Source organism: Ranitomeya imitator, chromosome 1 (genome assembly GCF_032444005.1).
Source record: "Ranitomeya imitator isolate aRanImi1 chromosome 1, aRanImi1.pri, whole genome shotgun sequence".
Lineage (NCBI taxonomy): Eukaryota > Metazoa > Chordata > Amphibia > Anura > Dendrobatidae > Ranitomeya > Ranitomeya imitator.
In genome coordinates, this window is record NC_091282.1 from 1,083,638,657 (window position 1) to 1,083,710,745 (window position 72,089).

Genomic DNA, 72,089 nt, shown 5'->3' on the forward strand with positions numbered 1-72,089 from the left:
GGTGGGGACAATAAGCCGAGGCTCCTCCTCCTCCTCCGCAGATGACACAACGGAGCGAGAGAGAGCGTCGGCCCGAATGTTCTTCTCCCCAGAAAGAAAATGGAGGGTGAAATGAAACCGGGAGAAGAATAAGGACCATCTGGCCTGGCGAGAATTCAACCGCTGGGCTGTCTGCAGGTACACCAAATTTTTATGGTCTGTGAAGACTTGGAAGGGAAAACGTGCTCCCTCCAAGAGATGTCTCCACTCCGAGAAAGCCAACTTCATGGCTAGCAACTCCCTGTCCCCGATGAAATAATTCCTCTCTGCTGGTGAGAAGGTCTTGGAGAAAAAGAAGCAAGGATGCTTCCGACCTTGAGCATCCTTTTGGAAGAGGACTGCTCCCGCACCAACAGAAGAGGCATCCACCTCCATGATAAATGGCTTATCAACATCGGGGCGATGTAGGATGGGAGCGCTAGCGAAGTGTGACTTTATGGAGTTAAAGGCCTTGGAGACCTCCTCAGACCACAATTTGGGATTCGCCCCCTTCTTGGTGAGGGCAACCAAGGGAGCTACCAAAGTTGAGAAGTGCGGAATGAACTGGCGATAATAATTAATGAACCCCATAAAGCGCTGCACCGCTTTAAGAGAATGGGGTTCCTGCCAGTCCATCACAGCCTGTAGTTTGGCAGGATCCATAGCCAACCCCTGGGCAGAGATGATGTAGCCCAGGAAAGGTAAGGACTCCTGCTCAAACATACACTTCTCCAACTTGGCATAGAGGGAGTTTGCCCGTAGGAGGTCGAAGACTTTGCAAACATCTCTCCGGTGGGAGTCAATATCTGGAGAGTAGATGAGAATATCATCCAGATAGACTACGACCAAGGTGGAAAGCATATCCCGGAAGATATCATTCACAAAGTCTTGGAAAACGGCTGGGGCATTACAGAGCCCGAAGGGCATCACCAGATATTCATAGTGCCCATCCCTGGTGTTAAAAGCCGTCTTCCATTCGTCCCCCTCACGGATGCGAATCAGGTTGTAAGCACCCCGCAGATCTAGTTTAGTAAATACCCTTGCTCCCCGAAGCCTATCGAAGAGCTCAGATATCAAGGGCAAAGGATACTTATTTTTAACGGTGATGGCGTTAAGACCCCTGTAGTCTATGCATGGACGTAGTTCCCCATTCTTCTTCTGCACGAAGAAGAACCCTGCCCCAGCAGGTGACACTGACTTCCTAATGAATCCTCTTGCCAGATTTTCCTGGATGTACTGTGACATGGCCTCCGTCTCCGGGAGAGATAGCGGATAGACTCGACCCCGGGGAGGCTCAGCACCAGGCAAGAGATCAATAGGACAGTCATAGGGGCGATGGGGCAGAAGGATCTCCGCCGCCTTTTTGGAGAACACGTCTGCATAAGACCAATACTGCTTGGGAAAGAGGAAAGATCTGCGGGTACCTCTGTAGTAGCAACCTGAACGCACTCCCTCTGACACCTACCCCCACAAGATTCGCCCCATCCCAGGATTCTGCCAGAGGACCACTCGATATGAGGAGAGTGGTACCGTAGCCAAGGTATTCCCAACAGGACCTCATCAATTCCCTCAGGAATGACGAGCAGAGATATAATCTCCTGATGAGATGGCGACATGGACAGAGTAAAAGGGATGGTCTGGTGTGTTATCTGTGAGGGCAGTGTCGACCCATTCACCACTCGTACCATTACTGGTTGAGCTAGCATAACCAGGGGTATTGCGTGACGTTGGGCGAAGGCAGAAGACATAAAATTGCCCTCCGCCCCAGAATCCACGCAGAGCTCTACCGAGTGGGAGAATGAGCCTATAGTAATTGTCCCCTTAAAGGACAATTTAGAGGCAAACGTCGCCGTGTCTAGTGTACCTCCACCTACTACCACTAGATGCTGACGTTTCCTCGACCGCTGAGAACATCTGGTGGATAGATGTCCTGACTGCTGGCAAACATGACAGACCTTGAGTGCACAAGCGGTCCGGGACTTAGATCCCGCTTGTGACACTTCCCTGGCCTCATGTGACTCAGGAACCAGGACCGGAGATTCCAGAGGTTTGGCGAAGGTAGGAGCCAGCCGAAACCTCTGCCTACACTGGGCTCGCTCTAACCTCCGCTCGTTAAAACGGAGGTCAATTCGAATGGAGACAGTTATTAACTCCTCCAGTGTGGCAGGAATCTCCCTAGTAGCCAGAGCGTCCTTAACGTGGTCAGCCAGGCCCCTCCAAAATATGGGGATAAGAGCTTTATCCGACCAATCCAGCTCAGAAGCTAAAGTGCGGAATTGGACGGCAAAATGACTGACCAAGGACTCACCCTGAGTTAATGCCAGCAGTTGGAGCGCAGTATCATGGGTGACTTGAGGTCCTAAAAAGACCTGTTTCAGAGTGCTCAGAAACAGCGGAGCACTCTGCACCACATGATCGCCACGCTCCCACAGCGGCGTAGCCCATTCCAACGCCCTGTCCGACAAGAGAGACACTATAAATCCCACCTTAGCCCGCTCTGTGGGAAAACGTGCAGCCAGGAGCTCGAGGTGAATAGAGCACTGACTAACAAATCCCCTACAAAATTTGCTATCACCAGAAAATTTTTCTGGCAGCCGGAGGCGAGAAAATGTCGGAGCAGGGGTGGCAATGGACAGGGTTGCTGCAGCCACGCTAGCAGCCTGTACAGCAACTGCGGTAACATCCACAGCTGAGGTTGCGCTCTCAAGAGCCGCCAACCTACCCTCCAGCTGCTGGATATACTGCAAAGATTGCTGTTTGTCCGTCATTACTAGCCAGACCCTGGCGCTAGTGTAATGTTAGGGCTAGCGGAACGCACCAAATAATAAGACAGATAGAGTATGGTGCGTTCGCAGCCCGGGGTCCACCGTGCAGAGATGGAACCTGCTGCCAAATAATGACGGACTATATGGCGGTACTCATAAGTATACACACGTGGGTTAAAATTCACTCAGCGTGAAGGAAGCGATCCTGTTGCGTCACAGGACCGCGGTACCGCACATAGAGCGCGAGCAAGTAGTCAGCGAACTCAACCCCAACTAGGATTGAAGTCCGATTAGACCCTTGCTGGCACAACACCGCAACTGGGTGTGTAAGGAAACTCAATAACAATATTAAGGCACAAGAGTGCATGCGGTGCCGCACTGACGAACGCCACTAACCACCCAGGCTTGGGTAAGGAAAGCACAGAGGAAGTGCACGGCGCCGTACTGGCAGTCACAGCAACTGGACGCTGTAATGTGTGATTCGTGCTGTAGGATAAGTCGGGCGCTAGATAGCAACCATACACCTTCCGCGAACAGACATTCAATAGGGAAGGGGTATCCAAGGACGACTTGCACTCACAGCAAACACACGTCTGCAAATGTACACTAGCGCATGGCCGTGCGGTCATGCGCAGTTTATATAGTTGCAGCACAGGAAGTGGCCACAGAAACTTTGCCCTTCCAAGACCTGCCAAGAGGACCAATGGAATGTGCTGCAGAGCCTGAGCACATGACCCTCGATCTCCAACGGGAGATCTTGCCCTGGGCATGCTCAGTGTGTGCAGACAAGGACTTAGTCCCAGAGAAGTCCGCTCGCTACTGACCAGCACTGGCTTTAATGGCAGAAGCTGAAGAAGCAGCAGTAACTCTCTGTACAGAGTGAGACTGAGCAAGATGCTGGGACCGACGTCCCTGCTGAGCAGACTCCACCGTGGCTGGATAAGAATGGGAGACCGCAGCGGAAATGGCCTGAGATTCCCCCTGTGCAGAAGCGGAAACTCGAGACCTCACAAGCTGTTTGTACAGTTGACATGTGCGTGCAATAGCGGCGGGTGAAATTGCGATTCACCCGCCACTATTAGGCTGCCGTCACACTATCAGTATTTGGTCAGTATTTTACATCAGTATTTGTAAGCCAAAACCAGAAGTGGAACAATTAGAGGAAAAGTATAATAGAAACATATGCACCACTTCTGTATTTATCACCCACTCCTGGTTTTGGCTACAAATACTGATGTAAAATACTGACCAAGTACTGCTAGTGTGACGGCAGCCTTAACCTGTTAAATGCTGCTGACAGCGGCATTTAACCGGCGCTTCCGGCCGTGCGATCTGATGATCGCTGCTATGTAGCAGAGCCGATCAGGCTATGCCAGCTTCTAGCCTCCCATGGAGGCTTTTGAAGCATGGCAAAAGTAAAAAAAAGGTTTTAAAAATATGAAAAAAATACAAAAAATACAAAAGTTTAAATCACCCTCCTTTCGCCCCATCCAAAATAAAACAATAAAAAAATTCAAACCTACTCATATTTGGTATCGCCGCATTTAGAATCACCCGATCTATCAATAAAAAAGCATTAACCTGATTGCTAAACGGCGTAGCGAGAAAAAAATTTGAAACGCCAGAATTACGTTTTTTTTGGTCGCTGCGACATTGTATTGAAATGCAATAACGGGCGATCAAAAGAACGTATCTGCATAAATGTGGTATCAATAAAAATGTCAGCTCGGCACGAAAAAAATAAACCCTCACCCAACCCCAGATCACGAAAAATGGAGACGCTACGGGTATCAGAAACTGGTGCATTTTTTTTTTTAGCAAAGATTTGAATTTTTTTTCACCAATTAGATAATAAATAACCTAGACATGTTAGGTGTCTATGAACTCATAATGACCTGGAGAATCATAATATCAGGTTACTTTTAGCATTTAGTGAAGCTAGCAAAAAAGCCAAGCAAAAAACCAGTGTGGGATTGCACTTTTTTTGCAATTTCACCGCACTTGGATTTTTTTTCCCGTTTTCTAATACAGGACACGGTAAAACCAAAGGTGCCGTTCAAAAGTACAAATAAGCCCTCACATGACCATATTTACGGAACAAAAAAAAAATTATGGCTCTGGGAAGGAGGGGAGCAAAAAACGAAAACACAAAAATGAAAAAGTGCTGCGGTGGGAAGGGTTTAATATTACCATAATTATAGTTATTATTTTAATTAATTGTATCACTTTAATATTGAGAAGAATTAAGTGCGTTGAAACCACCCTATATGAAGGGAGAGGGTCAGCGAGCTTCACTGTAGCGTTAAATGTTTTAAGCTGAGGCTGGAAACAATGAAAGCCAGGTGGGTGCTGATCCTGCTGGTGAACACAGCCGCAAACAGTGGAAGAAAAGCATCTTTCCGTCATACCGACAAGGTAAATGTAAATTTCCTTTATTTAGGCATGTTATGCCCAGTAAAACCAGGGAAGGTGGATTAAAAACACCTGACACATTTCTGGTACGACAATGCGCCCTTAGTAATAGGCTCTCAATACAATACAATACAATACAGGTAAGTATATATAAAGGATGTTATCAATTAAAAATCAATAAATGATGTAATTGTTCATGCACCATTCTGTTTGTATATCGGCAGGGTGGCCTTGAAAAGTTTCTTGACTTCGTTACATACCTGAACATTAAAAATTAAAATCTTAAATTCATAGTTAATATCCCCACATTTTAAACACCGTTATTAGATACTAGATGGTGGCCCGATTCTAACGCATCGGGTATCCTAGAATATGCATGTCCACGTAGTATATTGCACATCCCACATAGTATATTGCCCAGTCACGTAGTATATTGCACAACCACGTAGTATATTGCCTAGCCACATAGTATATTGCCCAGTCACGTAATATATTGCCCAGCTACGTAGTATATTGCACAGCGACGTAGTATACTGCACAGAGCCACGTAGTATACAGCAAAGCCACATAGTATATTGCCCAGCCACGTAGTATATTGCCCAGTGACGCAGTATATTGTCCAGTCACGTAATATATTGCCCAGCTACGTAGTATATTGCACAGCGACGTAGTATACTGCACAGAGCCACGTAGTATACAGCACAGCCACATAGTATATTGCCCAGCCACGTAGTATATTGCCCAGCCACGTAGTATATTGCCCAGTCACGTAGTATATTGCCCAGCTACGTAGTATATTGCACAGCGACGTAGTATATTGCCCAGCCACGTAGTATACAGCACAGAGCCACGTAGTATATTGCACATCCCACGTAGTATATTGCCCAGTCACGTAGTATATTGCCCAGTCATGTAGTATATTGCAGAGCGACGTAGTATACAGCACTGAGCCACGTAGTATATTGCCCAGCCACGTAGTATATTGCCCAGTCATGTAGTATATTGCAGAGCGACGTAGTATACAGCACAGAGCCACGTAGTATATTGCCCAGCCACATAGTGTATTGCCCAGTCATGTAGTATATTGCAGAGCGACGTAGTATACAGCACTGAGCCACGTAGTATATTGCCCAGCCACGTAGTATATTGCCCAGTCAAGTAGTATATAACACTGCCCACGCAGTATGTAGCACAGCCCATGGAGTATATCACACAGCCCACGGAGTATATAACACTGCCCATGTAGTATATAGCAGTGTGGGCACCATATCCCTGTTAAAAAAAAAATAATTAAAATAAAAAAAATTATATCCTCACCCCCTGGGATCCACAGAAGCCCCGGCAATATGCGCGTGGCTGCCGCCATCTTCCATTCCCAGGATGCATTGCGAAATTACCCAGATGACTTAGCGGTCTCGCGAGACCGCTAAGTCTTCTGGGTAATTTCGCAATGCATCGCTGGGAACAGAAGATGGCGGCTGGCGCGAGCGGCTCGTTGGACTACGGAGGGGGAGTATAGCAGGTTTTTTTTTTTATTATTATTTTTAACATTACATTTTTTTACTATTGATGCCGCATAGGCAGCATCAATAGTAAAAAGTTGGGGACCCACAGGGTTAATAGCAGTAGTAACAGAGTGAGTTACCCGCGGCATAAAGCGGTCCGTTACCGCCAGCATTAACCCTGTGTGAGCGGTGAGCGGAGGGGAGTATGCGGGCGCCGGGCACTGACTGTGGGGATTAAGGAGCGGCCATTTTCCTCCGGACTGTGCCTGTCGCTGATTGGTCGTGGCTGTTTTGCGTTATTATTCCGTTACTAATAAAAAATATAATAAATAAATAAATATAATAAATATTATAAAATAATATATAAATAAAATAAATAAATATAATAAATAAATATAATTCCGTTACTAATAAAGTTTGTCTATCCCTTTACAGGAAAGAGATCTCAGGTAATTCTGTTCTTCTTTCATCCTCCTCGCATCCCCATCACATGATACTGGCCATACCATATGGTGAATTTAATAAGGACAAATTAATTTGTTCCTCTAATCGCTCCTTCATTTAGGAAAGCATAAACATTATTTTTTGTTTAAGAGAAAGGGGATACAAAAAATGGGACATAAAAGGTGCTTACACCATGGTAGCAAAGAAACCCAGGACCTTCACACCAAATAAGTCCATAATCGTTTCCAAAAAAAATGATACACAAATGATGTTTTCCACCTCCTATAGTCCCCAGTTCAATTCAATCAAATCTATTATTCTTAAATATTTACCGATCATAAATCAAGATGACACTCTACGTAACATTCTAGCCAATGGAGATGGGCTCTCACCTTGGGCAACGTACTTTCTCCCAGTCTCCTGAAACCCCCTAAAAAAACAACAATTGGATATCTGTCAGAGGTTTCCACAATTGTGCCGATAGTAGATGCAACGTATATATTGTCACTATCCATTTTTGGATTTGTGGCAGATCTGGTTTCCCTCAGTTCAAAACCTTTTTCCTTTCAGGTCATCAGGGGTTAATGCAGTTTCCCCGGTGGCCTGCTGGTGTATTGCATTGCTGCTGTGTCAGCTGATGTGGGTGGTGACCACTCCCACCATCCTTTAAGAGGTCACCTGATGCATCAGCTGACTCGCGATACTAGTTCATTCTGCAGCGACCTAGCTGGGAGAAGGCGCTTTCTGCGAGCAGTGTTTCTACAGCTGAGTTCGGTTTTCCTGGTTTTCCTTTTCTTGCTGTGTGGTGCTTTGCAGCATAAAGCTAAGTGTGGTCCCTTTTGGTGCCTGTCTTTCCTTTCCTCTTGTTTGTTGTATTAGTGCAGTGGTGGGACCAGTGCTCTCTCCTGCCAGTTCCCTGCGTAGGGATAAGAGCAGGGCAAGTGAGGGACAAGGTATCCTGGTCGGCGACGGGGTGAAAGAACTCTCATAGGGACGATAGCAAGATCAGGACATATCCTTAGGTGAGTGCAGGAGTTGTCCATTCCCCCGTTCCCTAATGACAGGGCACACCATTGTTAAAGTTTTTCTGGTGTTCCCTGGTGAGTCTTTACGTTTGGTGACTGACCGATTGTTAGGTCGTGTCTCACTGCTGCTGTCACATCGTGACATATATGCACTAAACAAAACAAAATCTTTGAACATACCTCCCAACATAAACCACAATATTATATCTTTCATTAGTTGTTACACGCAATCTTTAGTGTACTGCATTAACCCCTTAGTGACAGGGCCAATTTTTAAAATTTTGACCAATGTCACTTTATGTGGTGATAACTCTGGAACGCTTCAACAAATTCCATTGATTTAGACATTGCTTTTTTTGTGGCACATTCTAATTTATGATAATGGTAAATTTAGGTTGATATATTTTGTGTTTATATTTAAAAAAAAATATCAGAAACTTGACAAAAATGTAAAAAAAATTTCAAATTTCAAATTTTGAATGACTATCCCTTTAATCCAGATAGTCATACCACACAAAAAGATTAATAAATAACATGTCCCACATGTCTGCCTTACATCAGCACCATTTTAAAAATTTATTTTGCTAACCTTTTAGGAGGTTTAAAAACGTAGCAGTAATTTTTCATTTTTTCAAGGAAATTTACAAAATTTATTTTTTTGAGGGACCTATCCATGTTTGAAGTGATTTTGGGGGTGCTATATATTGGAAAACCCCAAACGTGATACCATTTTAAAAACAGCACCCCCTGACATATTGAAAACTGCTGTCAGGTAGTTTACTTACCCTTCAGGTGATTTTCAGGAATTAATGCAAATTGGTATAGCAGGAATGAAAAAGTGTTTGTTTACCACCTAAATGTTGCTAACATCTGAACTGACCGCTATAGCCAGGAGACTCTAAAGGTACCATTACACTAAATGACTTAACAACGATCACGACCAGCGATATGACCTGGCCGTGATCGTTGGTAAGTCGTTGTGTGGTCGCTGGCCGCGCTTAGTAACCAAATATTTACCCTGGTTACCATTGTAAAAGTAAAAAAAATAAAACAGTACATACTCACATTCCGATGTCTGTCACGTCCCCCGCCGTCAGCGTCCCTGCACTGACTGTGTCAGCGCCGGCCGTAAAGCAGAGCACAGCTGTGACGTCACCTTTGTGCTCTGCTTTACGGCCGGCGGCACTGACAGTCAGTGCAGGGAAGCTGACAACGGGGGAAGTGACAGACAATGGAATGTGAGTATGTACTGTTTTTTTTTTTTTTTTAACTTTTACAATGGTAAATATTTGGTTACTAAGCGCGGCCCTGCACTTAGTAACCCGATGTTTACCCTGGTTACAAGTGAACACATTGCTGGATCGGCGTCACACACGCCGATCCAGCGATGACAGTGGGTGATCAGCGACCAAAAAAAGGTCCTGATCATTCCCCACGACCAACGATCTCCCAGCAGGGGCCTGATCGTTGGTCGCTGTCACACATAAGGAGATCGTTAGCGAGATCGTTGCTACGTCACAAAAAAGTGTGACGTTGCAACGATACCGTTAACGATATCGCTATGTGTGAAGGTATCTTTAGGCCACTATTTGTCCATGAACTGCTATGGCAAATATCAGGACCACACAATCATGAGCTCGGTGTGTCAATTAGATTAAAGTGGAAGCCCCCACAATCTATTAATCATTTATTTGATGCAGTCACTTTTGACAGCAGCAACTAAGAGGTTAATCAGATATGGACAGTGCCAACACTGATCCTGGCTAATGCAGCAAGTTGTCAGCTATAGTGGACAGCTGAGAGCTGCTGGATTGTCACCTGTATGGGATGAACTTTAGGAACAATTTATTTTATATATATTGATGTGTGTTTTTTTTCTTCGGTTGTTCTTTTGCTTTTCTTGTATAATTACATTCCTTTGTCGGCATACTGCACACATGGTGCATGGACAATCTCATCATTTATTGCTTTTGATGGGATAACGTCCATTATATCTACTTACCTGTATTGTTTTACTGACAACCTATGACTAAGGGCGCATTGTCATGCCAGAAACACGTCAGGTGTTTTTAATCCACCTTCCCTGGTTTTACATGCCACAACATGCCTAAATAAAATAAATTTTCACTTGCCTTGTCAGTGTGCCGTGACAGATCCTTTTCTTCCACCACCCTACCTATATGCTATATGAATCGACACACACATACAGTTTTGGGTCACACGCAGCTCCCCTATGTATAATGAGTCCACACACCTTCCCTATATAAAGAATGAGCTTCCACATAGCCCCCTATACAGCTCTGGCAAAAATTAAGAGACCACCACATCAAAGCCCTGTCATGGGCAGCCCATTCTCCAGAACTGAACCCTATTGAGAACCTCTGGAATGTAATCAAGAGGATGATGGATAGTCACAAGCCATCAAAGAAGAACTGCTTAAATTTTTGCGCCAGGAGCAGTGTGAAAGACTGGTGGAAAGCATGTCAAGACGCATGAAAGCTGTGATTAAAAATCATGGTTAATCCACTAAATATTGATTTCTGAACTCTTCCTGCGTTAGAACATTAGTATTGCTGTTGCTAAATGATTATGAACTTGTTTTCTTTGCATTATTTGAGGTCTGAAAGCACTAGTTATTTTTTTTATTTTGACCATTTTTCCTTTTTGGAGAATTTTGTATTTTTTATTTGAGGTTTGAAAGCACTGTTTTTATTGTTTTTTTTAATTTTGACCATTTTTCATTTTCAGGAAAAAATACAAAATGTATTGTTTGGAAATTCTGAGACATGTTGTTAGAAGTTTATAAACTAAAAGAACAATTTATTATTTACTCAAAAAATATACCTATAAAGAGAAAAATCTGACAAACTGAACATTTTTCATTGGTCTCTTAAGTTTTGCCAGAGCTGTATATAGCATGAGCCCACACACAGTGCCCTATATACAGTATGAGACCCCATCAGCCCCTTATATACAATATAAGCCCACACGACCCCATAGATACAGAATGAGCCCCACACACAGCTCACTATATACAGTATGAGCCTCCACATAGCCCCTTTATATACAGCATGACACTCCAAATAGCCTCCCTATACACTGAAAATCTCAAGAGAAATGTAAGCCAAGGCGACTACATGTAAAATTAAATTTTATTGAGAAAAATAATCACCTAAAAATTCATAAAAAGGATAACAAGGAGAAACTACCAAGTTAGCATACCATCACTGCAGGAGCTTAAAGGTTAAAGCTACACCAAATTATTATGCAGTCAGAAGATATGTGCACAGCCACACATGGACACCAGTGTATGGGTGATCAATATGATTTAATGAGATGCATTAGCACACAAGGTCCAAGGTAGAAAGGACAATATATGGACCACAGAGAGATCCTAAAATAATGACAATAAAATCATAATGGCCACCAAATGGTGTAAAAGGTATTATTTCAGATGGTCAAAAATTGTATTATAATCGTAATAATCCAAAGTGTAATAAGCAACTCACAGGCAGAATGAAGCATGTAGGAACAACCTTACATTAGTAAATGCAAAAGTGCATGCAGGTTCATCCTTACAAACTTAATGCCTGCAGGATATTAGTTCACAATATATTCATGGATGAACCAGGTGAAATAGCACCCTAATTCATGATAATTGACATGTAGGACGAATAACCTGTAAGACACATGGCACAAAGGCTGGATCCCCAAAACATAATCCCATAATGAGTATACAGAAACAATGTTCCCTTATACAACCTAATAACGATGGGAGAGATTACCCCTATGCATGTTTCACGTTAGCGTCATCGGCGGATTGTGTCATATACTCCCTATACACAGTATGAGCCCCCACTATATACAGTATGAGCCCACACACAGCCTAATACATACATTAAGAGCCCCCACACAGTCCCTCTTTACACAGTATTAGCTGACACTTAGTCTTCCTATATGCAATACGAGTCTCCACATAGCTTCCCCCATATTTATATCGGACATTTGTTAGTTGCCTCCTGGCAGCCCTTAAAATTGCTGTCATGGACAGGCTTAATGTAGGTCACTCTGTTTACCAGATCCTAGAGGTTGCCTTGGCATTAATCTTTTAACCACTGTATAGGAATCTGGACTTCCCCAAGGATGCCTGGGTTAGGGCCATGGAGTCAGCTCCTAGCTGGTGGTGCAGACTGGCTATAGTGGTTAGATAGATGAGTCAGAACCAGGAGTATGGTGAAGTACAAAAGCACAAAGCAGAAGTATCTTCTAAAAACAGGTTGAGGTCAAAATGAAGAAGGCATACAAGAAACAAAATCTGAAGGCAAAGAATAGTTGGGAAACAAGCCAAGATAAAAATGGTAATTTCACAAACTAACAGGAGCTGGACTGATAATGTGAGCCACAGTAAGTAAAATTATATCAGGCAGCTCCCAGCAGTAAGCTGGGAGCAGGGGCGCCGCTATCTTGGGGAAAGTTGAGCCCTTTGCTTCAGGCGGCAGTCGTCACTGAAAGACAGGAGGCGGCAGAGCGGCAGTCAGAACACGTGGTGCTGACTCTCCATAATCCCTGACATTTGCTGAGTGTCACTAGTGCGGTGAGCATGCACCTGCTCACAAGCCACAACCTAACCGTTAGGTTAGTCACAACCCACGGTGTGCAATATCAGCCGGTCATCCCTGCACGTGCAGAGCAGAACACCCCATATTGGCTGCTCTGTGCAAACAGGACCTGTGATGAGGTCACAGGAGGGGAGGAGTCAAGGTCACATGATCGGGACCTCCATGTATTGCAGGACTTTGCTGTGCTGGTTGCCATGGTAAGATGCCTTGTGTGTGGGGTCAGGAGGGGTTTACAGTGTGGATGTAGCAGAGATGCGTGTGTATGAGGTGTACGGAGTGGAGCTGAATGTGTACGAGGTGTACGGAGCGGAGCCGTGTGTGTATGAGTAGGGTTGAGCGAAACGGGTCGGCCATTTTCAGAAGTCGCCGACTTTTGGCAAAGTCGGGTTTCATGAAACCCGACCCGACCCCTGTGTGGGGTCGGCCATGAAGTCGGCGATCTTCTGAATCTGGAATCGGAATTCCGATACCGATTCCCGATATGTTTAAGATATCGGGAATTGGTATCGGAATTCAGATTTAAGTGTAAAATAAAGAATAAAAATAAAAAATATTGCTATACTCACCCTCGGACGCGCCCTGGTTGTAACCGGGAGCCTTCCTTCCTAAGAATCAGCGCTTGAAGGACCTTTCGATGACGTCACGGCTTCTGATTGGTCGCGTGACGCCCATGTGACCGCTCACGCGACCAATCACAAGCCGCGACGTCATCGAAAGGTTCTAAAAGCGCTGATTCTTAGGAAGGAGGGCTCCCGGTTACAACCAGGGCGCGTCCGAGGGTGAGTATAGCAATATTTTTTATTTTTATTCTTTATTTTACACATTAATATGGATCGCATGGCCTGAAGGAGAGTTTCCTCTCCTTCAGACCCTGGGAACCATTGGAAACCCAATGTACTGCATTGGGTTTCGTGTTTCGGCCGACCCCGACCCCCGACTTTTCTATAGGATCGGCCGATTTCACTCGACCCGACTTTTGAAAAAGTCTGGTTTCGTGAAATCCGACCCGATCCTATAAAAACAAAAGTCGCTCAACCCTATGTATGAGGTGTATGGAGCGGAGCGGTTTGTGTATGAGGTGTACGGAGCGGAGCTGAATGTGTACGAGGTGTACGGAGCGGAGCCGTGTGTGTATGAGGTGTATGGAGCGGAGCGGTTTGTGTATGAGGTGTATGGAGTGGCGCTGAATGTGTACGAGGCGTATGGAGCGAAGCCGTGTGTGTATGAGGTGTATGGAGCGGAGCCGTGTGTGTATGAGATGTATGGAGCGGAGCCATGAGTGTATGACATGTATGGAGCAGAGCTGAATGTGTACGAGGTGTACGGAGCGGAGCCGTGTGTGTACGAGGAGTATGGAGCGGACCGTGTGTGTATGAGGTGTACGGAGCGGAGCCGTGTGTGTGAGGTGTATGGAGCAGAGCCGTGTGTATAAGGTGTATGGAGAGGAGCCCTGTGTGTATGAGGTGTATGGAGCGGAGCTGAATGTGTACGAGGTTTACAGAGCGATCTGCGTGTGTATAAGGTGTACGGAGCGCAGCCACGTGTGTATGAGGTGTACGGAGCGGAGCCGCATGTGTATGAGGTGTGCGGAGCAGAGGCAGATGTGTATGAGGTGTACGGAGCAGAGCCGGGTGTGTATTCAGTGTACGGAGCAGAGCTGCATGTGTATGAGGTGTATGGAGCGGAGCCGGGTGTGTATGTAGTGTATGGAGCGGAGCCAGGTGTGTATGAGGTGTATGGAGAAGAGCCGGGTGTGTGCGAGGTATATGGAGTGGAGCCACGTGAGTACGGAGTGGAGCCATGTGTGCAAGGTGTACGGTAGCCGCTTGTGTAGGAGTAACTATGTATGACCATTATACAGTATGGAGCATCATGTGAGGCCATTATACAATATGGAGCATCATGTGTGACCATTATACAGTATGGAGCATTATGTATGGCCATTATACAGTATGGAGCACTGTGTGGCCATTATACAGTATGGAGCATGATGTGTGGCCATTATACAGTATGGAGCACTGTGTGGCCATTATACAGTATGGAGCATCATGTGGGACTCATTATACTGTATGGAGCAATATATGGGGCTTGTTATACTGTATGGAGCAATATATGTGGCATGTTATTCTGTATGGGGCGCTGTGCGGTGCCCACAATACTGTATGGAGCAATATATGGGGTTCATTATACTGTATTGAGCAATATATGGGGCTCATTATTCTGCATGGAGCACTGTGGTGCCCAGAATACTGTATGGAGGACTATACTGTCTGTTTTATGACCTATTGTAGAATGTACAATAATTATCACTCATGTAATTTATGTAATATAATGTATGTACATGACTGTATATGAGATGGGAGTCCTATAGGGGCTGTACTGTATGTGTTTGGAGGGTGCCATTTTGAAGTTCGCCTCAGGCAGCAGTGTGGCTAGGTTCACCCCTGGCTGGGAGTATTAATAGAGTGTGGGACTGTTCCATTGGCCAATTACTCAGCAGGATCTAGGAGCAACATGGCAGATGTGACAACCTACATGGTGAGCTGCAGCATGTGCTACATGTTCACAGATCGACCAGAAGAAGAATCCAATTTCACCAGTCAGAAGTGTAGACTAGTGGCCCTTTTAGAAGAAAAGGTGCGGGGTCTGGAAGAAAGAATAGCAACTTTGAAACTCATCAAAGAGAATGAAGACTTTCTAGACAGAACAGAAGCATCTCTACTGGTCACAGAAGGTGCAAAAAGTGTCAGAGAACCTCCAAAAGCAGATGAGTGGAAGCATGTGACCAAAAGAAGCAAGAAGACCATGGAGAAATCACCAACCACACAACTGAAGAACCGATATCAAATCTTTGTAGAGGATGAAGATGGCACACCTAAGAATGAAGCAATACCAGCAAGCAAAAAAGAAAAGGGCACACAGCAACAAGTGACAGCAAAAAGTACAGCCAAGAAGCAACGAAGAGTGGTGGTAGTGGGAGACTCACTACTGAGAGGCACAGAAGCAGCCATCTGCAGACCGGACATAACTGCAAGAGAAGTATGCTGCCTTCCAGGTGCGATGATCAAGGATGTGACCGATAGGATACCAAAGCTCTTCAGCTCCAAGGACGTCCACCCATTTCTTCTGATACATGTTGGCACCAATGACACGGCAAGGAAGGACCTACCGACAATCTGCAAGGACTTTGAAGAGTTGGGGAAGAAAGTAAAGGAACTGGATGCACAGGTAGTTTTTTCTTCTATCCTTCCAGTAGATGGGCATGGCACCAGGAGATGGAACAGGATCCTTGATGCAAACAACTGGCTAAGACGATGGTGCAGACAACAAGGATTTGGATTCCTGGACCACGGTGTGAATTACTGGTATGATGGACTCCTCGCCAGAGACGGACTACACCTCAACAAACCTGGGAAACACACATTCGCCAGAAGACTCGCTACACTCATCAGGAGGGCGTTAAACTAGAAGAAGAGGGGACGGGAAGAAAAACATTAGACTCGAACAAAGACGACCCAGGAAAACATACTCAGAAGGGAGGTAAGAACATTTCTAAAACAATCCACAGTGAGGAGATTGGAACAAAACAAAATCCTCTAAACTGCATGCTCGCAAACGCCAGAAGCCTGACAAACAAGATGGAAGAACTGGAAGCAGAAATATCTACAGGTAACTTTGACATAGTGGGAATAACCGAGACATGGTTAGATGAAAGCTATGACTGGGCAGTTAACTTACAGGGTTACAGTCTGTTTAGAAAGGATCGTAAAAATCGGAAAGGAGGAGGGGTTTGTCTCTATGTAAAGTCTTGTCTAAAGTCCACTTTAAGGGAGGATATTAGCGAAGGGAATGAGGATGTCGAGTCCATATGGGTTGAAATTCATGGAGGGAAAAATGGTAACAAAATTCTCATTGGGGTCTGTTACAAACCCCCAAATATAACAGAAAGCATGGAAAGTCTACTTCTAAAGCAGATAGATGAAGCTGCAACCCATAATGAGGTCCTGGTTATGGGGGACTTTAACTACCCGGATATTAACTGGGAAACAGAAACCTGTGAAACCCATAAAGGCAACAGGTTTCTGCTAATAACCAAGAAAAATTATCTTTCACAATTGGTGCAGAATCCAACCAGAGGAGCAGCACTTTTAGACCTAATACTATCTAATAGACCTGACAGAATAACAAATCTGCAGGTGGTTGGGCATTTAGGAAATAGCGACCACAATATTGTGCAGTTTCACCTGTCTTTCACTAGGGGGACTTGTCAGGGAGTCACAAAAACATTGAACTTTAGGAAGGCAAAGTTTGAACAGCTTAGAGATGCCCTTAATCTGGTAGACTGGGACAATATCCTCAGAAATGAGAATACAGATAATAAATGGGAAATGTTTAAGAACATCCTAAATAGGCAGTGTAAGCGGTTTATACCTTGTGGGAATAAAAGGACTAGAAATAGGAAAAACCCAATGTGGCTAAACAAAGAAGTAAGACAGGCAATTAACAGTAAAAAGAAAGCATTTGCACTACTAAAGCAGGATGGCACCATTGAAGCTCTAAAAAACTATAGGGAGAAAAATACTTTATCTAAAAAACTAATTAAAGCTGCCAAAAAGGAAACAGAGAAGCACATTGCTAAGGAGAGTAAAACTAATCCCAAACTGTTCTTCAACTATATCAATAGTAAAAGAATAAAAACTGAAAATGTAGGCCCCTTAAAAAATAGTGAGGAAAGAATGGTTGTAGATGACGAGGAAAAAGCTAACATATTAAACACCTTCTTCTCCACGGTATTCACGGTGGAAAATGAAATGCTAGGTGAAATCCCAAGAAACAATGAAAACCCTATATTAAGAGTCACCAATCTAACCCAAGAAGAGGTGCGAAACCGGCTAAATAAGATTAAAATAGATAAATCTCCGGGTCCGGATGGCATACACCCACGAGTACTAAGAGAACTAAGTAATGTAATAGATAAACCATTATTTCTTATTTTTAGTGACTCTATAGCGACAGGGTCTGTTCCGCAGGACTGGCGCATAGCAAATGTGGTGCCAATATTCAAAAAGGGCTCTAAAAGTGAACCTGGAAATTATAGGCCAGTAAGTCTAACCTCTATTGTTGGTAAAATATTTGAAGGGTTTCTGAGGGATGTTATTCTGGATTATCTCAATGAGAATAACTGTTTAACTCCATATCAGCATGGGTTTATGAGAAATCGCTCCTGTCAAACCAATCTAATCAGTTTTTATGAAGAGGTAAGCTATAGACTGGACCACGGTGAGTCATTGGACGTGGTATATCTCGATTTTTCCAAAGCGTTTGATACCGTGCCGCACAAGAGGTTGGTACACAAAATGAGAATGCTTGGTCTGGGGGAAAATGTGTGTAAATGGGTTAGTAACTGGCTTAGTAATAGAAAGCAGAGGGTGGTTATAAATGGTATAGTCTCTAACTGGGTCGCTTTGACCAGTGGGGTACCGCAGGGGTCAGTATTGGGACCTGTTCTCTTCAACATATTCATTAATGATCTGGTAGAAGGTTTACACAGTAAAATATCGATATTTGCAGATGATACAAAACTATGTAAAGCAGTTAATACAAGAGAAGATAGTATTCTGCTACAGATGGATCTGGATAAGTTGGAAACTTGGGCTGAAAGGTGGCAGATGAGGTTTAACAATGATAAATGTAAGGTTATACACATGGGAAGAGGGAATCAATATCACCATTACACACTGAACGGGAAACCACTGGGTAAATCTGACAGGGAGAAGGACTTGGGGATCCTAGTTAATGATAAACTTACCTGGAGCAGCCAGTGCCAGGCAGCAGCTGCCAAGGCAAACAGGATCATGGGGTGCATTAAAAGAGGTCTGGATACACATGATGAGAGCATTATACTGCCTCTGTACAAATCCCTAGTTAGACCGCACATGGAGTACTGTGTCCAGTTTTGGGCACCGGTGCTCAGGAAGGATATAATGGAACTAGAGAGAGTACAAAGGAGGGCAACAAAATTAATAAAGGGGATGGGAGAACTACAATACCCAGATAGATTAGCGAAATTAGGATTATTTAGTCTAGAAAAAAGACGACTGAGGGGCGATCTAATAACCATGTATAAGTATATAAGGGGACAATACAAATATCTCGCTGAGGATCTGTTTATACCAAGGAAGGTGACGGGCACAAGGGGGCATTCTTTGCGTCTGGAGGAGAGAAGGTTTTTCCACCAACATAGAAGAGGATTCTTTACTGTTAGGGCAGTGAGAATCTGGAATTGCTTGCCTGAGGAGGTGGTGATGGCGAACTCAGTCGAGGGGTTCAAGAGAGGCCTGGATGTCTTCCTGGAGCAGAACAATATTGTATCATACAATTATTAGGTTCTGTAGAAGGACGTAGATCTGGGGATTTATTATGATGGAATATAGGCTGAACTGGATGGACAAATGTCTTTTTTCGGCCTTACTAACTATGTTACTATGTTACTATGTTACTCCAGATGGACAGCACACTTGCCAGACTATACGGCGATAGAAGCTGCAGCCACCATAGTCTCAGTGTCTGTAAAGAGCTTGTGCCAACCATACTTTCTGCAACTAATGTCTCTTCCATTATTAGCATCACTGGCAAAATGAATATGCCTGGTGACAGGAGCAGACATCACAGGAGCTGGTTACAAAGGAGTAAAACAGGTGTACAAAACAGACATGTACAGTCAAATGTCTACATTTTCTTAATTTTTGTTTGCTTTTATATTTTCTTATTTCCAAACAATCTCAAAATAAGAAATGCTAGGCAGGTACACAACTGAAAAGCCAGGGACAATATCCCAAAAGGTTCCCAGGCCATTAACAACAGCTTACAGCTGTTTGTTTAGCCTTTACTATTGAGTTTACTGGGGATCTCAGAAAAAAATTATGTAGGGTCCCCCTAAAAAAAATCAAACCAGCAAAGGCTAAACAGACAGCTGTGAATTGATATAATTAGCTTGGGAAGGGGCTAGAGATTTTGCCTCACCAGGCTACCAATAACAGCCCTCAGCTGCCCCAGAAATGGCACATCCATAAGATGCGCCAAATCTGGCGCTTAGCCTTGCTCCTCTCACTTGCCCTTTGGCAGTGGCAAGTGGGAGTAATAGCGGTGGGGTGGATGTCATCTTTGTATTGGCAGCTGACATCAATCCCTAGTAATGGAGAGTTGTCGTCTAAAAGACACCCCCATTACTAACCCCATAGTTAATTTTGAAATAAACACAGCAAGAATAAAATCCGTTATTTGAAATAAAACTTTTACACATTTATTAAAAAAAGCAAAATAAAGTTATACTCATTTTTATATCTATAATCCATTGAAGACACAGACACAATTAACGGACGTGTGAAGGGGGTCTTTTAATGTGCACTCTAGGCTGCACTTTCTAGTCGAAACCTGGAGGAAATACTGTCCGTGCGTGAACATGCTCTGAGTTTCAGATTAAGGTGGCAGTAAGTAAAGGTACCTTCACACATAACGATTTCGTTAACGATATCGTTGCTTTTTGTGACGTAGCAACGATATCGTTAACAAAATCGTTATGCGTGACAGCGACCAACGATCAGGCCCCTGCTGGGAGATCGTTGGTCACTGGGAATGATCAGGTACCTTTTTTTTGATCGCTGATCACCCGCTGTCATCGCTGGATCGGCGTGTGTGACGCCGATCCAGTGATGTGTTCACTGATAACCAGGGTAAATATCAGGTTACTAAGTGCAGGGCCGCGCTTAGTAACCCGATGTTTACCCTGGTTGCCATTGTAAAAGTTAAAAAAACAAACAGTAGATACTCACATTCTGGTGTCTGTCATGTCCCCCGGCGTCAGCTTCCCGCACTGACTGTCAGCGCCGGCCGACCGTAAAGCAGAGCACAGCGGTGACGTCACCACTGTGCTCTGCTTTACGGCCGGCCGGCGCTGACACAGTGCAGGGAAGCTGACGCCGGGGGACAGACACCGGAATGTAAGTATGTACTGTTTTTTTTTTTTTTTTTACTTTTACAATGGTAACCAGGGTAAACATCGGGTTACTAAGCGCGGCCCTGCGCTTAGTAACCCGATGTTTACCCTGGTTACCCGGGGACTTTGGCATCGTTGGTCGCTGGAGAGCTGTCTGTGTGACAGCTCTCCAGTGACCACACAACAACCTAAACAGCGACGCTGCAGCGATCGGCATCGTTGTTTATATCGCTGCAGCGTCGCTAAATGTGACGGTACCTTAAAGGTGCTGATGACCATATGGGGAGAGCAAGCAACAGAGGGGGCAAAAGAGGTGTGCAATGAGGTGTTAGGTTTATTTGCTTGTTTTGAACATCTTGCCCACCCTATATAGTTCAGCAAAATTATGGTCAATTGGCTGCCATTTTGCTGCACAGTGAATTACAAAAAATCTACATACTAGAGAATACAGAATTTCATTCCTTTAAAATGAACTTACCCAACTTGTTTCTTAGGTTTTTTGTAACAGTTAACAAAATCCAAGTTGAATAAACAATATAGAAATGTAATCAATCAAATCAATATTTTGTGCAACTACTACACGTTGCCCTCAAAATAGCATAATTATTCTGTGGACGTAGGCTTGAGTGATTCTTTCTGTCATTTCATGTAATCCTAGAAAGATCTGATGATGCTGAGATCAGGCCTCTGTGGGGGGGGGGGGGTTGGGAGGTCATCATCACTGCCAGGACTCTGTTTTTCTTTTTAGACTAAGCACAGCAAAATAAACAAAAGGCAGTTACAGTGCAACATCAAGTCTCTCCCAGGCTAGCTTTCTTTAAGAAGCAAGAAATGGGCAACACTGGGGACCGTAGATGGAGTATTTGGCCAAGGAAACATAATTCAGTAGGTGAAAGACACATCATGCTTACTTCCCTTCAAAATCGGACAACGTCCATCAGTGCCATCAACTCAGAACTGGCAGAAACTAGTGTGGCTTAGCAATAGCCATCTAGATTTCACAGTGTTTTGACCAGGAGTAGTCTTAATGGAAGACATGTGAACAAAATACTTCAATATTTAAACAACTCAACTATACATGAAAACATAGAAACTGCTGTGGAGAAAAAAAAATGCAGGACTGATGAGTTAAAATTTGAACCATTTGGCTGTAACAGATGGCAGTTTGTTTATTGAAAACCTGTAGTGTAGGGATGAGTGAACTCAAACTTTAAAGTTCGGGGTTCGTATGGGACACCTAGTGCCCGTTGCCAAACTCCAAACACAGACTTTATTCCGAAGTCAGTTCTACTATGTGGGTTTGGTGCCGAATAAAGTTTGATGAAATCGTGTAGCCTTAACGATCAACAAGCTTTCAGGGTTTGTGCACTGCAGCCATCACAACCATGCCAAGTATTGGCTGGCACTACACGTGAAGCGTCGGATCTTAGGTGGCACCGCCATTGTGCTCTGACTAGCACAGGGACAGTACACAAACAACTCCTCATCCTGCCCTCTCTCTGTTGGTGTTCCTCAAGGCTCTGTCCTGGGGCCCCTACTTTTTTCCATCTATTCCCTTGGCCTAGGACAACTCACAAAGTACTATGGCTACCAGTACCACCTGTATGCGGACGACACTCAGATCTACAGTACCTCTCTGGCCCAGATGTCACCTCCCTGCTGTCCGGAGTGTCTATCAGCCATATCCTCCTTCTTCACCTCTCGCTTCCTAAAACTCAATGTAGACAAAACCGAACTCATCATCTTTCCTCCATCTCGCATATCTCCCCAACCCAATCTATCTATTATGGTAAACGGCATCACGCTCTCTCCCACACCTGTAATCCGCTGCCTCAGAGTAACTCTCGACTCTGCCCGATCCTTCAAACCGCACGTCCAAACTCTTGCCACCTCCTGTCCCCTCAAACTCAAAAATATTGCCAGAATCCATCCCTTCCTCAACCCTCAATCTACTAAAACTCTTGTGCATGCCCTCATCATCTCCTGCCTCGATTACTGCAACTCCCTCCTCTGTGGCCTTCCCGCTAACTCTCTTGCACCACTCCAGTCTGTCCTGAACTCTGCTGCCCGGCTAATCAACCTCTCTCCTCGCTATTCCCCTGTTTCTCCCCTCTTCAAATTCCTCCACTGGCCCCCAATTCCCCAACGAATCCAGTTCAAACTACTAACACTGATCTACAAAGCCATCCACAACCTGTCCCCTCCCTATATCTCTGAACTAATCTTCCAATATCTTCCTTCATGCAATCTTCGATCCTCCCAAGACTTCCTACTCTCCTCCACACTTATTCACTTATTCATTCCTAACACAACCGCCTCCAAGATTTCTACCGAATATCCCCCATCCTCTGAAATTCCACGCCTCAACACATTATCCACCACCCTCCGGAACCTGAAAACCTATCTCTTGAGGAAAGCCTACAGCCTGCAATAACCATTCTGCTGCCTCACAACCACCCGAGCTGCCTCCTCACCACCACCAGAGCTGCTGCACCCCTGACCTTCTGTCTCTTCCCCATTATCCCGTAGAATGTAAGTCCACAAGGACAGGGTTCTCTCCCCTCTGTACCTGTCTGTCATCGTAAATTTGTTTATTGTAAATGAGATCTATGATATGTATAGCACCATGGAATTAATGGTACTATATAAATAAATAATAATAATAATAATAAAGTGAGGGATAGTGTAAAAGAGATAAATAAATAAATAAATGTAAAAAATTATGTGGGACCCCCCTATTTTTAATAACCAGCCAAGCGAAAGCCGAAAGCTGCAAGCTGTGAGCTGGTCTTATGCTGGGAAGGGATCAATATCCATGGATGTTCTAAGCCTAATAATATCTGCTTTGCATTTGCTGGTTATTAATAATGGACAGAACCCTAAAAAATGACTTGGGGGGGGGGGGGCCTTGACACAGGCTTTCTGGATGAAATGCAAGTCGGGGATGATGCACTGACATCCATCCACTATATTCAGCCAGGTAAACCATCTAGCATTCTTTACATTACCCTTAGCTGGGTAGGTCTGTGTAAATATATTATGCAGACCTCATTAGACTATATGGGATTGTGCAATGTCTATATATCTAAATAGTATTTAGACTATACTTATGTTAGGGAGACCAGATATATACATAGATATCATCTCTGCCAGTGCGCCCTATTTTCAGTTTGTGCATGTTTTATCTTTCCCCTCTCTCCTTGTACTTGGTTATGTCCAATAAACCTTTTGTACTTTACACTATATTGGGATATTTGATATTTTGCGTTCTTTGCTGGTACAATTCATAAGCAATTTATCCCTGTATCTTACGATAGTCCTATAATAGTCTCTGTATAAATTAGCACTTTGACAATTAGGTGTGAAGGTGAGCATACATTGTGGCTCACATGAGATCTTCAAGATGGTTAGCTAGGCAGTTTATTGTTAGCTTGTTTACCTAGATAGGATCCTGTGTCAAATTGTCCTTCCAGAATCAACATCTTGTGCTAATAGTGTGGTGCAGCCAGAAGAGTCCACAATTCAGAATTTAAATTGTTAGTGCTAATAGTATGGTGCAGGCAGGAGTCCAAATTTGGGAATTTAAATAATTTGTGCTAATAGTGTGGTGCTTTCAGGAGTCCACTAGAATCTAAATCATTTGTGCTAATAGTGTGATGAAGCCAGCAGTCTACATTTTAGAATTTAAATTGTTTGCGCTTGTAGTGTGGTGCAGTCAGGAGCCCACATTTAAAAATCTAAATAATTTGTGCTAATAGTGTGGTGCAGCCAGAAATCCACATTTCAGAATCTAAATTGTTTGTGCTTACAGTGTAGTGCAGCCAGGAGTCCACATATCAGAATCTAAATAATTTGGGCTAATATGTGGTACAGCCAGGAGTCCACATTTCAGAATCTAAATTGCGTGTGCCAATGTTTGATGCAGCAAGAAGTTCACATTTAAAAATCTACATCCTTTCTTATAATAGAGTGTTCCAGACACCAAGCCACATTTTCAGAATGTAAATCTTTTCTGCTAATAGTGTGGTCCAGCCAGGAGCTTACATTTCAGAACCTAAATCATTTCTGCAATTTGTGTGGTCCAGCCAACAGTATTCATTTCAGCATCTAAATCCTTTGGGCTAATTGTGTAGTCCATATATCAGTCCACATTTCAGCATCTAAATCTTTTGTTGTAAATCTGTTATCCAATCACTCTATCTCAGCAAATAAATAGATTGTTAATTTACTGACACGTGAGACAGGTGTGGACCTAGGATTGTGAAACAACTGGTTAAAAGAGGGGAAAGGTACATGCAACTTGAGTGTGCAAAAGCGATGTTGTGGTAGAAGGGGGAATAGGCTTGGTTTTTGAGGTGTACGTCGTAAAGGTGGTAATGTTACTGAAGGGTGTACTTAACAAACACCAGCTTGTCCTATGCAAAGACAACTGATAACTTCTGCTACTGGACTGGCTACTCGACTCCCTTTGGCAGCCGCACAGCAGTACGCCTTGTAGATGAGGGCCAGAAAGAGCTTGTGCTCCTGTGGATGGCAAGCTCTGCATCAAGTGGCTTCTCCTTCTCTTCCACAACTATAACGTCACACACAGTACAGTCCTCAGAGGTGGCACCTCTATTACCCTTGTTTTCCCCCCCTGTCATGCTCTCCAACTGCCCAACCGACCCAGAGTTTTTTGCAGTCAAGCAGCCATATAAATATCACATGGTAGGTGAGAAGGCTCTGAAATAGATATTTCCATAGGGCCTAGGAGTGCTGAGAAATGAAATGTACTTGCCAGTGCTTAATTAGTCTCTTTAATGTGAACTGTCTGCCATAGATAAGTTATTTTGCAAAGATATTGCTTTTCCAAATCCTTCTGAAATCTGAGCTACTCTCCTGGTTACAGGATCTCTGGCTGAAAATCATCTTACTCCCTAACTTCACAGCTCTGGCGTGACATCATAATAATGTGCCTTTCATGCTGTGGGTGGTGGGGCTCTGTTCAGCAGAGCTCACTCTCTACTTCTGTACATACGACTGCAGACACAGGTCTACCTTCTCCCTCCACATTTCTCCTTACAAAGCTCTCCCTGGAGTCACTATGTGCACAGTAGTATAATATATATATATATATATATATATATATATATATATATATATATATATATATATATATATATATATATATATACCCCTTTGCTTATTTACTATTCTTTTGCATTAATTTAAATATTAGACAAAGATAACACAAGTAAACAAAGAATGCAGTTTTTAAACGAAGAATGAGGAATGGCTTTCTAAACTTTTCCAGACTGATAGATCTCAATTATATTTTGCTTTCTCATTTGTTCCAGAATTTCTTTGGATTGTGGCATAAGGTCTAGCCTTTGAGGATCTTTTGGTCTACTTCACTTTGTCAGGCAGGTCCTATTTAAGTGGTTTCTTTATTGAGAACCAGATTGACAGCAATCAGGCTTGCTTGTGGCTAGTGAATTTGAACTCAGCTTCCAAAAGATGTGCTAAACCACAGTTAATTTGCTTTAAGGGGATCACTTTTTCACACAGGACTCTGTAGGTTTTAATTTTTTCCCTTAATAATAAAGACCTTCATTTAAAAACTGCATTTTGTGTTTACATTTCTTTGGTGATCTGAAACATTTAATTAGTTAGGGTTGTGGACAACCCCTTTAAATTTGTAAGCTAGGCCTGATGAACCACTCATGTTCACTAACAAAGCCACATACAATCTTGATGGGTATAACAGTCTCAAAGTGCAAAGCTCCTTATCATATCAAATGGGCAGTGCCATGGGCATAGAAGCATAGAAGTGTACACAATTTGTGGATTTGCACAAGCAATTTTTAAAATAATATTTTCTGAAAATCCATTTTTCCATGTGATCAGAGAAAACTTTTCCCCACAGCGCCCAACGCCCCTTTTAGCTGCTAAACCCAGTTCCTCCAAAACCAGCTTCTCCACCATGGCAGAAGATCAGCTCTCCACCCTCCTGTCAAGTTCACACCTCGCCACCTGCACGCTTGACCTGCTCCCGTCCAACCTCATCCCTAACCTTGCCATGGTCTTCATCCCAAGACTAAAACACCTCTTGAACCTCTCACTCACAACAGGTGTCTGCCCCTCATCCTTCAAACATGCCAAGATCACACCCATCCTCAAAAAGCCCTCCCTTGACCCATCCTCTGTGCCTAGCTATCGCCCGATATCTCTTCTCCCTTATGCCTCAATATTACTGGAACAACACTTCCATCTTGAACTATCCTCACACCTCTCCTCCTGCTCCATCTTTGACCGGTTACAATCTGGCTTCCGACCCCATCACTCAACTGAAACTGCCCTAACTAAAGTCATCATTGACCTACTAACTGCCAAGAGCAAGTGACACTACTCTGTCCTCCTTCTCCTGGACCTGTCTTCTGCCTTAGGCACTGTGGACCACTCCCTTTTGCTACAGATCCTCTCATCTCTTGGCATCACAGACTGGGCCCTATCCTGGATCTCATCATATCTGACAGACCGAATTTTCAGTGTCTCCCTTCCCCACACTACCTCCTCACTTCGCCCCTTGTCTGTCGGTATTCCTCAAGGCTCTGTTCTAGGACCCCTACTCTTCTCCATCTACACCTTCAGCCTGGGACACCTCATAGAATCCCACGGTTTGCAGTATCATCTCTACACCGATTACACACAGATCTACCTATCCGGACTTGACCTCACCTCCTTACTTACCAAAATCCCACACTGTCTGTCTGTTATCTCGTCCTTCTTTTCTGCTCGCTTTCTAAAACTGAACATGGACAAAACAGAATTCGTCATCTTTCCCCCATCTCATTCTACCCCTCCACCAGACCTATCCATCAATGTCAATGGCTGCTCACTTTCCCCAGTCCCACATGCCCGGTGCCTCGGGGTGATCCTCGACTCTGCCCTCTCTTTCAAGCCACACATCCAAGCCCTTGCCTACTCCTGCCATCTCAAAATCAAAAATATTTCCTTGACCGCGACACCACAAAAACACTAGTGCATGCCCTTATCTCCCGCCTTGACTACTGCAACCACCTACTCTCTGGCCTCCCCTCTAGCACTCTGGCACCACTCCAATCCATCCTACACTCTGTTGCCTGACTAATCTCCCTGTCTCCCCGCTATTCCCCAGACTCTCCCCTATGCCAAGCCCTTCACTGGCTTCCTATCACCCAGAGACTCCAGTTCAAAACCCTTACAATGACTTACAAAGCCTTCCACAACATGTCTCCTCCATACATCTGTGACATGATCTCCCAGTACTTACCTACATGCAACCTCCGATACTCTCAAGATCTCCTTCTCTACTCCCCTCTCATCTCTTCTTCCCACAACCGCATCCATGACTTCTCCCGTGCTTCCCCCATACTCTGGAACTCTCTACCCCAACACATCAGACTCTCGCCTACCATAGAAACCTTCAAAAAGAACCTGAAGACTCACCTCTTCCGACAAGCCTACAGCCTGCAGTGATCCTCAACCTACTGAACAATCACACAACCAGCTCTACCCTCTCCTAGTGTATCCTCACCCATCCCCTGCAGAATGTGAGCCCTCGCGGGCAGGGTCCTCCCTCCTTATATACCTGTGTACCTTGTTTTTTGCTCATGTTTAATGTTTATCGCAACACTGCAAAAACGCTAGTGCATGCCCTTATCATCTCCCGCCTCGACTACTGCAACCTCCTACTCTCTGGACTCCCCTCTAGCACTCTGGCACCACTCCAATCCATCCTACACTCTGCTGCCCGACTAATCCACCTGTCCCCCCGCTATTCCCCAGCCTCTCCCCTGTGTCAAGCCCTTCACTGGCTTCCTATCGCCCAGAGACTCCAGTTCAAAACCCTCACACTGACATACAAAGCCATCCACAACCTGTCCCCTCCATACATCTGTGACATGGTCTCCCGGTACCTACCTACACGTGACCTCCGATCCTCCCAAGACCTCCTTCTCTACTCCCCTCTCATCTCTTCTTCCCATAACCGCATCCAAGACTTCTCCCGTGCTTCCCCCATACTCTGGAACTCTCTACCCCAACACATCAGACTTGCGCCTACCATAGAAACCTTCAAAAAGAACCTGAAGACTCATCTCTTCCGACAAGCCTGCAGTGATCCTCAACCTACTGAACAGCCGCACAGCCAGCTCTTCCCTCTCCTAGTGTATCCTCACCCACCCCCTGCAGACTGTGAGCCCTCGCGGGCAGGGTCCTCCCTCCTTATGTACTCGTGTGCCTTGTTATCTGCTCATGTTTAATGTATTTGTCTATATTTGCCCCGTATTCACATGTAAAGCGCCATGGAATAAATGGCGCTATAAAAATGTATAATAATAATAAAATAATAATAATATTTGTCTATATTTGCCCCCTTTTTCACAAGTGAAGCACCATGGAATAAATGGCGCTATAAAAATGTGTAATAATAAAATAATAATTTTATAGATCCTTCAAGTTGTATTTCCTACATGTAAGCTTGATATTAGATTATGAATGTCATATAAACATTACCTTACAATGAATATTTGTAGAATTTCTCAGCAATTGTGATGTCTATAATTTCACAGCAAAGTAATTAATCTCAGTAGCAACATATTATGATTAATAGCTTCCATGTAATTTATTAGTCTTGTTTGAGCAATAACGATAGCATTTCCGCTAGGAGCACAACTCACAGTTGTGAAACATCAAGTCTCAATATAAACACATTCTGAGTTGCTTGGGCGTAGAGAAAAGAGCAAAGTTCACAGATCACCTATTAAAAGTCCAATAAAAGTGATTTTTAGACCAAACAAATCAGACAGATGATTTTCATCTTCCCAGTTACCAGACATCAGGACTAGCCTTTTAGTCAGGTGATGATAACATGGATTAGAAAAATCAGATTCAGAGATGATTCAGTTCTTCCTATGGTGACAGCAGATTCTGGGAATTTTACTTTCCCACTAATGCAGCACTTTAAATCAGCTTCGACATCATCAATCCAAGAATTTGCAAGCTAAAGTAAAAATAGTTTAGTCATTGTATGTTAATAATCTGGTGCTAATGCTTATACAACATTGGTTTGCTAGTGTTTAGTAGGTGTAAATTTCAATAGTCATGTCGAGTGGCTCATGGAGAGCATAGTATACTGTTGTGTGAAAGTGTTTGTCCCCTTCCTAATTTCCTGTTCTTTTGCATGTTTGTCACACTAAAATGTTTCAGATCACTAAATAAATTTAAGTATTAAACAAAGATAACACAAGTAAACACAAAATGGAGTTTTTAAATTAAGGTCTTTATTATTAAGGGAAAAAGAAATCCAAACCTACATAGCCCTGTGTGAAAAACTGTTCGCCCCCTAAACCTAATAATTAGTTGCACCATTAGCAGCAACAACTGCAACCAAGCGTTTGCAATATCTGACAATGAGTCTTTTTACAATGCTCTAAAGGAATTTTGGCCTACTCATCTTTGCAAAATTGTTGTAATTCAGCCACATTGCAGGATTTTCAAGTATGAACCACCTCTTTAAGGTCATGCCAAAGCATCTCAATTGGATTAAGGTCAGGAATTTGACTACACCACTCCAAAGTTTTAATTCTGTTTTTCTTAAGCCATTCAGATGTGGACTTGCTGGTGTGCTTTGGATCATTGTCCTGCTGCATAACCCAAGTGCACTTCAGCTTGAGGTCATGAACAGATGGCTGGATGTTCTCCTACGAGATTTTTTGGTAGACAGCAGAATTTATGGTTCCATTTACCACAGCAAGTCTTCCATATCATTAAGCAGCAAAACAGCCCCAGACCAACACACTACCACTACCATATTTTACTGCTGGTATGGTGTTCCTTTTCTGAAATGCTGTGTTACTTCTACACCACATGTAATGTGACAAACACCCCCCAAAAAGTTAAATTTTTGTCTCGTCTATCCACAGAGCATTCTGCCAAAAGTCATGGGGATCATAAAAATGTTTTCTGGCAAAACTGAGTTGAGCCGTTATGTTTTTATTGGTCATCAGTGGTTTTCTTCTTGGAATTCTGCTATGCACGTCTTTTTTCCCAGTCTCATTGTTATGGTGGAGGTATGAACACTGACCTTAACTGAAGCAAGTGAGGCCTGCATGTCATGCCGTTCTGTCTTTCTGGTTTTCGGCATGACTGCATATGTTTGCTTTAACCCTTTACTCTTTTCCCCCTAATTTGAGCTGGGATACTGTTGGCTGTTACCTTAATGGAGCCTTCATGGAGAACCAATGGGTGTTGCTGCACTATCTAAGTATGTGACCCTCGATCTCCAATTAGAGATCTTACCCTGGCATGCTCAGAAGGGGAAAAGCAGGACTTAGTCCCAAAATCATATGCTCGCCGCTGCCCAACACTGGCTTCAATGGCAGAAGCTGGAAAAGCAGCAGTAACCCTTTGCACAGTCAGACTGAGCGAGATGCTGGGACCGATGTCTCCGCTGAGCAGGCTTCGCTGCGGCAGGAGAAGAATGGGAGACTGCAGTGGAGATAGCCCGAGATTCCCCCTCTGCAGAGGCGGGAACTCGACCCCCAACACCTGGCTCCATGGTGATTTTCCAAGAAACCAGGATGTGATCCTCCAGTCAACTGGCCTTTTACCTCAATGGACTGTCATCTTCCTAAGCTTGTCATTACCTCCTCTCTGTGAGCATGCCGCAACTGGGTGCTCTGGAGTAACAACTGCTCTTATCCCGACGAGTCAGTGGAAGGGTGAGACTCTGCAATTTGCATCATCTTGGGTATTTTCTGGTGTTATTTGCCTGTTTTGTGGTTCATTAAAGTAATGCCACACTTTTTTACCATCTCTATGGGGTTAAGGTCAGGTGAGTTCTGTGATAAATTCTATTACAGAATGATTGTCTTTTCTTTAAGTACATGTATATGTTTTACATACTTTGTGTCATGTTTTTATAAACTCAGAAAAACACCTGCCCAAAGGCCCAAACTCAAAACTGCAAACACAGATTAAACAACAACCAGATGGATTTCTTCAACCATTATTATTTTAAATATTTTAACAGTGCCAACCTGACCATGCCTGATGACAGGTTCGCTTTAACTTTGCATCATCACGTGTGAACAAAACTCGTGCTGCCAAGAACAATGTTGGTCGGACTATGTGAACATACTTTTAAAGAACAGTCTAACTGTAAACATTTACTGATCAGTGGTTGTGTAGTGCCACAGTTTGTTTCCTCTAAATGGACATTCAACAGTATGGCTACTTTTTATTGATGTGCAATTTTATCCCATCTACAATGTATGACTGAGGGCACCACATGTGCTTGAAACACATAAGACCAGACTGCTGTTTTGTCATTATGTGCTTGGATCCTAAAAGATTGAATTACTATTAACGCCTTCATGTTCTTACTGAACACTACACAAAAGTTCCACAATGATACTTCTAGGTCAAAAGTTCTAATATGACAATGTCTGATAACATTCAATGTGTTGACATACAACAAGGACAAATCATTTTAATGTTCATTTCTGGAATCATTCCTTTTTCTGTCATTGTTTTAACTACTTCTCAAATATTCAGATATTCACATTACAGCATCAACAACAATTTCAGATCAAGTATTCCATAACCCCTCTTAGCAAGAACACTCACCTACTTGTAGCACTGATAAATTAATTTTCTTTAGTAACTTCACTTAGGCTACTTAGTTTGGCTCCACTATGGCTGGGAGCCTTAATCAGATGCTATGCAGCAAAAGCTATATCAGTAATGATGTCAGATGTATGGCGGTCACATGACAATAGACTTCTTGAACGAAAACACTGCATTGCTTGTATTCTGGTTATTTTATGGCTAGGCTGAAAAACGACTGTTCATATGCCAAATGTTCCTAATGTGTGACCTGTTACATCAGCTTTTTAGCACTTTAGAAATTTGCATAACATGCTATTGGTAATGCTAAAATTTAGAAAGTGTTCTCATCAAGCAACAGAGTAGTTACTCAAAATATGCAATGTTACATATTAAAAAAATGCAGCATTGCATATACTGGGTTCTCCTGTATATAAATTCATGAGTAATTGTAGCTACCATAGTTTACATTACAAAATAAAAATTCATATGAAATATTAATATATTGTATTATTCTTATATTAAATCAAGCATGCAACTAGACTGTATGAACAACTTCCATATGGAAATCAGAAAAGAAATTCAATGCTAATTAAATGTGTGTAACATTTTTAGGCAGTCGCTGAACCAGGTGAATTCAACTGTTTGCAATTTACTTTGGTCAAGTGGTCTAAAAGATCCACCACCATTTTAAACATTGCAGAAGTTTGCATCAGCCTAGCACTCTGAAAATGGAAATGGTGGAGGTCCACAAAGCAGGAGGCTATAAGAAGATAACAAAGCGTTTTAAAGTTGCCCTTTCCTCAGTTTGAAATTTAATTAAGAAATGGCAGTTAACAGAAACAATCGAGGTCAAAATAAGGTCTGGAAGATCAAGCAAATTTCAGTGTGAACTGCTTGTAGGATTGCTAGAGGTTCAGAAACCCTGTTTGACTGCAAAAAGATCTTCAGAACAATTTAGCAGGCTCTGAAGTAGTGGTACATTGTTCTATTGTTCAGAATCACCTGCACTAATATGTCTTCATGGAGGAGTCATCAGAAAAAACCACTCCTGTGTCCTAAAAATAAAATTCAGTGTCAGAAGAAGTATGCAAAGATGGCCACATTGATCAAAAGAATATGTGATGAAAAAAGGGCACTGAATTTCAGGAAAATAACACCTTGCCAGCCATTAAGCATCGGGGTGGATCAATTATGCTTTGACTTTGTGTTACAAGCTATGGCAAGGAGACCATTTCATTGGTAGAAGGAAGAATGTATTCAATGAAATTTCAACAAATTATTGATGCAAACATAACAACATCTGTAAAAAAGCATTTACAGGCTGTGATACTTTCTAGAGGGGGTGCTATTAGGTACTAACCCTGCATGGTGCCCAAAGTTTTGCATCAAGCCATTTTCCTTTTTCTAATTTTTAAAAAGTAAAATATATATATATAACATAACGCTGGGAGCGTCACTCTGTCCGAAGCCTTTATAGACTGCGCAGGCGCAAGCGCCGGCGCAGTCTGGCCCCCACAGAGTGACGCTCCCAGGAGATCGCGGTATGCGTAAGCACTGAACGCATACCGCGATCTCCACCGGAGAGTCAGGGACCGTGGACGCGCCAGGAGGGAGGGTAAGTATTCACCTGTCCTTCGTTCCAGCGCTGCGTGCGGCTCCGTCTTCCGGCTCCTCTGCTGTGACAGAGTCCAGTCACAGGCAGAGGAGCCGGAGTGTGTGTTCAAGAAAATGGCGCCGGAAAGCGCAGACTGCGCAGGCGCCGATTCCTGCTGCCGGAATCGGTGCCTGCGCAGTCCGTGCTTTCCGGCGCCATTTTCTTGAAGACACACTCCGGGTCCACTGCAGGTGTGTCTTCAAGAAAATGGCGCCGGAGAGCGCGGACTGCGCAGGCGCCGATTCCTGCTGCCGGAATCGGCGCCTGCCCAGTCCGCGCTTTCCGGCGCCATTTTCTTGAAGACACACCTGCAGTGGAGCCGGACGATAGGTGAGTATGGTATTTTTTTTTTTTTATATGGCAGCAGCATACGGGGGCATATAATACATTAGTGGCGCAGGATGGGAGCAGCACATGACCGAACGGGCGCAGGATGGCAGCAGCACATGACAGAACGGGCGCAGGATGGCAGCAGCGCATGACAGAACGGGCGCAGGATGGCAGCAGCCCATGACAGAACGGGCGCAGGATGGCAGCAGCACATGACAGAACGGGCGCAGGATGGCAGCAGCGCATGACAGAACGGGCGCAGGATGGCAGCAGCGCATGACAGAACGGGCGCAGGATGGCAGCAACACATGACGGAACGGGCGCAGGATGGCAGCAGCACATGACAGAATGGCGCAGGATGGCAGCAGCACATGACAGAACGGGTGCAGGGTGGCAGCAGCGCATGACATAACGGGCGCAGGATGGCAGCAGGATGGGAGCAGCACATGACAGAATGGGCGCAGGATGGCAGCAGCGCATGACAGAACGGGGGCGCAGGATGGGATCAGCACATGACAGAACGGGCGCAGGATGGCAGCAGCGCATGACAGAACGGGCGCAGGATGGCAGCAGCGCATGACAGAACGGGCGCAGGATGGCAGCAGCACATGACAGAAAGGGCGCAGGATGGCAGCAGCACATGACAGAACGGGTGCAGGATGGCAGCAGCACATGACAGAACGGGCACAGGATGGCAGCAGCACATGATGGAGACCATACACCAATATAAATGCTCGCCACCCGGGCGTAGAACAGGTTCAATAGCTAGTATATATACAGTTAGGTCCATATATATTTGGACAGAGACAACATTTTTCTAAGTTTGGTTATAGACATTACCACAATGAATTTTAAACAAAACAATTCATATGTAGTTGAAATTCAGACTTTCATCTTTCATTTGAGTGTATCCACATTAAAATTGGATGAAGGGTTTAGGAGTTTCAGCTCCTTAACATGCGCCACCCTGTTTTTAAAGGGACCAAAAGTAATTGGACAGATTCAATAATTTGAAATAAAATGTTCATTGTTAGTACTTGGGTTGAAAACTCTTTGTTGGCAATGACTGCCTGAAGTGTTGAACTCATGGGCATCACCAGATGCTGTGTTTCCTCCTTTTTGAAGCTCTGCCAGGCCTTCACTGCGGTGGTTTTCAGTTGCTGTTTGTTTGTGGGCCTTTCTGTCTGAAGTTTAGTCTTTAACAAGTGAAATGCATGCTCAATTGGGTTGAGATCAGGTGACTGACTTGGCCATTCAAGAATATTCCACTTCTTTGCTTTAATAAACTCTTGGGTTGCTTTGGCTTTATGTTTTGGGTCATTGTCCATCTGTAGTATGAAACGACAACCAATCAGTTTGGCTGCATTTGGCTGGATCTGAACACACAGTATGTCTCTGAATACTTCAGAATTCATTCGGCTGCTTCTGTCCTGTGTCACATCATCAATAAACACAAGTGACCCAGTGCCACTGGCAGCCATGCATGCCCAAGCCATCACACTGCCTCCGCCGTGTTTTACAGATGATGTGCTATGCTTTGGATCATGAGCTGTACCACGCCTTCGCCATACTTTTCTCTTTCCATCATTCTGGTAGAGGTTGATGTTGGTTTCATCTGTCCAAAGAATGTTCTTCCAGAAATGTGCTGGCTTTTTTAGATTTTTTTTAGCAAAGTCCAGTCTAGCCTTCTTATTCTTGATGCTTATGAGTTGCTTGCACCGTGCAGTGAACCCTCTGTATTTACTTTCATGCAGTCTTCTCTTTATGGTAGATTTGGATATTGATACGCCTACCTCCTGGAGAGTGTTGTTCACTTGGTTGGCTGTTGTGAAGGGGTTTCTCTTCACTATGGAGATTATTCTGCGATCATCCACCACTGTTGCCTTCTGTGGGCGCCCAGGTCTTTTTGCATTGATGAGTTCACCATTGCTTTCTTTCTTTCTCAGGATGTACCAAATTGTAGATTTTGCCACTCCTAATATTGCAGCAATTTCTCGGATGGGTTTTTTTCTGTTTTCGCAGCTTAAGGATGGCTTGTTTCACCTGCATGGAGAGCTCCTTTGGCCACATGTTTACTTCACAGCAAAACCTTCCAAATGCATGCACCACACCTCAAATCAACTCCAGGCCTTTTATCTGCTTAATTGAGAATGACATAATGAAGGGATTGCCCACACCTGTCCATGAAATAGCCTTGGAGTCAATTGTCCAATAACTTTTGGCCCCTTTAAAAACAGGGTGGCACATGTTAAGGAGCTGAAACTCCTAAACCCTTCATCCAATTTTAATGTGGATACCCTCAAATGAAATCTGAAAGTCTGAACTTCAACTGCATCTGAATTGTTTTGTTTAAAATTCATTGTGATAATATCTATAACCAAAATTAGAAAAATGTTGTCTCTGTCCAAATATATATGGACCTAACTGTATACTGCTCAAAAAAATAAAGAGAACACTTTAAACAACAGACTATAACGTAAATCAAACTTCTATGAAATCAAACTGTCCACTTAGGAAGCAATACTGTTTGGCAATCAATTTCACATGCTGTTGAGCAAATGGAATAGACAACAGATGGAAATTATTGGCAATTATCAAGACATACTCAATAAAGGAGTGGTTCTGCAGGTGGGGACCACAGACCACATCTCAGTACCAATGCTTTCTGGCTGATATTTTGGTCACTTTTGAATGTTCATTGTGCTTTCACATTCGTGGTAGCATGAGAAAGACTCTACAATCCACACAAGTGCCTCAGGTAGTGCAGCTCATCCAGGATGGCACATCAATGCGAGCTGTGGCAAGAATGTTTGTTGCGTCTGTCAGCGCAGAGTTCAGAGGCTGGAGGCCATACCAGGAGACAGTCCAGTACACCAGTAGGCGTGGAGGGGTCCATAGGAGGCCAACAACCCAGCAGCAGGACCGCTACCGCAGCACAAACGGTTAGCAACTGACTGCATGAGGATGGTCTGAATGCCCGAAGTCCACAGATGGGGCTTCTGCTCACAGCCCAACATAGTGCGTGATGCTGAGCATTTGCCACAGAACACCAGAATTGGCAAATTCGCCACTGGCACCCTGTGCTCTTCATAGATGATAGCAGGTTCACACTGAGCACATGTGATAGATGTGCCAGAGTCTGGAGACGCCGTGGAGAGCGATCTGCTGTCTGCAACATCCTTCAGCATGACAGGTTTGGCAGTGGGTCAGTAATGGTGTGGGGTGGCATTTCTTTGGAGGGACGCACAGCCCTTCATGTACTCGCCAAAGGTAGCCTGACTGCCATTAGGTACTGAGATGAGATCCTCAGACCCCTTGTGAGACCATATGCTGGTGCAGTTGGCCCTGGGTTCCTCCTAATGCAGCATAATGCCAGACCTCATGTGGCTGGAGTGTGTCAGCAGTTCCTGCAAGATGAAGGCATTGAAGCTATGGACTGGGCTGCCCCTTCCCCAGACCTTAATCCGATTGAACACATCTGGGATATCATGTGTCGCACCATCCACCAATGTCATGTTGCACCACAGGCTATCCAGGAGTTGGCGGATGTTTTAGTCCAGGTCTGGGAGGGCATCCCTCAGGAGACCATCTGCCGCCTCATCAAGAGCAAGCCCAGGCATTGTAGGGAGGTCATACAGGCACATGGAGGCAACACACACACACACAACAGAACATAATTTCCTTGTCTTGAGGCATTTCCACTGAAGTTTGATCAGCTTGTAATTTGATTTTCCACTTTTATTTTGATTATTATTCCAAATCCAGACCTCCATGGGATATTCATTTTGATTTACATTGATCATTATTATGTTTTATTGTTCTCAACACATTTCTCTATGCAATGAATGATGATTTGAAACTGAAATATTTAATTCAGTGATATCTAGGATGTGGTAATTTAGTGCTCCATTTACTTTTTTGAGCAGTGTATGTATATATCTTTTGCCTAAAATACAATGGACTAGTAATCTTTAACTTTAGGCCTTTTAGAGATCATTTGCTCTTCAACTTGCTTAACTGTTCACAAAAACAGATTTTGACCAGGGGTGTCCAAACTTTTACATGCCACTGTATAATGTGGTATCATAATGTACAGCATGTAAGTAAAGTGTTAATGAATAATGTGAATAGTGCATAGTGCAGGGTAAGCACAGGATTATATTAGGGATAAAATAAATATTGTTTATATAGTGAATGGTTTAGCAGAGGTATAGGACATAGGATAAAAAGATATGTTTAGTCTACAGTATAGAACACAGTTAATAATAGAGCTAGCCCAGAGGGTGGGAACTAGTTTTAATAAAATATGGGCACTTCCTGGAAGCAAAGGAGATAGGAATGTGCAGTGCAAAGGTCAAGTTTGGGTGCTGTGGGCTGTTTAGGGCAGCACGTGCCAATTGTTTGTGGCAGAAGGAAGCTGTACTGACATTCCTTGTGGACATTCCTGTAATGTATGTGGCCTAGTGCTCAGTCCAGGTACCAAGGAGAGGGTCTGGACTTCTGTCATCTCAAAGGTCCTGTGTGCACTGATAAAGTGGACAGTAAATCCCTGAGGCTTACGAGGCAGTGGGATTGGGGATAGTTCAGGATGAACGAGTGGTAGGACTAAAAAGGTACTGTATATATGTATGCTGTGCCCTATACCACATGTCATCACCCGATAAACTTGAACTGACTGGTAAACCTATGCCTATTGTAAAAAAAACTTGGCATCCCCTGAATTGTGTGCTGCGGCTCCTGAGGATGGAGGCGTGGAGGCAGCAGAGGCATATGGCCTAAAAGTGAGTGCACCCCACAATTGACAGAACACTGGGACTGGAACACTGTTTATCTGTAATGTGCCAGAGCGTAACCGGACAGCAACTACCAGTCTTGCGCACTTTATAATGTCATTATTCAACTTGATGCATGCAATAATGTCATGCTGGGCCTATTAATAAGAATAGAAACCGGAGATGCCAGCAAGTAGGAGAAGGTTCACCAGACTCGATGACTATGTACCACCAATCTCTGCTGGTTCTGGATCCTGTGGATCTTTTTGCTCTACTCTATTGTCTATACCTTATCTCAATAGCTGCTTACCCAGGCTGACTGACAGGTGCAATTTATTGTATTGTGGATTATATTTTGAATCAGTAAAAATGTATGAAAATGTGCTTTTTTTGCTTTATTCATTGGGGCACGGAGTGTCATCTCTAAAGTTCTACACCAGATGGCCAAGAGGATAGAGCAGTGATCAATCTGATGCTGCTCTATCATGGAAAATCATACAATGTAATGCCCAGGTATCCCGATTAAACTATTCAATTGTTAGACCAAATATGATTTTAAACATTAAGCATCTTAAGAGATGGCAAATTTTTCGGAAGTCTATACCAGCAGGTGTAATTGTGCATTTTACATTCATGATTTTATAGCATAGTACTTTACATTTTTGGACAGCAAGGTAGATTAAATATTGTATTTAAGGCAAGGTTTCGAATGTCCAAAGTGAAGTCAAAGTTAGATCACGAGTAACTTGGTTTTAATCACTTGTAAAGCACATTCCTCACTTTTTCCCCTGACTCCTACACTGTGCCAGATTAAGAAAAAAGTGACCCCATCCAGGACTCTTTTATTTAATAATATTTCCCTTTTGGGCCCCTTTATTTAATAATGTCCCAATCCTGGGCACCTTTATTCACTTATGTCCTCCATCCTGTCCCCTTTATTTAATATTGTTCCCATCCTGTCCTGTTTTATTTAATAATGTCCCCAATCCTGGGCCCCTTTTTATAATAATGTCCCACATCCTGGGTCTCTTTATTTAACAGTATCCCATATGCTGGACCCCTTTATTTAATAATGTCCTGGATCCTGGACACCTTTATTTAATAATATCTCCCATCTTGGGCCCCTTTATTTAACAATGTTTCTTTTATTCAACCCCCTTTATTTAATAATGTCTCCCATCCTGCCCCTTTATTTAACCCCTCTACCCCCAAGGAGGTTTGCACGTCAATGACTAGGCCAATTTTTACAATTCTGACCACTGTCACTTTATGAGGTATAAACTCTGGAACGCTTAAATGTAACATAGTAACATAGTAACATAGTTAGCAAGGCCGAAAAAAAGACATTTGTCCATCCAGTTCAGCCTATATTCCATCATAATAAATCCCCAGATCTACGTCCTTCTACAGAACCTAATAATTGTATGATACAATATTGTTCTGCTCCAGGAAGACATCCAGGCCTCTCTTGAACCCCTCGACTGAGTTCGCCATCACCACCTCCTCAGGCAAGCAATTCCAGATTCTCACTGCCCTAACAGTAAAGAATCCTCTTCTATGTTGGTGGAAAAACCTTCTCTCCTCCAGACGCAAAGAATGCCCCCTTGTGCCCGTCACCTTCCTTGGTATAAACAGATCCTCAGCGAGATATTTGTATTGTCCCCTTATATACTTATACATGGTTATTCAGAGATTGCTTTTTGTGACATATTGTACTTCATGATAGTAGTAACATTTCTTAAATATGACTTGTGTTTATTTGTAGAAAAAATGGAAATGTGGCAAAAATTTGAAAAATTTTGCAATTTTCAAACTTTGAGTTCTTATACCCTTAAATGAGAGAGATATGTAACATAACATAGTTATCAAATAATTTCCCACATGTCTACTTTACATCAGCACAATTTTTGAAACTTTTTTTCTTTTATAGGCAGTTACAAGGGTTAAAAGTTGACAAGATATTTCTCATTTTTCCAGCAAAATTTACAAAACCGTTTTTTAGGGACCACATCACATTTGAAGTGACTGTGAGGGGCCTATATGACAGAAAATATCCAAAGCGACACCATTCTAAAAACTGCACCCCTCAAAGTACTCAAAACCACATTCAAGAAGTTTATTAACCCTTCAGGTGCTTCACAGGAATTAATCTTTTAGAAATACCCTGGTTTAGGGAAAGAGGGAAAAAAAGACAAGTGCGGAGCTTCCTCTGAGCGTAATACGTTTTTACAAAAAGTAAAAAATCTTTTAATTGTGGTTATGCTCACCTTCAATCGGTAAGAAATGCACGTTGAGACTCTCAAGGAATCAATTCTTTAGGCAACTCTTCTCCATGTCTTGTATAATCCAATAAGGTGTGCAGCTCACTTTGGAGAACTACTTCTATGTGTTGATTCTGCTTTGGTAAATTCAAAGGGAAAATAAAGTCCAAGCAAATGTGGTGCTAATCACCTTAGGATTTTTTTAATACATACACTTCCAGTGAAAAAATGTTAATAAAAGTTCATTTATTTTCTCAAAACAAAATTAAAAAAAAGGAAAAAAATATTTTTAAAATGCAGTACAATGCCTTTTGGCTGCTATTTTTACAGTGCAGCCTTCATCAGGTACTAAAAAACAAACAAGCATACAAGAGTACCTTAAAGTGATGTTTCAACCTCCATGTTTTCTTATTTGTGAGGGTTCCAAGGAGGGATTAGCAGGGCGGAACCTGACAAATCTACTTCTAAGGCCAGTCTCACACGTCCAGATAATTCCGGTACCGGAGAAAATGGTACCGGAGTTATCCGTGTCCATGTGTCCGTGTGCTCACGTAGGCCATCCGTGTGGGATCCGTGTGATGTCCGTGAGTATGTTTTTAGGGTCCGTGTGCTGTCCATGTGCTGTCAGTGTGCTGTCCGTGTGCTGTCCGTGTGTCCGTGTCCGTGTATTGCAACAATTTTTACAATTTTAACTCTATGGCAGGAAAAACGCACACGGACAGCACACATATGGCACACGGACAGCATCCGTGTGCGGTATGTGTTTACACGGACCCATTGACTTTAATGGGTCCATGTGATCCGTGCACTCCCACGAACACTGACATCTCTCCGTGTTTGGCACACAGACACACGGTCACCTCACGTGCCGGAGCCACTGACGTGTGAAAGCGGCCTAAAGAGACTCATTTTTCTTATATATATATATATATATATATATATATATATATATATATATATATATATGTGTATATATATATATATATATATATATAAAATAGCAGTATAGTACTTGTATTATATCCAAAATAAGCTTTTAAATACATGGTGTTACATTGTTGTGAACAAACATAACAATATAATTATAAGTATAAATATAATTATAAATATAATTCACTCTAATGCTTTCTCAAAAATACTACTATCGTCTCTACATGAACCAATTCATCCCATTAAAAAGCAAAAGCAAAAAAAATTTTTTTTTATAAAAAATCCCCCCCACAAAAAAAAAAATAAATTCTGAAAAAAAAGATAAATTAAACTTTGTGCATGGGTTAATATACATAATAACCAAACGGCTGACTTGCACCAAAAGGGGCTAATAATAGGAACAAATTATTAAACCGCAAGGAGTCCTATTGGATATACAAAGCCTATATCCAAATGGACTTAATGATGTTGTAGAGAATGTGTAAGGGTTTTTCACGAATAAGTCAGTTGTTTTTTTTGTTTGTTTTTTAGAAAAAGTTTTTATTTTTTTTTATTTTTAATGGGATGTAGTGGTTCGTGTAGAGATGACAGAGATGATGTTTGTTCGCAACAATGTAACACCATGTATTTAAAAGCTTATTTTGGATATAATACAAATACTATACTGCTATTTTATTTATATATATATAAGAAAAATTGAGTCTCTTTAGATGCTACCATGTAGATATGAGTCAGGGAGGAGAACCCGATTTCGAGTACAGCCCTGCTAATCCCTTCTAGGAACCCTCATAAATAAGAAAACGTGGAGGTTGTAACATCACTTTATCACTTTATAGTGCTTTTGTATGTTTTTTTTAGTCACCTGATGAAGGCTGCACTGTAAAAATAGCAGCCAAAACACATTTTGCTGTACTTTTAAAATTTTTACAAATATTTTTTTCCTTTTTTTGTTTTGAGAAAATAAATGAACTTTTATTAACATTTTTTCACTGGAAGTTGATGTATTAAAACAATCCCAAAGTGATTAGCACCACATTCGCTTGGAGTTTATTTCCCATTTGAATTCACAGAAATTAATGGAATGTGAAAGGAAAAATTAACATTTAACTTTTTTCATTAAAATTTTATATTGGATACTAATATTTTTATTTTGACAAGGGTAACAGTCAAAAATGAACCCTAAAAATAGTAGTGCAATTTCTCCTGAATATGCTGATATCCCATTAATGGGGAAAAACTGCTGTTTGGGCGCACAGCAGGGCTTAGAAAAAAAGGAGCACTTTTTGACTTTTTCAACGCAAAATTGGCTGGATTGGAGAGCATACGCTATGTCGTGTTTGGAGATCCCTTGATGTGCCTAAACAGTGGAAACCACCCAAAAATGACCCCGTTTTGCAAACTAGACCCCTCAAGGAACTTATCTAGATGTGTGAAGAGCACTTTGAATCCCCAAGTGCTTCACAAAAGTTTATAGCATAAAGCCATGAAAATAAAAAAAATCACACATTTTCACAAAAAGGATCTTTTAGCCCAAATTTTTTAACCCCTTAAGCCCCAAGGGTGGTTTGCACGTTAATAACTGGGCCAATTTTTACAATTCTGCCCTCTGTCCCTTTATGAGGCTATAACTCTGAAACGCTTCACTGGATCCTGATGATTTTGACATTGGTTTCTCATGACATATTGTACTTCATGATAGTGGTAAAATTTCTTCGATAAGACTTACCTTTATTTGTGAACAAAATGGAAAATTGACAAAAATTTTGAAAATTTCATAATTTTCCAACTTTGAATTTTTATGCCCTTAAATCACAGACATATGTCACACAAAATACTTAATAAGTAATATTTCCCACATGTCTACTTTACATCAGCACAATTTTTAACCAACTTTTTTTTGTTAGAGAGTCTTATGGGTTAAAAGTTGACCAGCAATTTCTCATTTTTAGAACACCAATTTTTTTTTCAGGGACCACATCTCATTTGAAGTCATTTTGAGGGATCTATATGATAGAAAATAACCAAGTGTGACACCATTCTAAAAACTGCAAACCTCAAGGTGCTCAAAACCACATTCAAGAAGTTTATTAACCCTTCAGGTGTTTCACAGGAATTTTTGGAATGTTTAAATTAAAATGAACATTTACCTTTTTTCCACACAAAATTATATTCAGCTTCAATTTGTTTTATTTTACCAAGGGTAACAGAAGAAAATGTACCCCAAAAGTTGTTGTACAATTTGTCCTGAGTATGCCGATACCACATATGTGGGGGTAAACCACTGTTTGGGCGCATGGCAGAGCTCGGAAGGGATGGAGCGTTATTTGACTTTTCAATGCAAAATTGACTGGAATTGAGATGGGTTGCCATGTTGCGTTTGGAGAGCCCCTGATGTGCCTAAACATTGAAACCCCCCACAAGTGACACCATTTTGGAAAGTAGACCCCCTATGGAATGTATCTAGATGTGTGGAGAGCACTTTGACCCACCAAGTGCTTCACAGCAGTTTATAATGCAGAGCCGTAAAAATGAAAAATCATATTTTTTCACAAAAATGATTTTTCACCCCCAATTTTTTATTTTCCCAATGGTAAGAGAAGATATTGGACCCCAAAAGTTGTTGTGCAGTTTGTCCTGAGTACGCTGATATCCCATATGTGGGGTTAAACCACTGTTTGGGTGCATGGCAGAGCTCGGAAAGGAAAGAGCACCGTTTGACTTTTCAATGTAAAATTGACTGGCATTGAGATGGGATGCCATGTTGCGTTTGGAGAGCCACTGATGTGCCTAAACATTGAAATCCCCCAAAAGTGACACAATTTTGGAAAGTAGACCCCCTAAGGAACTTATCTAGATGTGTTGTGAGAGCTTTGAACCCCCAAGTGTTTCACTACAGTTTATAACGAAGAGACGTGAAAATAAAAATTATTTTTTCCCACAAAAATTACTTTTTAGCCCCCAGTTTTGTATTTTCCCAAGGGTAACAGGAGAAATTGGACCCCAAAAGCTGTTGTCCAATTTGTCCTGAGTACACTGATACCCCATATATGGGGGAAACACCGTTTGGGCGCATGGCAGAGCTCGGAAGGGAAGGAGCACCATTTGGAATGCAGACTTGGAATGGTCTGCAGGCGTCATATTGCGTTTGCAGAGCCCCTAATGTACCTAAACAGTAGGAATCCCCCACAAGTGACCCCATATTGGAAACTAGACCCCCAAGGAACTTATCTAGATGTGTTGTGAGAACTTTGAACCCCCAAGTGTTTCACTACAATTTATAATGCAGAGCCATGAAAATAAAAAAAATCTTTTCTTTCCCACAAAAATGTTTTTTTAGCCTCCCAAATTATTATTTTCCCAAGGGTAACAAGAGAAATTGGTAAAAGTTGCTGTCTAATTTGTCCTGAGTACGCTGATACCTCATATGTTGGGGTAAACCCCTGTTTGGGCGCCCGGGAGAGTTCGGAAATGAAGGAGCACTGATTTACTTTTTCAACAGAGAATTGCCTGGAATTGAGATCGGATGCCATGTCACGTTAGGAGAGCCCCTGATGTGCCTAAACAGTGGAAACCCCCAATTCTAATTGAAACCCTAACCCTAGCCCCAACCCTAACCCTAGCCCGAACCGTAGCCCACACCCCAGCTCTAGCCCAAACCTTAGCCCTAACCCTAACACTAGCCCTAACCCTATCCCTAGCCCTAACCCTAGTCTTAACCCTACCCCTAACCCTAGCCCTAGCCCTAACCCTAGCCCTAGCCCTAACCCTAGCCCTAACCCTAATCCTAACCCTAATCCTAACCCTAGCCCTAACCCTAGCCCTAACCCTAGCCCTAACCCTAACCCTAACCCTAGCCCTAACCCTAACCCTAATGGGAAAATGGAAATAAATACATTTTTTTAATGTTTCCCTAACTAAGAGGGGGTTTGATTTACTATTTATAGCATTTTTTTAGTGGACTTTTATGATTGACAGTCGTCACAGACTAAAAGATGCTTTTTATTGCAAAAAATAGTTTTTGCGTCTCCACATTTTGAGAGCTATAATTTTTCCATATTTTGGTCCACAGAGTCATGTGAGGTCATGTTTTATGTGGGATGAGTTGATGTTTTTATTGGTAACATCTTCGGACATGTGAAATTTTTTGATTGTTTTTTTATTCCGATTTTTGTGAGGCAGAATGACCAAAAACCAGCTATTAATGAATTTCTTTTGGGGGGGCGCTTATACCGTTCCATGTTTTGTAAAATTGATAAAGCAGTTTTATTCTTAGGGTCAGTATGATTACAGGGATACCTCATTTATATCTTTTTTATGTTTTATACGATAAAAACTATTTTATAGAAAAATAATTATTTTTGCATCACTTTATTCTGAGGACTATAACTTTTTTATATTTTCACTGATGATGCTGTATGGCAGCTCGTTTTTGCTGGACAAGATGACGTTTTCAGCGGTACCATGGTTATTTATATCCGTTTTTTGATCACGTGTTATTCCACTTTTTGTTCGGCGGTATGATAATAAAGTGGTGTTTTTTGGCTCGTTTTTTTAGGTGAGCACATCGCCTTGTACCTAGGGTCTTAGGGAAGCACACAGGGAGCCCTCTCCCTGCGTGATGCTTCCCTGTATCGCTGGAATGCTGCGATCATGTTTGATCGTAGTGTTCTGGGGGTTAATGTGGCAGGGGCAGTCCGTGACTGCTCCTGGCACATAGTGCCGGATGTCAGCTGTGATAGTCAGCTGACACCCGGCCGCAATCGGCCGTGCTCCCCCCCCGTGAGCATGGCCGATCACATATGACGTACTATCCTGTCACTGGGAATTAAGTCCCAGGTCACCTCGACGGTATGGTACGTCATATGGGATTAAGAGGTTAATGTTTACAAGGGTACAGACCAGGTTTCTCAGCGCAGGTGTCACATTGATTAGTGATTTCCTTGCGTATTTCTCTTCTGTAACACATTTGACACCTCTTTTGCAATCTTCCTTTTTTGTGCTTTGAGAGACCTCCCCGGGAAGATGTTGGCCTAGTATGATATGAGCACCTTCAGTTTCGGACGTACTGGGTCCTGCTGCTTCCTGACCTGCAACGGTTAGGACCTTGGTCACTATCTCCTGGAATTGAAGGTGCGATGTATCGGTATGTTCTGCACATTATGATAACACAAAAGAGTTGTACATTGCCAGCTGTATGATGTGCAAAGCTACCTTCTTAAACCACACCTTGGCCTTTCTCATGGCACTATACGACTGGAGGACTTAATGAGTGAGATCATCTTCCCCATGTTCTTATTGTACCACAGTACAGAGACCAGTTTGCAGACCTCTAAAACAGCAAGCACGAGTGCGGATAAGTGATTTGAGTTGCTGATCAAGGCTCAGTGGCTGCTGGATACACGCATGGAGGTGGTGCAAAGGGGAGAAGGGGAGAAAATTAGACAGGGACAAGAAAAAAGTCCTTGCCAAAAAAGAGCACTGGTGCCAATCAGTGATGTATGTCTGATCAGCGGTTAGGCAGCTGCAAGATGCATACACAAAATGGTGCAAAGAAGCAGGAGAAAAAAATAGTCAGTGAATAAAAGTTGTGGAAAACAGCAAGCACAAGTGTGGATCAGCAATTTGAGTTGCTCGGCAGTGCTGGATGCACGCATGGAGGTGGTGCAAAGGGGAGGGGAAATATTGACAGAGACAAAAAAAGTCATGGACATCATTGATCATCGTTGATCAGTGATTTGTGTCACTGATCAGTGCTCGGCCGCTGCAGGATGCACAAAAAAGAAAAACTGCCAAAAATTGAGCGATCAAGTACTGATCAGTGATCAATTATCGATCAGCTCTCGGCAGCAGAGGGGGACATAGGGAGAGGGGAAAAATTAGGGGTAAGCAGAGGAGATGGGGAAAAGGGGGGGAAAGGGGCAAAGAGGGGGATTGGGGTGGATGAGAGGGAGAAAAAGTAAGCTTCAGGGATCAAGAACTCTTCTTACTTCTTTCTTGAACAGGAGCAGCAATGATCAAACAGCAGCACGATCTGTGCTGTTACAGGCTTCTGTGGCATCACAGGGCCCAGCACATTGCACAAATGGATAGAATGACTCCCCTCTACAAATCCGAAGCTAGAATGAGGAAGTACAGGATAGTCATTTGCAGGTCACAGAGCATCTGTTCTCTAATTGGTGCAATCGGTGTCATCGTCGACTGCACTATTCGGAGCTGGCCCTGGCGATCATGGTGTTGCCAGGCACCAGACTATGATTGGTGCTCTTACAGCATCAATCCTAGGCTGGAAATCAATGTTTCTGGCAATCTGATGGCCTAAAACACTGAGAAATGCTGTGATTGACTGGGCTGTTAACCCAACTTGTGCTCCTATGTTGACCCATCTTGGCCCCTATTTTGCCTCACCCTGGGCCCCTATGTTTTCCTATCTTGACATGTTGAGCCTATATTGCCTGCCTCATCCTGAGACCCTATGTTGTCCCATTCTTGGCCCCTTTGATGCCCCATCTTGTGCCCTATTGGAAAGGTAGGAATGAGGGGAAAGGAAATCAGCTCATCACATTCCAAAGCACCTTATAGAATACGGAATCACACTCCCGGACATTCCCCGATCCTGGTCGCTTCTCGAGAGCAGAAAATGTAGAAAATATTATCTCCAGTGTTTATTATAAAAGAAAAACTTCACATTTATTGTATATCCTTTCAAACTAACATGTTGGGTACACCAGAGACAAAACCTAGAAGACACAAAATCGATGTATTTCGACTAGTCTTACTCATGGTCTGATGTATACTATGTTGCCCCATCCTGAGTACTTTTCTCCTCTGTCCTGGACCCCCATGTCCACTATCCTGCCTCTTCCACAGAAGAAGAAATAATTCTTCTTACCTCCCTGCACTTCCCTGGGCCAGGCCGACCCTGTTTTCGTATCATATCATATATTGACTTTACAGAATAAGATGCCAGTGGAACGGTAGCATGGAATATGTTATAATTTTGGATAATAAAGATATTAAGGATAATTTGTTGAATGATTACCGTCCAGTATATATAGCCTAATCCAACTTGTCATCCAGTATACAGACACCTAACTGCTATTAAGAACTAATTACACTTAATAAAGTCTTTGCAGGTGGCATTTGTTCTACTATTCAGAGTCTGGAGAAATATACTTTACACACCTCTTAATTAAAATAGCCAACCACACACCACGCACATGAAACTTTTAATATGAAAGGTTCCTTGTTTTTGTGGTTGTGCTAAACAAAAACAGATGGATTTGTATGAATTTGATTTTAAGGATATAAGTATCAAATATAGGCAAATATGGTCACTATAGTGGGAAGTTATGTGCTTTACCTGATCCTCAAATACTGTAACATCTACACCTATTATTTCTAGTACAGTTTCTTTGTGTGTTTATTTACTGCAACTTGGTAACAAAAGAGGGAGATTAAAGATTTCACAAGAAAACTGAGAGCGCACCTGAGAGTATAAATTAAATGGCTTTATTAGAAACATAGGTGCCAAAGAACAAGTTAAAAATATTTAAAACATACAGTTAGGGCCAGAAATATTTGGACAGTGACACAATTTTCGCGATTTGGGCTCTGCATGCCACCACATTGGATTTGAAATGAAACCTCTACAACAGAATTCAAGTGCAGATTGTAACGTTTAATTTGAAGGGTTGAACAAAAATATCTGATAGAAAATGTAGGAATTGTACACATTTCTTTACAAACACTCCACATTTTAGGAGGTCAAAAGTAATTGGACAAATAAACATAACCCAAACAAAATATTTTTATTTTCAATATTTTGTTGCAAATCCTTTGGAGGCAATCACTGCCTTAAGTCTGGAACCCATGGACATCACCAAACGCTGGGTTTCCTCCTTCTTAATGCTTTGCCAGGCCTTTACAGCCGCAGCCTTCAGGTCTTGCTTGTTTGTGGGTCTTTCCGTCTTAAGTCTGGATTTGAGCAAGTGAAATGCATGCTCAATTGGGTTTAGATCTGGAGATTGACTTGGCCATTGCAGAATGTTCCACTTTTTGGCACTCATGAACTCCTGGGTAGCCTTGGCTGTATGCTTGGGGTTATTGTCCATCTGTACTATGAAGCGCCGTCCAATCAACTTTGCAGCATTTGGCTGAATCTGGGCTGAAAGTATATCCCGGTACACTTCAGAATTCATCCGGCTACTCTTGTCTGCTCTTATGTCATCAATAAACACAAGTGACCCAGTGCCATTGAAAGCCATGCATGCCCATGCCATCACGTTGCCTCCACCATGTTTTACAGAGGATGTGGTGTGCCTTGGATCATGTGCCGCTCCCTTTCTTCTCCAAACTTTTTTCTTCCCATCATTCTGGTACAGGTTGATCTTTGTCTCATCTGTCCATAGAATACTTTTCCAGAACTGAGCTGGCTTCTTGAGGTGTTTTTCTGCAAATTTAAAGTATCAGATCCACTGCAGAAGGATATCAGATTTGAAAATATAATTATGTGGAAATCAATAAAGAAATCCAAATACAGTGGACTATATCATAAATGTTATAGAATAAAGGTGTCGTGACACCTAAGGTGTCACTGGCGCTGCTTAGGGGGCGCTATCAGGGGGACCCGAATAAGCGTAGTGAGTGCAGAATCAAGTCACGCCGAACTCAAGGACCTTACTCTAATGCAGTGAGCACAGGACCTGGCACAGAGCAGTCACGTGACCATGGGGGCAGAGACAAAGCACATGAGTGTAGGGAATGACACTGAGCACATAGTGTGCAGGGCACAGACAGAAAACGTAGTCAAATAGATCCAAGGGTCAAAGCCCAGAGGGAGTGAAGTACCTTAGGGATAATAATAATAATAATAATAATTTTATTTATATAGCGCCAACATATTCCGCAGCGCTTTACAAATTATAGAGGGGACTTGTACAGACAATAAACATTACAGCATAACAGAAATACAGTTCAAAACAGATACCAGGAGGAGTGAGGGCCCTGCTCGCAAGCTTACAAACTATGGGGAAAAGGGGAGACACGAGAGGTGGATGGTAACAATTGCTTTAGTTATTCGGACCAGCTATAGTGTAAGGCTCAGGTGTTCATGTAAAGCTGCATGAACCAGTTACCTGCCTAAGTATGTAGCAGTACAGACACAGAGGGCTAATACTGCATAAAGTGTATGAGAACATGATGCGAGGATAAGATAAGATAAGGGATAAGACAAAGAGTAAACAGGGACAAGCCAAGGGGTCTGATAACCAGGAAAGACAAAGCGGTACAAAGCAGAATGCAAAGACGGAAGTCAGAGAACAAAACCGAGTCCTACACAGCAAGGCATACTAGCACAGAGGCACAACATTTACGGATGAGAACCTGGGTCAGCAACCACAAGCCAAGTATACGGAAGAATCGCAGACACACAATCCAGGAACTGCCAACATTAAATAGTCGCCCAAGAACCAAAGAAAGGAAGCACCATCCTGTCCAGAGTCATGACAAAAAGTGGATGGGAGGCTTAAATAGAATCTAGTAAGAATGAGGAGACGACCAAAGACCTACATGCATAATAAATATATTTACCAAAGTGTGGAACCAGTTGTGCCTGCTGGACCCAACACGTGTCGCTATCACATATAGCTTCATCAGGGTAACTCAAAGTAGTGTCAGTCATGTCGTATATAAGTACAAGTGTTAGGTGTCGAGTTCCCACCGCTGCACAGGGGGAATCTTGAACCATGTCCTCTGCGGTCTCCTGTTGTGAATTCTGTGGCAGAGCTCCCTCCTGTGGTCACAAGTGGTACTTCAGCTGATTCCCTCTATGAGCTTCCGTTGGTGGAGGAGAGTGGTACTGCGGCTTCTGAGTTTCCTTCCTCAGGTGATGTGGTGAAGTCGTTAGGTGCTGCTCTATTTAACTCCACCTAGTGCTTTGATCCTGGCCTCCAGTCAATGTTCTAGTATTGGACCTGTTTCCTCCTGGATCGTTCCTGTGGCCTGCTGCTCTGCATAGCTAAGTTCCGCTTTTGTTATTTTGTTTGCACCTTTTTTCTGTCCAGCTTGCTTATTTGTTTTTTCTTGCTTGCTGGAAGCTCTGGGGCGCAGAGGGTGTACCTCCGTGCCATTAGTTCGGTACGGAGGGTCTTTTTGCCCCCTTTGCGTGGTTGTTTGTAGGGTTTTGTGTTGACCGCAAAGTTACCTTTCCTATCCTCGCTCTGTTTAGAAAGTCGGGCCTCACTTTGCTAAATGTATTTCATCTCTACGTTTGTCTTTTCATCTTAACTCACAGTCATTATATGTGGGGGCTGCCTTTTCCTTTGGGGTATTTCTCTGAGGCAAGGTAGGCTTATTTTCTATCTTCAGGCTAGCTAGTTTCTCAGGCTGTGCCGAGTTGCATAGGGAGCGTTAGGTGCAATCCACGGCTACCTCTAGTGTGGTTGGAGAGGATTAGGGATTGCGGTCAGCAGAGTTCCCACGTCTCAGAGCTCGTTCTAGGTTTTTGGGTTATAGTCAGGTCACTGTACAGTGGGGCAAAAAAGTATTTAGTCAGTCAGCAATAGTGCAAGTTCCACCACTTAAAAAGATGAGAGGCGTCTGTAATTTACATCATAGGTAGACCTCAACTATGGGAGACAAACTGAGAAAAAAAAAATCACAAAATCACATTGTCTGTTTTTTTTATCATTTTATTTGCATATTATGGTGGAAAATAAGTATTTGGTCAGAAACAAACAATCAAGATTTCTGGCTCTCCCAGACCTGTAACTTCTTCTTTAAGAGTCTCCTCTTTCCTCCACTCATTACCTGTAGTAATGGCACCTGTTTAAACTTGTTATCAGTATAAAAAGACACCTGTGCACACCCTCAAACAGTCTGACTCCAAACTCCACTATGGTGAAGACCAAAGAGTTGTCAAAGGACACCAGAAACAAGATTGTAGCCCTGCACCAGGCTGGGAAGACTGAATCTGCAATAGCCAACCAGCTTGGAGTGAAGAAATCAACAGTGGGAGCAATAATTAGAAAATGGAAGACATACAAGACCACTGATAATCTCCCTCGATCTGGGGCTCCACGCAAAATTCCACCCTGTGGGGTCAGAATGATCACAAGAACGGTGAGCAAAAATCCCAGAACCACGCGGGGGGACCTAGTGAATGAACTGCAGAGAGCTGGGACCAATGTAACAAGGCCTACCATAAGTAACACACTACGCCACCATGGACTCAGATCCTGCAGTGCCAGACGTGTCCCACTGCTTAAGCCAGTACATGTCCGGGCCCATCTGAAGTTTGCTAGAGAGCATTTGGATGATCCAGAGGAGTTTTGGGAGAATGTCCTATGGTCTGATGAAACCAAACTGGAACTGTTTGGTAGAGACACAACTTGTCGTGTTTGGAGGAAAAAGAATACTGAGTTGCATCCATCAAACACCATACCTACTGTAAAGCATGGTGGTGGAAACATCATGCTTTGGGGCTGTTTCTCTGCAAAGGGGCCAGGACGACTGATCCGGGTACATGAAAGAATGAATGGGGCCATGTATCGTGAGATTTTGAGTGCAAACCTCCTTCCATCAGCAAGGGCATTGAACATGAAACGTGGCTGGGTCTTTCAACATGACAATGATCCAAAGCACACCGCCAGGGCAACGAAGGAGTGGCTTCGTAAGAAGCATTTCAAGGTCCTGGAGTGGCCTAGCCAGTCTCCAGATCTCAACCCTATAGAAAACCTTTGGAGGGAGTTGAAAGTCCGTGTTGCCAAGCGAAAAGCCAAAAACATCACTGCTCTAGAGGAGATCTGCATAGAGGAATGGGCCAACATACCAACAACAGTGTGTGGCAACCTTGTGAAGACTTACAGAAAACGTTTGACCTCTGTCATTGCCAACAAAGGATATATTACAAAGTATTGAGATGAAATTTTGTTTCTGACCAAATACTTATTTTCCACCATAATATGCAAATAAAATGTTAAAAAAACAGACAATGTGATTTTCTGGATTTTTTTTCTCAGTTTGTCTCCCATAGTTGAGGTCTACCTATGATGTAAATTACAGACGCCTCTCATCTTTTTAAGTGGTGGAACTTGCACTATTGCTGACTGACTAAATACTTTTTTGCCCCACTGTATGTGCTCTGACTTCTATGTCCATTGTGGTACTGAATTACCAAATCATAACAGTCTCCCATTCTTGTCCAGCCACAGAGGAACCTGCTCAGCAGAGGCGTTGCTCCCAGCATCTTGCTCAAGCTGATGCTGAGCATCTGGTTACTGCTGCCTTTCCAGCTTCAGTTATTGTATCCAGTAGTAATCAGCGGCGAGCAGGCACTCCAGGGACTAAGTCCTGCTTTCGGTCAACTAAGCATGCCCGTGGGATGACCTCTCATTGGAGGTCGAGGGTTACATGTTCAGCTCCTGAAGTGGCCCTGATTGGACAATCCGGAAGGTCCCGGAAGGACGCAGCTATAAAAGGTTTGCATGGCCGCTCGACCATGCGCAAGTATAAATCGAATATCGTGTGTGTGGGGATACGTGTATGTTATCTGGAGGAAGCTCCTAATGATCCCCTTCCCTAGTGTTGTTGTATGTGGTTGGGTGTTTGGAGAAAACTAGCACCTGAAATACTGCGTCACCTAGAGCCCGAAATACTGCGTCATTTCAGCAGCATTCGCCAGTGTGGGGCTGTGCGCAACCAGTGTGCTTTCCAGGCCCTAGTTTAGGGTGGTTAGTGGTGTCTGCCAGAGCAGCGCTGTGCACACCTAGTGCGCTAAATCTATTAGCTTTTTGTTTTCTTCTGGCACCACTGTTGCAGCGCAGAGCGCTAGAGTGTCTAGAGGGACTCTATCCCTGTGTCCTTGGGGTAGAGTCCTGTGACCAAACACTAGTGTTCACTTGGCGGTATTCCAACCCTGTGACGCAACAGGGTTCGCCTCCTTACATACCGGGTGAAGCTAGTGCAGCGCCCCAGAGACCTGGTCGTTGCAGTATATCGCTCTGCCACTAAGGGGAGCAGCGGTACGTCTGATGGCACTAAGGAGTTCTCCTGACCAGGTATCACCAGAACACATTACACTTCACACTCCGGCCACTAGGGGGAGAAAAAGGCTTTATTTATTGGGCCACTCCTCACACTGGTAAAACTAGGGGCTGGGGAGGAAGTTAGTCAGAAGCTGACTGGGTTGGAACCAGGCAACATCCCGTGGCAGGGGGTGTTGCAGGGAGAAGACACAGGGGGGTCCCTGTCAGGTGTGGGAACCTGGCAGGTGCCTAGCGAACAGAACAGAACGTAACGGAACCGTGCCTGCACCTCCTTGCGGCGGTATCCCAAGAGAGAGCCAAGAAGGGAAGAATATTGTGGAACAGTGTAAACGAGAATAGCACAAAGAAGAGCCAGTAAGAGTCATGCCGAGAGAGGAAGGCAACATCTTACTGAGGCGCGTAGTCGGTGGCCGGATCACCGTAGGAGTAACTGACTTCAGGCCTTACTTCAAATTCCGCTGGACAGTTACTCATAGGTTGGCTGTCTACCTTCTACACCTACGAAGACATAGGGGGCGACATTGGGAGAGGGGCATCTCTAGGGTCCCGGAAGACCTCCAAGCCTTCCCGTCAAACGGGTGGCGTCCTAGCCATAACATATCTGGGGGACGTTAGAAACTAGTAACATCTGGAACCAAAGAACAAGAGAGAGAGAAAGCTGTAGAGAATGAACGAACGAGAGCTGCAGTTGTGAGGACTATTCCAAATGCTCAGCAGGGTAGGACTACAACACACAGGCGCTATTGGTAGGCAACGATTTCCATCTGCGAAGGAAACTCTGGATGTGCCCATCGGACCGGCCGGTCTCTGATAGCCTGGTTGAACGTGCTCTGGATTGAGGATATTGAAGCCTTCAGTAAAGAGGTAAAGAGACTGCAACCTTGTGTCCTCGTTATTGCCTGCACCTCACACCATCACCATCCACCTTACTGGGAAGCCCTGGGGATATACTTCACCTGCGGGAAGGTACACCATCCAGCTGCCATTCCATCACCCCAGCGGTCCCCACAGCAGCGTCGGTCACCCTGACCGAACACCACAGGTGGCGTCACGAACCACTGACAGACTGTACCACCACCTTCATTGAATGCCCCTTAGCAGGGTCGCGGACCGGGTTTAGCAACTGTGACAGCCTCAGAACTGAACCAGAGAGGCCCGGTACCGAAACGCGTGGCCCTGTGTCTGGGGGCGCTCCACTAACCCATGTGTGTTCACATCATACCACCATGTTCAAATATTTGGTGCGTTCCGCCAGCCCTAACAACAAGTAAGTGCACTTACTAATGTCTCAATGATCATCAACACCTGTGAGCGGCATCCACTGAAAATTATTCCGGGTCAGTCAAGGTAGGTGTGCGCACGAGAGCTCTGTGCGTTCCACAGAAACTGGAAATAGGTGCAGGAATTTTACCAGCCAGAAGTAGCTGAGCACATATGCGTGCATAGGTGTCCGTACGCAATGTCACAATTTGTGCTGAAATAGTCAAAAATTGGAGTGCATAATGGGCTATTTATTGCAGCTTAATACATTGATGAGTAAAAACAATATATCGTGATCCAGTTTTACACATTCTACATTACGGCTTGTCTATTTTTTCATATTTTACAGTACCTTCAGTAATTAACCAATTTCTATTTTATGATCTTTAAAGCACTGTTCCAGCTTTTTTGTTTTTTTTCAGGGCTGGATGGTCACCTGTCATATACTCAACCATCAGCATCTTCACCGTTTTTCAGCTCTGCTCCAGTCCCACAGCGCCATCTTTTCAATGCAGCTTCTGACTGGATGAAAGTCAGAAGTTACATCACAAGCTCTTAATGCAATTCCATGAGAACCAGAATGAGGCACCCACAGACTTGTATTGAAAAGTGATCCACACGCTGCTCCATCAAAGACTGGAGAAGCTGTCAGATCACTTTTCGCCGGAGGCCGACAGGAGCGACGCTGGAAAACGATGAACGCAGGTGGCAGGTGAGTATGAGACGGGGGCAGGGGAATTACATTTAAAGCACCACTCAAACAGGGCAATAAAAGAAATGCTGGAGTGGTGCTTTAACCAATTTCTTAAAACCACTATTTAGTGCCATTGAAATGTACAATTCTGTAACTGTTTAACTATTTTAATTGTTGAACAATTTGAGCCTAAAATTTTAAATCAGATCAGGAATAATAATAATTGCTAAATAAAATCATAATACCGTCAGGTAAGAGTGTAAGGAGTGGGCTCAGGAGCTGTGCCTGATGTATACAAAGCAGATGTCAGCTGTATTATACTCCTGCCTCAAAAGCTTAAACCTTTACATTAGAAACTTAGAACCTAAAAAAAGTCCAGTACACGATGATTTCCTCTTATGCACAGACAAGGGAAGCATTTTGTCATTCAATTAGAACATGTATCCATTTTATATAACATACAGTACAGAAGCATAAGTTAATTTTTGAATGAGGGTAATGTAATATTTGCATGTAGCTAAAATCTGCACCACTAGAGTCAATGTTACTGGTGGGGCCTCGGCACTCAGGTCCAAAATTGTAGTGCTATACAAAGAAGTAAATATAGATTTCAGTTACCTACAACAGTTTTAAGCCCTAAAAACGCATTTGTTCAGACTGGCCTACCTTCTCAATACATTAATCTACGGTAACTATTCCTGTGTTGCCCATTCAAAATTTTCACCATAATCAGGTTCCTCGCATCATGTTCTCTTACGCTTTATGCATATAATAGCCCTCTGTGTCTGTATTGTTATATACATAGGCCGATAACCGGTTCATGCAGCATTACAAGAACACTATGGCTGGTCCGAACAATGAAAGCAATTGCTACCATCCACCTTTTGTGTCTCCCCTTTTCCTCATAGATTGTAAGCTTGCGAGCAGGGCCCTCATTCCTCCTGGTATCTGTTTTGATCTGTATTTTTATTGTTATGCTGTAACGTCTATTGTCTGTACAAGTCCCCTCTAAAATGTAAAGTGCTGCGGAATATGTTGGCGCTATAGAAATACAATCAGTGGCGTAGGAAGGAGGGTGCGGGGGGGCGGGCGGCCCCGGGCGGCACAATGCGGGGGGCGGGCATCTAGCCCTGCTGGCACAAGCATCTTTTCAGTCAGTGCAGAGCCAGGCAGTGCAGGCACATTGGGGTTAAGAACGCAGCCAGCGTGACATTGTTTGTGGGCGGAAAGAGCACGTTCTCCTGCTCTGCTCTCCCACCCGCCCCTCGCTGGCTGCTGAACTTATCAGGACAGGCAGATTCCGGAGGAGCTCCTTGGCAAGCCTTGCCGCCCTGAGTGAGTGCGATGTATCTTTGTATTCTGACAGTCTGGGTGACCTGAGGCGGCCACAGCTGATATACTGTATATTATATACTTCAGCAGCCGCCCAGGCCCCCAGCACCTGTCCTGTATATGTATATACCGGTCCTTCTCAAAAAATTAGCATATAGTGTTAAATTTCATTATTTACCATAATGTAATGATTACAATTAAACTTTCATATATTATAGATTCATTATCCACCAACTGAAATTTGTCAGGTCTTTTATTGTTTTAATACTGATGATTTTGGCATACAACTCCTGATAACCAAAAAAACCTGTCTCAATAAATTAGCATATTTCACCCATCCAATTAAATAAAAGTGTTTTTTAATAACAAACAAAAAAACCAACAAATAATAATGTTCAGTTATGCACTCAATACTTGGTCGGGAATCCTTTGGCAGAAATGACTGCTTCAATGCGGCGTGGCATGGAGGCAATCAGCCTGTGACACTGCTGAGATGTTATGGAGGCCCAGGATGCTTCAATAGCGGCCTTAAGCTCATCCAGAGTGTTGGGTCTTGCGTCTCTCAACTTTCTCTTCACAATATCCCACAGATTCTCTATGGGGTTCAGGTCAGGAGAGTTGGCAGGCCAATTGAGCACAGTAATACCATGGTCAGTAAACCATTTACCAGTGGTTTTGGCACTGTGAGCAGGTGCCAGGTCATGCTGAAAAATGAAATCTTCATCTCCATAAAGCATTTTAGCCGATAGAAGCATGAAGTGCTCCAAAATCTCCTGATAGCTAGCTGCATTGACCCTGCCCTTGATGAAACACAGTGGACCAACACCAGCAGCTGACATGGCACCCCACACCATCACTGACTGTGGGTACTTGACACTGGACTTCAGGCATTTTGGCATTTCCTTCTCCCCAGTCTTCCTCCAGACTCTGGCACCTTGATTTCCGAATGACATGCAAAATTTGCTTTCATCAGAAAAAAGTACTTTGGACCACTTAGCAACAGTCCAGTGCTGCTTCTCTGTAGCCCAGGTCAGGCGCCTCTGCCGCTGTTTATGGTTCAAAAATGGCTTTACCTGGGGAATGCGGCACCTGTAGCCCATTTCCTGCACACGCCTGTGCACGGTGGCTCTGGATGTTTCCACACCAGACTCAGTCCACTGCTTCCTCAGGTTCCCCAAGGTCTGGAATCGGTCCTTCTCCACAATCTTCCTCAGGGTCCGGTCTCCTCTTCTCGTTGTACAGCGTTTTCTGCCACATTGTTTCCTTCCAACAGACTTACCATTGAGGTGCCTTGATACAGCACTCTGGGAACAGCCTATTTGTTGAGAAATTTCTTTCTGGGTTTTACCCTCTTGCTTGAGGGTGTCAATGATGGCCTTCTTGACATCTGTCAGGTCGCTAGTCTTACCCATGATGGGGGTTTTGAGTAAAGAACCAGGCAGGGAGTTTATAAAAGCCTCAGGTATCTTTTGCATGTGTTTAGAGTTAATTAGTTGATTCAGAAGATTAGGGTAATAGGTCGTTTAGAGAACCTTTTCTTGATATGCTAATTTATTGAGACAGGTTTTTTGGGTTATCAGGAGTTGTATGCCAAAATCATCAGTATTAAAACAATAAAAGACCTGACAAATTTCAGTTGGTGGATAATGAATCTATAATATATGAAAGTTTAATTGTAATCATTACATTATGGTAAATAATGAAATTTAACACTATATGCTAATTTTTTGAGAAGGACCTGTACTGTATCTGTACAGCCTGTATGACAGTATATATAATATATATACAGGACAGGTGCTGGGGGCCTGGGCGGCTGCTGAAATATATACACTGCACAGTACCATCACTCCCCTGTATATATACACTGCACAGTACCACTGCCCTGTATATATACACTGCACAGTACCACTGCCCTGTGTATATACACTGCACAGTACCACTGCCCTGTATATATACACTGCACAGTACCACTGCCCTGTATATATACACTGCACAGGACCACTGCCCTGTATATATACACTGCACAGGACCACTGCCCTGTATATATACACTGCACTGCACCACTGCCCTGTATATATACACTGCACAGTACCACTGCCCTGTATATATACACTGCACAGGACCACTGCCCTGTATATATACACTGCACTGCACCACTGCCCTGTATATATACACTGCACAGTACCACTGCCCTGTATATATACACTGCACAGGACCACTGCCCTGTATATATACACTGCACTGTACCACTGCCCTGTATATATACACTGCACAGGACCACTGCCCTGTATATATACACTGCACTGTACCACTGCCCTGTATATATACACTGCACTGGACCACTGCCCTGTATATATACACTGCACAGGACCACTGCCCTGTATATATACACTGCACTGTACCACTGCCCTGTATATATACACTGCACAGGACCACTGCCCTGTATATATAGACTGCACAGTACCACTGCCCTGTATATATACACTGCACAGGACCACTGCCCTGTATATATACACTGCACAGTACCATTGCCGTGTATATGTACACTGCACAGTACCACTGCCCTGTATATATACACTGCACAGTACCACTGCCCTGTATATATACACTGCACAGTACCACTGCCCTGTATATATACACTGCACAGTACCACTCCCCTCTATATATACACCGCACAGTACCACTGCCCTGTATATATACACTGCACAGTACCATCACTCCCATGTATATATACACTGCACAGTACCTCTCCTCCTATCCTGTATATATACACTGCACAGTACCTCTCCTCCTATCCTGTATATATACACTGCACAGTACCTCTCCTCCTATCCTGTATATATACACTGCACAGTACCTCTCCTCCTATCCTGCATATATACACTGCACAGTACCTCTCCTCCTATCCTGTATATATACACTGCACAGTACCTCTCCTCCTATCCTGTATATATACACTGCACAGTACCTCTCCTATCCTGTATATATACACTGTGGAATTTGCAATAGCTGTCACTCATGTAAGAATTGAAATCTGGCATTGGAATATACCTAGATTTCTCTGCCGTATCTGGGCATCATGAATCATGGTATGTGTTAAAGGGCGGACCCACTGAGACTCTTTTGCCCGGGGCCCTCAAAAACCTGGAGCCAGCCCTGGGGTTGGGTCACCGGGCCGCGGCCGGCGCTGCAGCTGTTTAACGCTATTGACGTGCGGGCCCGCCCCGCATGTCAATAGTTAACAGCCGCCAGCCAATCTGAGGCTGGCAGCTGACGTCAGTCCCAGTGTGCATGTCGCCGGCGTCGGACATCATTGTCAGTCGCCGGCGAGTGCACGTTTCAGCTGCGTGGAGAGAGCAGGAGCGCGGTCAGGTAAGCAGAACTTGTTTTTTTTTTTGCAGTCCCGATCATGTGATGGTAACATTCACCGGCGAAACAATTAAAGTTCTACATCTGAGGTCTTATTCCTGCTGGGGGGGGGGCGCGAAGCTCGGGAACAGCCCCGGGCGGCAAAAGCTCTAGCTACGCCTCTGAATACAATTATTATTATTATTATTATTAGAATCAATTAATTTTTCAAGTTTAATTTATTTGTCTACTGGACATATCATAATTTCTACGGTTAGTCTGGTCTATGTGAAGAAAGAAGGAGCTGCTAGTTATAAGATAACTTGCATACCAATTAAAAGGAAAAAAGGGGGTTTGGTACCTTGTTAGCCAGTTGAAAATAGTCTCTTGCATACCAGTTACACATTGGAATTATTAACTAAATAGTGTCTGATACCCTTGGTGTGAAAGGTCTTCCATAAAACCAAATTCCTTTCTTCTGTTTCTGACCTTGATGACCTCTTTAAGCTACTCTTCAAGATGATGACACTGAGCACCAGGTATGTTGTAGATGGAGTGAGTCTTGGTAATAAGATGGCACTTTGAACCCTAGATTGATGTAGTAAGTCTGTAAAATAACATTTTTAGAATTACATAGACATGCAAAAAAAACTATACTATATATATATATATATACGTGTATATATATATATATATATATATATATATATATATATATAATATATGAATAATTTTTCTCTTTTTAGTTTTACAAAAGTTAATAAGAGCTCAATTCTGCACTGTCCACCATTTGCTTTTTTAACTCCCGACCGTTGCATGTTTTTTAAGTGATCTTGGTGATGGTTTTGAAAATTTTTTTTTAGTTCTTTTTACGTACCTGCACAAACAGAAAAAAATGTAGATTTACTTTTTCCCAGTAACTAGTAACAGTGTGAACTAAGCTAGATTATTATTATTATTATTATTATTATTATTTATTGTTATAGCGCCATTTATTCCATGGCGCTTTACATGTGAGGAGGGGTATACATAATAAAAACAAGTACAATAATCTTAAACAATTCAAGTCATAACTGGTACAGGAGGAGTGAAGACCCTGCCCGTGAAGGCTCACAATCTACAAGGGATGGGTGAGAATACAGTAGGCGAGGGTAATGCTGGTGAATGACTAGATATGGAGTCATTCACCAGGTCACCAACTACATGTGTTTTTCCTACATATGTACATGTTTTCCATTATTCAGGTACTGTACATGTACAACCTGAAGAGTTGTGATGAATTAGGAAAACTCTGGTCTGGCTGACTGGTATAATATATTAGATGTGGTTACCAAATGTAAGGGTATGTGCACACAATGTATTTTTTGGTTGCTTCTGCCTGAAACTCACCTGAAAAAGGGCTCAACAAATGCTCAAAATAATAAAAATATTAATTTCTATGTAAAAACAACTTGCTGGGCATATGTTCTTTTTTTGAGTGTCTTTTAACCATTTCGCGTTTCAGAAAATTACAAGCAGGTGAAAGAATTGGCCTGATCACGCTGCAGGTGTTTTTTGCTTTGAAGACGCTGTATATATTTTACAATGCGACTCAATAGTAACATAGTTACATAGTAACATAGTTATTAAGGGTGAAGGAAGACTTTAAGTCCATCTAGTTCAACCCATAGCCTAACCTAACATGCCCTAACATGCTGATCCAGAGGAAGGCAAAAAACCCATGTGGCAAAGAGTAAGCTCCACATTGGGGATGCAAAGCCTTAAAAAATAACCGGAGGAACTAACAGTAAAAAAAAAATAATAACCGGAGAAGACCCAGGTGTCTTTTTATTCGTTTTTTTGAGCATTTATGATTTAAAAGCTAATAGCGGTTTCTTCACTGTTGAATGGAGGAGAACAAAGAAAAGGCCAGTATAAGCAAAAAAAGATTAGCCTAAAATGATGGAAAATGCTTGAAAAAACTCAGTCAAAAACAATAAAGTAACCATTGAGGAAACTGCCAAAAAGATGCAAAGAGAAACACATGAGGACAAAAAATACCAACGTGTCCTGACTGAGGCGTATTCCTCTTGGAAAAATGACATTGTGTGCACATACTGTATGTCAATGTGACTCTAAAGCCAATGAGTGAATGGCAAAGATACATAAGGGTTTCAATAATTTTGAAGAGAACTGAGACCCTCAACCATTAGAAAGTGAACAAAGTTTTTAGGTCTTTTTTTAGTTGCTTTTGAAAAGAATACCATATATATTGTAAACAGTAGTAAAATTCAATTATCTTTCTAATATATTTTCACTACCTCAAACACTCCTGTTCTGTTTTTTTCAATAACTACATATCTATAACTTAACATGCTTCTTTATAAATAATGTTTTTTCTGCCTTCGTAACCTCCAAGACATGGAGGTAACTTTTCATGCTGTGCACCAATATCAATAACATTAAAACAAATGACTTGTGCAATGAATATTAATAATTATCTCACTACAATAGCACCTGAAAGTGGATAAGGTAATGTATGTCAGAGAGCAATTTAACAGTCAGATCCTGAAGATGATGTGTTGGCAGCAGGAAAAACAGGCAAGCACAATAAACTGAGTGACTTTGACAAGGGCCTAGTTGTGATGGATACATGACTGGGTTAAAGCATCTGCAAAACAGCAGACCTTATTGCGTGCTCACATTTAAGAAAGGAAAATCAGTGAACCTGCGACAAGATCATGGATTATCAATGAAGCATTTTGGAATTGAAGGCAAGGCCGTCTGATCCATTCCCAAATAAGAAGATATCCCTTAAGGTGTGGGTCCCTGATCTTTTAAGAACTTAGCAATGCCTATAGCTACAATATGCTTGCTTGAAGAAGAGTGAGGTCCCCTGAAATGTCACACATGTGTGAAGGTGTTTGAATCCTCCATGCAGCTTCTCAGCATCAGAAATAACTGCTATTACATGCTTGGCTTAGGCCGACGACATACTAGGCGTATGAAAATACGGTCTGTTTTTTTACGGCCGTAATACTCAAAAATGTTTCCAAAATAGTGATATGTATATCATCCATAGGCAGGGTGTGCCAGCATATTTTGAGCATGTCATCCTCCATATGTAATCCGTATGGCATCTGTACAGCGAGATTTTCTCGCCAGCTTGCAAACCGGACATACAATGGATCCATGGGCTCAAATATTCGCTAAAACATATATACAGTGTATATATATATATATATATATATATATGTCAGTGAGACATATATATGTATATATATATATATATATATATATATATATATATATGTATATTTCATACAGAGCTAGATAGCAGAAAAGTCGGTAATTCAATTGCCGGCTTTTGCTATCTCCTTCCCAAACCTGACATATCCCATATTTTTTTACATATTCCTCACTACTAATGTTAGAAGTGTATGTGTGCAGAATTTGGGGACTCTAGCTGTTAAAATAAAGGGTTAAATCGCAGAAAAACTGGTGTGGGCCCCCCGCAATTTTCTCCACCAGAATGGTAAAGCCAGTGACTGAGGGCAGATATTAATAGCTTAGAGAGGGACCATGGTTATTGCCCCCAGCCACCCCAGAAAAGGCACATCTGGAAGATGCGCCTATTCTAGCACTTGGCCACTCTCTTCCCACTCCCGTGTAGCGGTGGGTTACGGGGTAATAAAGGGTTAATGTCACCTTGCTATTGTAAGGTGACATTAAGCCAGGTTAATAATGGAGAGGTGTCAATAAGACACCTATCCATTATTAATCCAATAGTAGTAAATGGTTAATAAAACACACACACATTAGGAATAAAGTATTTTATTGAAATAAAGACACAGGGTGTTGTAAGAATTTATTATACTCTCAATCCAATTGAAGACCCTTGTCACCTGAAACAAAGTTAAAATAAAAAATCAACAATATCCCATACCTTCCGTCGTTCAGTCTTGTCCCACGCTGTAAATCCATCTGAAGGGGTTAAATAATTTTACAAGCAGAAGCCTGCTAATACAGCCGGGGAATGCCTGTAAAAACCCAGGGAATGAATGGAAAGCAGGGGAACGTAGCTACCTAGACTTGTGGTGCTGCGCCCCCTGCTGGCATAACCTCAGATGAACTCGAGCGTGGGAATTTTTCTGAATATTTTCTCACGCTTGAGTTCATCTGAGGTTATGCCAGCAGGGGGCACAGCACCGCAAGTCTAGGTAGCTACGTTCCCCTTCTTTCCATTCATTCCCTATTTTTTACAGGCAGGGGAGGCTGCATTAGCAGGCTCCTGCTTGTAAAATTATTTAACCTCTTCAGATGGATTTATGTCTAACTGACATATATATATATATATATATATATATATATATATATATATATACATATATATATATATTTACACACAGTATACCCCTATACTATGTAGTGTAGACATTTATTCTATCTATTCTAATAAAACCTGTCAGTGTGATTTTACTGTACATCGCACTGAATTACCGGCTTTTCTGTAGAACACCGCTGCGTATTTCTCTCAAGTCACACTGTTGGTCCGTGTGTAATCCATATTTTTCTAGCCCCATAGACTTTCATTGGTGTATTTTTTGCACAATACGCTGACAAACGCAGCATGCTGCGATTTTCTACGGCCGTACAATACCGTATAGTATGGATGCATAAAATACGGCAGATAGGAGCTGCTCCATAGAAAATCATTGGTCCGTGTGCAATGCGTATTTTCTGCGCCTCTCATACATCCATAAGACTCGCTAGTGTGACGCCGGCCTTACAGTAAGGCTGGTTTTTAGAACAAATTGCACATTGGGTGACCATGGTGTAAGACTTTTTAATTGCTGCTAGAAATGAGAGCAACGATTCATAAGACTCCAGTCCATCAGTCAGGTCAGTAATCTGTGACTGCTGGACAGGGGACTTATGAATTTTTCTTAACTCTCGGCATTCCCAGCTCTTATTTTGATTAGCTTGTGAAACATTCTCATTGCAGGATAAGGTACACGTGACATTATGCCAGGAGGAGATTAACAAGCCCTTTTGTCCAGTGCTCACAAATGACTGAACTAGCCCATGGACTGGAGTCAAGTGAATCTATTCTTCCATCTCTACAATGTTTGTATATTTATGTATAACTAGATGGTGGCCCGATTCTAACGCATCGGGTATTCTAGATAATGCATGTCTACGTAGTATATTACACAGCCCACGTAGTATATTGGCCAGCCATGTAGTATATTGCCCAACCACATAGTATATTGCCCAGTCACATAGTATATTGCCCAGCTATGCAGTATATTGCCCAGCCACGTAGTATATTGCCCAGTCACATAGTATATTGCCCAGCTACGTAGTATATTGCCCAGTGATGTAGTATATTGCCCAGTGACGTAGTATATTGCCCAGCCACATAGTATATTGCCCAGCCACGTAGTATATTGCCCAGTCACGTAGTATATTGCCCAGTCACGTAGTATATTGCTCAGTCACGTAGTATATTGCCCAGCCACATAATACATTGCCCAGTCACATAGTATATTGCCCAGTCACATAGTATATTGCCCAGTGATGTAGTATATTGCCCAGCCACATAGTATATTGCACAGCGATGTAATATACAGCACAGAGCCACGTAGTATACAGCACAGACATGTAGTATACTGCCCAGTCACCTAGTATATTGGCCAGTCATGTAGTATATTGCCCAGCTACGTAGTATATTACCCAGCCACGTATGTAACAGGTTAAAAAATAAAAAATAAACATATACTCACCTTCCGTGGGCCCCTTGTAGTCCTGTCGCCTGTGTGCGGTGCACCCAGCAGCTTCCGGTCCCAGGGTTGGTATGAGCGCAGAACCTGTGATGACATCGCGGTCACATGACCATGACGTCATGGCAGGTCCTTCTCGCATAGCATCCTTAGTACCCGAACCTGCCGCTTGCACTACCGAGGACAGGACGTGACGTCGGAGGGTGAGAATTACCTTTTTTTTATTTTTCTTATTTGTAACATTAGATCTTTTTACTATTGATGATGCATACGCAGCATCAATAGTAAAAAGTTGGTCCCACAGGGTTAATAGCTGCGCAACCGGAGTGCGTTACACCGTGCACCGGTAACGCTGGCATTAACCCTGTGTGAGGGCTGACTGGAGGGGAGTATGGAGCGGGCACTGACTGCGGGGAGGAAAGAGCGGCCATATTGCCGCCGGACTGTGGCCATCGCTGATTGTTCGTGGCAATGGTCGTGGGCGTTTTGCCACGACCAATCAGCGACTTGGATTCCATGACAGACAGAGGCCGTGACCAATGAATATCTGTGACAGACAGAAGGACAGACAGACAGAAAGACGGAAGTGACCCTTAGACAATTATATAGTAGATAAATAATCCAAAAAGAAGACTTTAAAAAATATGAAAATAAAAATGAGGAAATGTTTGCTTTGCATTTAAAACATGTTAACGGAGGAGTAAAAGACCATCAGTTCTCACACATAAATTAAGGCTTACTGAAGTGGGTTGCATATGCAGGATTAGATGATACACAGGTGTCCACTTATAATAAACAGTACATTGAACTTTTGTGCATACAGAGGTTGCTTAGCCGCACTCTTCAGAGCACCAATGGTGACTCCATGCAGATTCTGAAAAGATCCAGAACCCAATAGGAGACCTTCAATGATCTTTTAGAGCATATTTCTTGACTATCTGTTTTGGTGGCATGATGTGGACCTATATATTATACTGTAGTTTTCATGTTAACGTTGACGAGTGTATATTGAGATGCTGTAGTTACAGTTCCACAGATCCCTCAGGAACAGTCTCTCATGAACATTTTTTCCTATAGAGGATTATCAGTTATCTGTATGCTGCCATCATATTCTTTAACCACATTTTCCTTTTTTTATTTTGAGATCCCAGGTATGATGTACAGAAACTGTTGTTTTAATGTCAAGCACCAGGTTTGGAGCTACCATTGTCGGCTTAGATTCACGTGTACAAAATTAGATCTGTGCGATCTCTACCGAACAACAAGCCTGAATGGTTGTTCCAAGACTAATAGTTAAGTAACTGTCCTAAAAATGCAGACTCGGATGCCAGCTTAGTTGCCCAAAATCTTGGTATTATGATAACTAAGCAAGCAGAGACAACGATGTTCAAGATTTGGATTGTTTATGTTTGAAGATAAGGTTCTCCGATATTCTGTCTGCTTGTTTGCTAATTGAAAGCAGCCATAGGTTATCCATAATTACCATAATTCTGAACAGCCCCTTATTGCCATATACCCATAATTTAGTCAATGAGACAAGTCTGGTTTTATGATGGCCTTTTTTCATACAATTTTTGGAAGTTGGACATATTTTCCTTTCGATATTAAACATATGGACGTCAGTGTGTTATTATAGATATACAACTTCCTTCCCATATCAGACAACTTAATTTTAAAATCCTATGATGCCCCTTCCCCAGCAAATCAAGCCTTCTTATGGGATGTATGTGGAAAACCTCCTCTAGGAAGTAATTTTGCCCCCTAGAAACAAAATGTTTCTGGACTGTACTAGTTAATACAGTATGCGTGCCACATTGTTTTAGAGAAGATGTAAGATCAGTGGGAATGTGAGAATTACAACAGCTGTATTCTATCATTGCTGATTGGGTCGACCTTGTTAGTATAGCATGACCTCTGAGTCCCTGACAGAGATAATACTGGCACCTCTCTATTTCCTAATCTTTTACCAGGCTTTGCAGTTCTGAAGTTGGAGAATCGTACTTACAATTAATTTAAAAGAAAAGATGAAACTATAGATATAAATGAATAGAAAGCTGAATATCTGCTAATTGGTATTTACTGCAAGCATTCTAAAATCTTGTATAATGAGCAACTTTAAATCTTCACAATGTAGTTTTCGGTAATAAGAAAATGTAACTCACCCTTTTCAATAAGGCTCATGCTCTTGTGGCTGTATATCAGTTGTGAAATGCATGCAATTCCTTGGTTTGAGCAATACTGTTAACTTTTTAACTCCTTTGTGACAGAACCAATTTTAGCCTTAATGACCAAGCCCCATCTTTTCAAATCCCACTCTATGCGATGAACTTGTCCATCTGAAATCTCACATAACTGATTCCAACATTGGGACCAAAAACCCCTTAGGCCCCTTTCACGCATCAGTTTTTTGCCTTCAGTCACAATCCATCGAATTTTGAAAAGAAACGAATCTGTCGACTGATGCCGCCGGATCCATTTTTTCCTCATAGACTGATTAGTGACGGATTGCGACAGATGGCCTCACGTTTTATCCGTTGTGTGTGAAAGGGATCTTTGCAATTTGCAAGTGGCTATGAGAAAAAGGACTGCAAACGGTTTATCCAAATGTTAACATTTTATATAGTTCCATCATATTCCACAGCGCTTTACAACCATTATCATCTCTGTACCCATCAGAGCTCACAAACTAAATTCCCTATCAGTATGTCTTTGGAATGTGGGAGGAAACTGGAGAACCTGGAGGAAACCCATGCAAAAGCGGGGAGAAGATACAAACTCCTTGCAGATGTTGTCCTTTGTGGAATTTGAATACAGAATTATGTGGCTTGGTCTAGGGTATAGAAATGTGTAAATCTGGTCCTTTACAGACCTATTCATTTTTGAAGTGACTTTGACAAGTCTATATATTGGAAAGCCCTCAAAAGTACCATATTTGATTTATGAAATGCAATTTTGTCTAGAATCGATTGTTTGAGCCATATTAAGTGTGCAGAGCTTCTTAGCAGAAACAACCTACTTGTGACCACCATTTGGAAATTAAACCCCTGAAGAATTTATTCTTGGAGTGTGATTGAAAAATATCTAGAATTTAGAGTCCTCAGTGGTTGATACCTTTTACCTTTGGTTGATACTGGCTAACACGTTACCAAGATATATTTCTTTCCTGTATCAAAATGGAGTGTGATTGGCATTTTAAACGTCGCTTTTTCTGAGCATTTGAGCTACCAGGGTTTTAGATGAGCATATTTCACATTCTATATACGGACAATGCGTAGAGTAATTACAGGTCCCCAATCCTTAGCTTACAGCCTCACATGTATCTATGCGACTGTACTTTTAAGTCAAGAAACATGTGGCCAGTCCAGACATTGCAGCCTGTATGTAGTGGGGTAAAAAAAGACGGTGAGTCATAAAACGTTAATGGGAACAGCAATAAATATGAATGTTTTTATGGTTATCTGTGTTAGGGTTGGCGGAACACACCGAATATATTTATTAATTGAGATTGGTGCGTTCGCAACCCGGGATCCACCGTGCAGGAAAGAACCTGCTGCTAAGTAAATGGCGGCACTATACGGCGGTATGAACCAGCTCTGTCAGCTTCACAGAGCAGCCGAGAAGGCAAAGCTCTGTACCCTGTTAGACTTTCACAGAGGCACAGGCTAACCACCCAATGAGAGCAGTCAGTGGTCATGCATGCACACAAAACTCCTCGCCGGAGATGCCAGCATTCTAGGGACTTATTTCAGCCGGGTCCCTGAACACACATAAACACAAACTCCTCGCCGGAGGTGCCAGCATTCTAGGGGCTTATTTCAGCCGGGTCCCTGAACACATGCAAACACATTGACCATACTGGTGCAAAGCACATAACATATGAAGATACTAGCGCATGGCCTTGCGGCCATGCAAGCCTTAAATAGTTGCAGCACGTTCAGGACCTTTCAAAGAAGGACCAATGGAGTTGCTGCAGTACCTGAGCATGTGACCCTAAATCTCCACTGAGAGATCTTGCCCTGGGCATGCTCAGTGTGTGCAAAGCAGAACTTAGTCCTAGCAACTTCAGGACCTTCCAAGAAGGACCAATGGATGTCGCTGCAGTACCTGAGCATGTGACCCTAGATCTCCTCTGAGAGATCCTGCCCTGTGCATGCTCAGTGTGTGCAAAGTAGGACTTAGTCCCAGAAAAGCCTGCTCACCGTAGAACAGTGCAGGGTACAATAGCAGAGCCTGGAGAGGCAGTAGTAACCCTTTGCACAGTACCAGTCTCAGCTAAACGCTGGGAGCG